At 32.9% G+C, this 72,089-nt stretch overlaps 1 protein-coding gene across 2 annotated transcripts; it reads right to left on the reverse strand.

Annotated features, from left to right (window-relative positions):
• Positions 1–4,907: 4,907 nt before the first annotated feature.
• Positions 4,908–24,299, reverse strand: LOC127730946 (inhibin beta B chain-like). Of its 2 annotated transcripts, none has more exons than XM_052239579.1 (3): positions 24,181–24,299; positions 7,744–8,067; positions 4,908–5,881 (listed from the first exon to the last, which is right to left on the reverse strand). In XM_052239579.1, the coding sequence occupies exons 2-3, from the start codon at positions 8,051–8,053 to the stop codon at positions 5,079–5,081; spliced, it is 1,113 nt and encodes a 370-aa protein (XP_052095539.1). In that variant the 5' UTR covers positions 8,054–8,067; positions 24,181–24,299; the 3' UTR covers positions 4,908–5,078. The 2 variants fall into 2 exon arrangements, with proteins under 2 accessions (XP_052095539.1, XP_052095540.1); XM_052239580.1 differs by lacking the exon at positions 24,181–24,299 and adding an exon at positions 16,030–16,386.
• Between the last annotated feature and the right edge of the window lie 47,790 nt (positions 24,300–72,089).

Below are 72,089 nucleotides of genomic sequence, written 5' to 3' on the forward strand. Positions count from 1 at the left end.
AAGTAAAGTAAATGTTGAAAAAATGTCCCTCAAAAAAATTTAAAACTTTAGTTCGCAACTGTTATGGACACTTATCTACGGAAAAAACCAATTCAGAGAAGGGATTAATGACTGATAAAAAAAAACATTCAACATTGCAATGACATTAGGGGACGACCATTTGATATTCTGGTGGGGGCCAGGAGGATTTGTTTTGGATTGGTTATTTATTTTTGTGAACTAGAAGAAGAGATTATCTATTTTCTGCACTGTTGAAGCATGATTTTTCATTTTCATTAAAACAAGGGACTGATTATTTATTTTCAAAACTATATTTATAATATTTGAAAACACAATTTTTAAACTATTTTTTTTTATTCCTAAATAGATAATACATGTATAGTCAAATTATTATGTACCATTAAATCAGAATTAATCATCATCCTCTGGAAGTGAATCTTCTAAATTCCAATCTGCATTCATTGCATACGTACAAGGTATTAAAGTGGGGGAGTAACTAAGCCTCTTTTAAAAGTAATGTCAAACATATTTGCCGAGCGGAGCGAGGCAAAAAAATCGTCGAAGGTTTTGGGGGCCGATGAATGCCCCAAAAAGATATAGAAAAATGATGAAAAATCTTGCTTTCTCTGCGTTTCCCAGATCCTTTCGTTATCTGAAACGCAAAGTTCTGTTAATTATTTTTTCAACAATATTTTGGTCTCACAGCAAAATATATAGATTCAGTGTAAGACTTTTAGTTTTTTAAGGGTGGTTTTTTTTTTTTCTCAAATTAAGTTAAGAGGGGCCGATTATAATTGCTATAACAATGTCAAGTAAATTTTTATAACACATTTCAATTACAACTTGATTAACTTCCTAACTGAGATACAATTTGAAATACATGTAGTTTGTAAAATTAGATAAAAAGTCCTTAAATAAAATAAAACTCAAGTTTAAAAAGAATTACTAAATTACAAATGGAATGTAACACTAAGTGATTAAAGAAGGACAATCAATGAACAAAAGACAAACCCTGGAAAAGATAAAACAACAAACAATATTATAGACAAGTAACACTGAAAACTAAAATTAAATGAGAAATATGGATCCCGAAAAACGGGGGCTATGTCAGAGGGTATAACAGAACTTGCTTCTTGCAAGGCGTTCGAAGTAAAAACAAATTGATATGAAGACAAGCTTTTGTTTTTTGAAATTTCCTACCTAAGGCATTTGCCTCAATTTAGTTTATACAGCCCTGTTATGAAAGTGAGGTAAATGTTCCTAAGATAATATACATCTAGTTATTAATAAATGAAACCCATTTTCAGACATTTCAAGTACATTAATATTTATACAATGTATTATAAAAAGAATTGGTAAGTTTTTCCCGAAAAAAATATGAAAAAAGACGAATTTTGGAAGAATCTGGTGCCATTTCTTACTTTAGAATAGCATTTATAAAATGGCTTAAAAGACATGCCGAGTTATTTATTTTCAATACATTGTAGGTCAGGTTATTTATTTTCAAACTACCACAGAACAAACCATTCATTTTTGTTATTATCAAGGCTGAGTTATTTATTTTCAAATTCCTCCTGCCCCCCCCCCCCCCCCCCCCCCTCCAGAATATCAAATGGTCGTCCCCTTACTTGTCAATGTGTGGAAAACATTATAGCACCGTATCAGTGGGAACTAAAAGAACGTGTGTAAATACACAATTGAATGAACTTGTCAATGTGTGGAAAACATTAAAGCATCGTATCAGTGGGAACTAAAGGAACGTGTGTAAATACACGTTTGAATGAAATGTATGACAACAAATTACCTAAATAGGTCGTTCTAACATGAATGAATGGTTGGCATGCCATTGACAGAAAACGGAATGCGAATTTCTATCATCACTGCTCATATGTATCATTCTCCCCTTTGATGTATGTCAAATTATGCAAGCAATTATAAACAATCTAACAGTTGGTATTTATTATTTTATCTTTGAAGTCAGAAAATTAGAAACATTACCTGTTTTTGTTCGTACAACTGTTTTGAAAACTGTTTGTACAACCTGAGATTCTGAGGTACAATAAACCAAAAACGTGTGCTATGAATATAAAGGTTGCTGAGGCTGCCAAAAACTTGGGCCTTTATCATTGCGTTAAAACTAAACTTGTCTCTGAAATTTTAAGTACAATCATTTCTCATTGGCAAAAAAAAAAACACCTGAGTTTAAAAAAGTTGGCCATACTCTTTTTCTAAACAAATCTTTCCCAATTATTGAAAGGAAATAAGTTGTGGCGATGTTTAATAAGATTCTAGAAAAACACACTTTAATGCTCAAAGGTTGATGTTTTAGAATACAGGAAATAGTATGGCAAGTCGTTCTCGTCAAAACTATGTTTAAGCCATTTTTCGAACAATTTACACACTGATATTAAAAAAAACACACACATTCAGATTAAAAAACGTAAACACACACTGAGAATTCAAAATTACACACTGAAAATTAAAAAAGACACACAGACATAGTGACATCAGACTTATGTCTGTTTAATCAATCTTCTCAAATCTTGTGCCGTTATGTCTGTTTAATCAATCTACTCAAGTCTAATGCCATTGTGTCTGTTTTATCAAACTACTCAAGTCTCACGCCATTGTGTCTATTTTATTTATCTACTCAAGTTTGGTGCCATTATGTCTGTATTATCAATTTACTCAATTCTGATGTCATTATTTCTTTTTAATCAATCGTCTCAAGTCTGATGCCATTATGTCTGTATTATCAATCTACTCAACTCTGGTGCCATTATGTCTGTTTTATCAATCTACTCAAGTCTGATGCCATGATGTCTGTTTTGTCAATCTACTTAAGTCTGATGCCATTATGTCTGTTTTATCAACCTACTCAAGTCTGATGCCATTAAATAATTTTATCAATCTTCTCAAGTTTGATGACATTGTGTCTGTTTTATCAATCTACTTAAGTATGATGCCATTATATCTGTTTTATTAATCTACTCAAGTCTGATGACATTACGTTTGTTTTATCAATCTTCTCAAGTCTGATACCATTATGTCTGTTTTATCAATCTTCTCAAATCTGGTGCCATTATGTCTGTTTTATCAATCTACTCAAGTTTAATGCCATTGTGTCTGTTTTATCAAACTACTCAAGTCTAACGCCATTGTGTCTATTTTATGAATCTTCTTAAGTCTGATGCCATTATGTCTGTTTTATCAATCTTTTTTAATTTGACGCCAGTATGTCTGTTTTATCAATCTTCTTAAGTCTGATGCCATTATGTCTGTTTTATAATTCTACTCAAGTCTGATGCCATTATATATTTTTATCAATCTACTCAAGTCTGATGCCATTATGTCTGTTTTATGAATCTTCTCAAGTCTGATGCCATTGTGTCTGTTTTAGCAATCTACTTAAATCTGATGCCGTTATGTCTGTTTTATCAATCTTCTCTAGTCTGATGCCATTATGTCTGTGTTATCATTCTACACAAGTCTAACGCCATTATGTCTGTTTTATCAATGTACTCAAGTATGATGCCATTATGCCTGTCTTATTAGTCTACTCAAGTCTGATGCCATTATGTCTGTTTTATCATTCTACTCAAGTCTGGTGCCATTATGTCTGTTTTATCATTCTACTCAAGTATGATGCCATTATGTCTGTTTTATTACTCTACACAAGTCTAACGCCATTATGTCTGTTTTATCAATGTACTCAAGTATGATGCCATTATTCCTGTCTTATTAGTCTACTCAAGTCTGATGCCATTATATCTGTTTTATCATTCTACTCAAGTATGATGCCATTATGTCTGTTTTATTACTCTACACAAGTCTAACGCCATTATGTCTGTTTTATCAATGTACTCAAGTATGATGCCATTATGCCTGTCTTATTAGTCTACTCAAGTCTGGTTCCATTGTGTCTTCTTTATCTATCTTTTCAAGTGTATGTTTGTTTTATCAATTTACTTAAATCTGATGCCAGTATGTCTTTTTGTATAATCATTTAATTTTAAATCAATCAAGCCTATTTTATTGATCAGCTTTAATAGATTTGATTTTTTGACAAAAAAATATCAGTGCACCTAAATATTAATGTTATACTCGTATGTACATTCGCGGTCCTACAATTTTTCGATGCCTATATTTTGGTCATGTTTTTCTCTGACTGTTAATGATGTCTTTACACTAAATCTATTGGATGTGTACAGAGTAATATTTAAGCCTTAGATACATGATTTTTATTAGTTTTTATTGGCTTCGAACTAGCTTTCGGTAACTGCAAGTACTGTCAGATCTGTACTTTGTGTCTTTTGTGTTTTTGTTCGTTTTTTGTATTTGTTTAGAACTGATGAGTTAAGGCCTTTTCAACTGATTATAATGTGTTCTTATGTTTTCCTGTTACACCACTGTCCCAGGTTAGGGGGAGGGTTTGGCGCCATCTAACTAGTTTAACCGCACCACGTTCTGTATGTGCCTACATGTCTCAAATCATTAGCCTGTAACTCGGTGGTTATTGTTTGTTGTTGTTGATCATATTTGTTTTTCGTTATTGTTTTGTACTTAAATCAGGCCGTTAGTTTTCTCGTTTGAATTGTTTTACATTAATATCTGGGACCTTTATAACTTACTATGCGGTATGGGTTTTGCTCATTGTTGAAGGCCATACGGTGACCAATAGTTGTGAACATCTACGTCATTTTGGTCTCTAATTGTCTCATTGGCAATCATACCCCATCTCCTTTTTTTTTATATTGTCAGTTTCAGAAAAACAATAAACATTTGTCAGTTTCGAAAAAATATATAAATACTTGTCAGTTTTTGAGAGAAAAAAAAAATACTATTCAAACGAAGAGCATCCGGACAATTGGTTTGGGCCACTTTAAGAAACCATAAAAATACTAATCTATATTGTCAGATTTATTGTCAGATTTATTCTAGTTTACATTCTTTGGAATGGTGTTTGCTTTGGTGTCACAAACAAGTGTAATTCTGTGGAATAATCTATCTATAATAACTAAAACCTTCTATATTTCATAAACAATAAAAGAATAAAAGATTTTAGCACTTTCAATGTCTCATTTTCCACTTAAACAGCCACATTCAGTTACAATCATATTAGGGAGAGATGTAAAAATTATATTGCCATTAGTATCATAATATACTATCCTTAAATGTGTACTTTTTGTTTCGGTACATGAATTGTTTGTTGTGCATGTGCCTTCACACACGCCCGTTTCGAATGATTTTGGTGCAATAATCCAGTCAGACCACCCAATAGTTTTGAAATCAACCAATAAATTGTCCATGCAACATGCCGAGTTATTTGCACATGCTGATGTCTCTCTCTTTGAACGAATATAAGTTTTCACTTTGGTATGTAAAATAAGAAAAGGTCTTGTACGATTTAATCTCCGCTTTCGACGAGGTCGTCTGATTTTTAGGTCTCTCATTTTATCCCTGGTCTTTTTCGATTTCTTGCGATTTTTCCTTTTCTTTTTATTCCTACCACCATTAATTAAAATAAGTTGAGCTCTATGATCACAACCATCACAATTTAAATGTAAGTATAAATTTTGATCGTCTCTTTTCATTGCATTTTCTATAACCTTTGATGGTACGGCCACTTTCAGCCATTTTGTTCTCTTAATTTTTGTTGTAACGGAAGCCACGACTGTATTAGGTTTACCCTCGGTATCTAAAGTCGACAGCTTTAAAAATATAGTTCTGACTTTCAATCTTTTACGTCTTCCATTGCTTCCTTTCTTCTTCCGTTTATATTTGATTTTAACCAGTAGGTCAGCACTGGTCACTTCTAGCTGACGTCCTTGATTGTCTTGTACGACCTTGAACAGTACAACATTAACGTCACTCATGTTCTCTATAGAAATAATGAAACATAAAGTATATCATTAGTTAAACAAGTTTAGTGATACATTCGTTATTATAAGATCCAATATATTTGTCCATTTTTTTGTACGCTTATCATTGACGGGCTCCAAAGTTATTGTGAAACTGCCTATTCTAGAGGTGGCGTGTATCAGATGTGGATACTAAAAAATTCCAAAGATCTTTTAGAGTACATACAATCTAAGACTCTCTGATCTTGCAATAGTATTAAAACATTTGATTTTTCTACACTTTACACAAGTATTCCCCATTCCAAACTTAAAGACAAATTGAAAGAGTTGGTATTACTTTGTTTCATTAAAAAGAATGGCGAACGTAGATACAAGTATCTTGTCTTGGGGAGGGATAAATCCTACTTTGTAAAGAACCACTCTGATTCAAACAAAAAATTCTCTGAAACGGACATTATCAAGATGCTTGATTTCTTGATTGACAACATATTTGTTACGTTTGGAGGACGTGTTTTTCAACAGACTGTCGGAATTCCAATGGGAACCAATTGTGCCCCTCTTCTTGTCGACTTGTTTCTTTATTATTATGAGGCTGACTTCATACAGGAACTTCTTAGGAAGAAAGAAAAGAAGTTAGCAATATCCTTTAACTTTACGTTCCGCTATATAGATGATGTTCTCTCACTAAATAATACAAAATGTGGTGACTATGTTGAACGAATCTATCCCATCGAAATAGAGATAAAGGATACTACAGATACAGTTAAGTCTGCCTCATATCTTGACATACATCTAGGAATTGACAATGAGGGTCGGTTGAAAACAAAACTTTACGACAAAAGAGATGATTTCAGCTTCCCAATTGTGAACTTTCCATTTCTATGTAGCAACATTCAAGCAGCGCCTGCATACGAAGTATAAATCTCCTAATTGATACGATATATCCCGGTCTTGTATTTCCTATCATGATTTCCTTGATAGAGGATTGCTGCTCACAAGGAAGCTATTAAACCAAGAGTTCCAAATGGTGAAGTTGAAATCATCCCTTCGTAAATTTTACGGACGCCATCACGAGTTGGTTGACCGTTATGGAATAACCGTTTCACAGATGATATCGGATATGTTCCTTATGTCGTTACTACAATACCCTTCCCTTTTCACGAATGTGACCTACCGAATTAGACTATTTACCGGATTTGTAATAACATAAGCAACACGACGGGTGCCACATGTGGAGCAGGATCTGCTTACCCTTCCGGAGCACCTGAGATCACCCCCAGTTTTTGGTGGGGTTCGTGTAGCTTAGTCTTTAGTTTTCTATGTTGTGTCATCTGTACTGTTATTTGTCTATTTGTCTTTTTATTTTTGGCCATGGCGTTGTCAGTTTGTTTTCGATCTATGAGTTTGACTGTCCCTCTGGTATCTTTCGTCCCTCTTTTTTATCTTGCTTCATTTATTGTAATTATAAAGATTTCTTTGAAATATGTTAGCCAATTGCAATGATTATTTTTATAGACTACACACAAATGAATTCCAAGATGTATATATATGATACCCCTAGTGTCTAACCATCTGCTAAAAGATCTGATACCACGTTTTTGTAAAACTATTCATTGGTAACTGTTAAATTCACATGAGCAACACGACGGGAGCCACATGTGGAGCAGGATCTGCTTACCTTCCGGAACATATGAGATCCCCCTAGTTTTTGGTTGGGTTCGTGTTAATCAGTCTTTAGTTTCCTATGTTGTGTTTTGTGTACTGTTGTTTGTATGTTGGTCATTTTTTTTTTCTTTTTTAGCCATGGCATTGTCATTTTTTTTTCGACTTATGAGCTTGAATGTCTCTTTAGTATCTTTCGCCTCTCTTTATTTATATATACCTGGAATTTGCGAATGACTAACTACTTCTTGTATTTCCGCATAGTATTCGCCTTTTGGTTTATTCACGTGATTTACATCTTTTTTAATAGGACGACGACCGAATAATTTTCCAGTCACATGGCCTGAAGCTATAGGTTTCCCGACGAATGGTCGATCGTTTAATCCAATCTTGTTTAGAATTCTCACTTTTATAGCTGCAAGCTTTTTAAATCTTTCCAAGTCGGTTTGTATGGCAGGAAACGAACCAAATTGTAGGGTAGATGAAATTGACATTACCATAAATAAGGTATAAAAGTATATCGAATCCATTTATGGTGGTTGTCCTGTAATAAAGAAAAAGATGCTTAATTCAATGATAAACATTTGCACACACAAAAATAATTATTGTTCCTTATATTATGTACACGAGAATCGGATTATACTCTTCTAAAATTAAACATAAAATAAAAAGATGTGGTTTGATTGTAAAATGAAGCAACTTTCCTCCAGAGACCAAATGACTTTCTTATGTTTTAATTTTCCAAAGTGATTTACCTCTGAATCATTATTACAGATATATCTGTTTATAAACTATATTCTAAAATAGACTGAGTAAAAAAAAAATTGTTATGTTCACAAACAAATAACGATGTCTTCCTGGAATGCATACATTTTATACAAAATCTATTCCTCGAATGCCCACAAAAAAATTTAATAGATGTTGTTTTAATAAATTGGTGTTGTTTTAGAACAAAATTTAATAATTAGGAAAAGAGAAGTTAAAAGATAAAAATTATTTTTCACCTTAAAAATATCATTTTTTTTAGATAAAAATATAACTTCAATGAAATGGAATAATAATATTAATTTTTAAGTTAAAGATTAATAATAAGAAAAATGGTATCAAAATTCAAAGTAAGAAATTATAATTGAAACAATAAATGAAAGAATGACTGTTTAAATATACAAATAAGAAGATGTGGTATGATTGCCAATGAAACAACTCTCCACAAGAGACCAAATGACACAGAAATTAACAACTATAGGTCATTGTACGGCCTTCAACAATGAATAAAACCTATACCATATAGTCAGCTATAAAAGGCCCTGAAATGACAAATGTAAAACAATTTAAACGAGAAAACTAACGGCCTGATTTATGTACAAAATAATGAACGAAAAACAAATATGATATACAGCAACAAACGACAACCACTGAATTACAGGGTCCTGACTTGGGACAGGCACATACAGAATATGGCGGGGTTAGACTAGCTTGAAGGCGCCAACCCTCCCCTAGTCTGGGACTTTGGTGTGACAGTACAACATAAGAACAAACTATAAAAATCAGGTGAAAAGGGCTTAACTCATCAGATGCATACAAAGCAGGAATACAGCTAACAAAAACAAAGAGTGGACGTGGCGGGGTACTTATACATCCCCACAACAAAAAGACACTAAGTACAGATCTGAGAGTACTCGCAGTTACTGAGAGCTAGTTCAATGCCAATAACAACTAATAACAAAAATCATGCATCTAAGACTAAAATAGTACATTTATAAACAAAAATCATTTAGATTTTAAATTTTTATTTATAGAAATATTTAATGTATCATGAGCAAACCAATAAGGGAAAATACAGGGAAATTAAAGACAGACTCTCCAACCTAAAGATCCGACACCAGAACCTACAGATTTCGGAAATTCGACAGTTCAGTTTGTAAATGCTGTTACATACTTCCTTCGTTTGAACTAAATTGACAAATACTAGTGTATACTTGTGATGGCACTATGTGACTATTCATGTTGTAAATTTCAAAGACATGTTTGCTTTATTTATTTGTGATTGTGATAAGTGCTTTGATATTTTTGTGCCTTTTTCTTATCTTGAATATTACCTATATTCTTGATCAATTGAACACGAATAAATGTATATTCCTTATTTTAGTTATCTTTCGTTAACATTTACTAAGCTGTCAAAGAAGAGTGTTTTTATAATTCCTTAAAAAAATTCATTTCAAACATACAGAACAAAAATACAAAACATTAATTTAATGCAAACAAACAAGAAAATAAGAATATCACCTGAAATTTCAATTGGGAATCTCATCTTACCTGCACAGATTATAATTCCTGTTTGTTTTGACTACACTTAATTTTAATAAGACACTACTCCTTGAATGCCTACATTCGTTTCCCTGTATTTTGTCGGCAGGTCAAAAGGTGTAGGCATTCAAGGAACCCAAATAACACACGCAATGCAAAATTTTGTTACACGGCAGATCATTATACATGATGCAATAAGTTTAAAACTTTTTAGAGCTAAATCAACAGTAAATCATTTGTGTTAGCTGTAAAAGTGAACAGAACAATCTGAATTGACAGAAAATTTGGATACAAATGTTAGTTGTTGAATATAATAAAATGTAATCATATTTTGGTCAGGATAATACAATATATCAGGTAGGGATAACTATAGTGAGAATTGGTTATCGTTTGATATCAACTCGAGCAATCAGGTAGAGACAATTCAAGAAATCAGGTGGGGCAATATAAGATATCTGATAGGGACAATACGTACAAGATATCAGATAGGGACAATACAAGATATCAGATAGGGATAATACAAGTTATCATATACTTATAGTAAATAACTTATAATTTTTACAGTATGATAATAGCATTAAATTTACGTGAATTCCATATTTTCCGAAATGGTGCTTACCGGGCTGATATGAAAAATTTATCAACTGCGTCCGGCTATTATCGCATGCCTTTCCGTAACGTTATCGCATTGCATTCCGACGTTACTCGGCAAATTCAGAAAAATACACCCCAATGGTACGTTTTCAGTGAAAAACATTACAAAGTATGGTACAAAACAAATATTAGGAAACAGGAAAATATATTATGTAAAATGCAAAAAAAGTGATATAATAAATGCATTTTTCAAAGTTTCCAGGAAGCATAATTTAGCAAGTTCCTTTACAAATGTTGACTTTTCCAAACAGTGTTCATTATGTTTGTTGATTTTTTTATCGTCAACATAAAAATATATTATATTTTTATACTTCATGTCAAAATGCCAGATTTTGATTGGTTAATACGAGGGAGACAATTTACTCTTTCCCATGGCAAATATTCTATTACCCTTCATGGAGACGCTTGCTCAAGTGTGCGCTTTAATAAATACGGATGATTGTTATGTACAAGCCGACATAGTTTATTACTTTGAATTTGAAATTTGATAGACAGTAATAACAGAACATTCAGTATAATAAATTAAATAACACATATCTGAGAGGTTAATAGAGCAGATTGTTACCCCTCGAAAATCTATCACCCTCTCAGCTACATGTATGTGTTATTTATATACTGTTGTTTTTCTCCTCTGTTGAGGCATATGATAGAAATATTTCATATCGGATGTATTACATTTGGCGTCCGTCGTCCGTAAACTTTTTCTTTTTTTGAACTTCTACTTGAGAACCACTTAAAATGATCCATATATTAAACTGTTATGTTTCTCCATTTTTGAAGCATATGATAAAAAGATCATAACATGTCATTTTTCATATCAGATGTATTATCAGCCCAAGGTTCAATATCAACCGAGCTATGAAAAATGCCATGTAATAATCTGATAATATCGGGTAGATTCAATACAAGATTTCAGGTAGGGATTATACAAGATATCAGGTAAGGACAATACAAGATATCAGGTAGGGATAATACCAGTATACAAAAGACTTATCAGTGACGTTCAACAAAATAAGCGCGTAATGTTCATTGTCGTCAAGGGGCTTTCTGAATATGGATAAAAAGAAAACAGTTTAATGTGCTTGATTAATTCTAAACATTAAGGTAAAGAGATTGGACGATATGTACTATTATGTCGTAATTATGACACATGATGTCGGCATTACAACATAGCTATTTCGTTATTATGACATACTTTCATCACTGTGGTCCTAACCGATTTCATTACAATATAGCTATTTAGTTATGAAAATAAATTATGTAAGTAACCCAAATTTCGTATGCCAGTGGGGTTTGTTATTTCGTGTAAGCAGAGCATATAAATGAATGTTTATTATATATTAGTTAACTAATTAAAAATTAACTGTGTGCGTAATGCTATGCTTAAAATTCAAATGTAATTTCATTATAACCACAAAGAAGTGCACATTTCACACGTGGCAAATTAACAACGGAATTCCCAAGTAAAATGAAAATTAAATAATTATAAAATTTATAAACACAGTCTATTTTCAGACATAGGTACAAGCTATTTGTATACAACTTTTTTTTCTAATTCGTTAAAATGAACTGGCAATATATACACTGTTCATGTATCTGTTGACTGATACGTTAAATTTAGGTTGATAAGTTTTCTATATTTACGGTTTTAATGCCTTGGTTCTTGAAATAACCCTAATTTTAATTCAAATCAGTTCAATTAAATTCATATGAAGTGTAATTACAAGTTGCAAATTCAATAAAACAGGCTTTACATATGTTACAGATTCGATGTTTTTTTTTTTAATTTTTGAAGTAAAAATAAATACGTTGTGAAAGAGAAAATTTTATTAATATGTTTTATACGCTACTGAAGAGGGAATAACATATTTACTAACATTATGGTTTTATAAATCAAATTTTGGACTGATCGACTGTCATATTCTATTCTTGGTACACACGCTTTCTAAATATTTTGTTGCATATACTCCTGGTTTGTTTTTTAGTACACATTTGCATAAAACAGCATAAATTACTAACTTTTACAAAACTTTACAAATTGAGAATAAAACTACATTACTGTCCATTTGGTCGATACCTCTGCTAGTGGTGTCCCAAATTGTACAATCCACCCAGTGCCTCGGAAAAATTAAAACATCTAAACTTTCAACATATTTCACATAAATTTAATTGAAAATGCAAAGTGCTTCGATTCAGAGTAAAACTGTTGCAGATCAACTAGACATGAACGGTGTTATTATAAATGGAACAAATTTATACTGTTTTATATCTCATAAAAACCATAAGACAGGTCAATTTATTTCTAAATTTTAAACTGATTTCTTGGCAGACATTTTGTTCATACCTATTTAGTATTTTGCGTTAATTTCTATGCTTGATATAAATCTTTATGATACACGGTGTTATCAATAGAACGATACAGCTCTGACAGACATATATCAACACCAACACGCAATGAAAGATAATAATAGCTTGATCTCTGTTTACTTAACCTATAACAGTTTGTAAGTCAAGGAAAGTGTCTATTATACCACTCCAATCTTACGAAAATCTAAATACTTTACATATCTGTAAAAATATATCTATATCTAACAGATTATTCCATGCTGCGCTTTGCATTTTGTTATTGCTAAGCTAAGAATGCGGTAATTTGCAGACTATTTCAATGCCAACAAAAGTATTGAAGTTATGCAATGATTATAGTATAGAAAGTCTTTATTCAACGACAGAAAAATCAAAAATAAAGATTGTATTACTGATGTGACTCGGAACCCTTTTGTAAACATGATATGGAGGGTAATCTGTAGAAGCTGTTCTTAGATATAAGAAGATGTGGTATGAGTGCCAATGAAACAACTCTCCATCCAAGTCAAAATTTATAAAAGTAAACCATTATAGGTCTTGTATGTTTCTTATAAAATCCATGTAAAAATGTTCACTTGGGGTAGCTATTATATATTAGTGACATTTTGTAAACATAGTTGGTTCACAAACCACGCATGTTTTGTGTTTATTTGGGGTCTTTAACGTCCTAAGTAACAACTTAATGCTCTAAGTCGGACGGTCTCTTTTGGGAAGATACATAGTTGTGCTTAATTTATGTTCATAGATATTTCGTTCGTTTCCACTGCATTGTCTATTTTACACAAGTGCAACCTATAGCGGTCATCATTATACATCCATTCGTTCGTCGATATAACTGCTGTCGAAGGTTCGGCGAAAGTATAAATTCCGCTCATAATTCTTCCATTCGTTCGTCAATCTAATTGCTTCCGAAGGTTCAGCCAATTGTATAACTTGTGCGTATCTTAGAGGACCACAACGCATTATCTTTTTACAGTAAAGTCCTTGGTTTTCTGATAAAAAGATAGATTTTGTATATGTTTTCCTGCAAGTAAGTATAGCATTTCATATTATAGTGACATTTACCATACAGTATTGGTTTTGCTCATTGTTGAAGGCCTTACGATGGCTGATACTACCTTACACCCACGTTATTTGGTCTCAGGGGGGATAATTATCTTATTGGCAATCATTCCACGTCTCCGTGTTTTTATATATGTGGAAAATTTTACTGAAAATTATATAATATGAATACAATTTATACATTATCTTCATTGAAATAAATCCTAGCAACAAAAAATCTTTTAGTATTTGTTTATAATTTGATGTATTTCATACTCTTAAAGCATCTAAGAGGATTTATATTTGCATGTTTAACGGTTTCAGCTAATTGGCACAAAACGCAAGATTTTGACGATCACAACGATATTATTTCAATATAACTATTGTATAGATTGGCCCTTTTCGTTTTTTTTTTAATTTTATTTACTGAAAAATTAAGAATAACCTAATTAAAATTCGCTTTACGTTTAATCCTTTGTGATATGTATCAGCTTTCTTTGATTCTGGTTTTGAACCATATTCACTGTTATCATAAAGGACTTCTATTTAGATATTCGTACAATGCTCTCAACTTAAAAATATATACGGGTGTTTTAATTATACATGTAGACACCGTGTTCTTGTGATAGACTAATTCATCACATATATATCGTAAAGATGATCAAACAGACATAATGCATCAAATCATCATCCAGTCAAATAGGTGCAACGGTTTTACATAACCTGTTAATAAGCTGAAAATTACTTGTCAACTAACCAAAGCCCATGATCTTGATTGAATTCTGAAAATCCACAATTCTGGTTTAATTATTCCCAATTATAAAATAAAGAAATATTATCAAAGGCTTGACAGCTACTTTGAAAGACCTGTTTGTCATTAGTGGGTATAATAAATCTATTCGAATAATATGAATTATTGCACCCACAAAGTTGACTCGATGTTCCAAAAAGATATTGAAAGTTTCAAACATGAAAGGTGTTGCATGATTCCCAAATTAGGAAATATTTTAATTTAGCAGAATTGTAGAGGAAAGGATTCAAAAAATAATAAATATAATTGTCAGTCAACAGAGTGTTTTTTTTTTCATTTCGAGACGAAGTGATATAGTCCATTAATCCAGGACAATAAAATACTTACACACACTTGTTAAAACCCGAATAAAATAAAATATTGCTTTCATTACTGTTCTTCATCGCACATTCACAATTAGGCCTTAAACGCGGAGTAAAAGCTTACACCTCACCGCATGTTGTTTTCAATGGCTTGAGAGAGATCTTATCTTGATGTCGATAACACATTGAAAATAAAAGATGCAACAAGTAATGACAGTTCAATGCCGGGCTATATCACGAAACAATATATTGCTTATTACATATATCAAAAAACAAGATGTCATGTGCGCTATTGCTCACTAATATACGATATTTAAAAAAAACATGTTTTCGGCAAACAGTTAGTGGAACACCATAAGACTCGAAAAGTCGTCGCATGGTGTGTCATAACCAGACGAAGCTTGGTGCCAAATATCAATTAGCTATGACATTTAGTTGTTGAGAAAAATGGAACAGAAATCTGTTGCGGACATACCGTCGCATTCACACTGCGTATGATATGTATAGTATATAACATACACAGGCTTTATATATGTATGGTACAAAATATAACATGGATGTATTGTAAATGTTTGGGAATAACTAAACGTCAGTAAAACTAGGATATGATGTTCCTAAGTTTGACTTTAAATTGTTCCGAAATATTGAGCTCGGAGAAAATAAAAAAAAAATACTAAAGATCTAGTTGGGGAATAAATATGCCTCAGTACTAATTATGGTCTTGATTGGCGTAATTGAATCATATTTTGATTTCAGTGCTGACAGGTGTTTTTCTTTGTATGACCTTCATCACCCGGTACACTTAAGACTAACATATAGTCAAATGTCAAATACCAAGAAGGTTTTGGGGCGTCAAACAAAACGGGTCTATACAGAACAGTCGAAACCATCTGAGCTAACTTTGTCAGAGATTTGGAACCGATTTTTGCAAGGTCAGATTTCCGACATTTTTATTGACATTCTAAACCCCCAGTTGTATGAATATTATGGATCATTCGCTTTTAATAATGAAAACTTAAAAACGTACCTGTTGATAGCTTGCACGTATAGAAGTCCTCAAGTAAATTTAGACTACGCTTTTGTCACAATTGCCTGCTGTTGTATTGTTTCAAACACATCCAATTAAGACAGTTTTGTCAAAAATAATTCTGTTGGTGCCGTATTTAACGTTACGTTAGATTTAAGTTCTGTGTGAAAGTGTTATATCTATTTATAGGCATTTGGTGATGCTAAAGTTTCAAAACTGCCACTTAAGTATAACATTGGCAATACTCTGCATTTTTGAAATGCCCGTGGTGAAATAAAAGCTTTCTGGCAGTCTCCAGATGCAAAGTTACTAATTCTTACACTTGTTTATATTCTTTCTTTCTTAGTAAGTGATTCTGACTTGTTAATACTGTGATTCATTATCGGCAGTGATTGGTTAACAGCGTTTTGTCATAAATGTTCTGTAGGGGATTGTTAAACTTTTCAATATGCTCTTTCGCTGTTAAGTGTCTTTCCTTATTCATACCATACTCCTGTTGATTCATATTCGTTAAGTACAAAAACGTCATGTACTGAATCATATTATGTCATTCATATAATGATATAGTACAATGATAAAACAACAAAACCAGTGTTTACTCAAACATTTTAACTGCCATTCAAAAGACAGTTAGTAGACCAAGCTAGTGACTGAAAAGCATATAACGCCACAGTACCCAAATTGCACCGAGTACCCAAATTGCACCTATTCATGAAAACAGAAGCGGCAATCTTGCAAGCTTTCTTTGAGACTTAACAATTTAAATTTTAATGATTTGACATTATGCACATCTTTCAGCATAACTTAAACATTATATTTAAACAGTCACAGTATATAGCAACAGATCAAATTTTCAGTGAAAAATGTAAAATCTACGGAAACGTCGCCCGGTGCAATCAAAAAATGTCTCAGGCATCCATTTCTTAAAAAATGAATAGTAAACATGGATTATTGTCAAATTGTTCTAAATATTTGGAGATATAAAACAAAAAAAAAACATCATTTATTCGATTTTAACGGATGTGAATTTAAGCATGGATGCAATTTGGGTACTCTTCATTACCGAATCATGGGTCGTTTGGAGGTCGGCCATTTTGGGTACCCTCACGTTAAGCAATAAATACCATTGGATTAAACCATTTCATATTGAATTATGAGGCTAAAATTAAATTTTGACACCAAAACAAAAACGTAGATGAAATTGCTATTGGAACAACTTCGCAACAACAGGAACGTTTGGTTAGTTATTTATTTAAGAATTGAATAGAGTTGAATGCGTCTTTTTGTAATTTTATTGGGGTTTAAATCGTTGACCGAATCAAATTTTGTATGAAGCGTAGAAGCATGTTCAAGGCTTTTTCAGCACCATAGAATAACAAAAAGAAGTATCCAATTCTATTAATTACATTTTTATGCTACACCCATGCAACTACGAGTTCAATCAAGCATATCGTTTGTTTTTCAAAACATTATTTAAACGTTGTCACAGATAGCCTTATTGCATTTTATTTAAGAATTCAATGTTTCTTTTTATAATTTCATTGGGTTGTAAAAGCGTTGACCGAAGCAAATTTCAATATGATTTGTGGCCCTCGCATCACCCATCACCAGGACACATAGTTTTGACATTTGAAGTTTGTTGAAAAAAATTAGAATTTGACTCTTTAAAAGCAGTAACAGTAAACACTAAACTATCTACATGTTAATAAACATGTGAAGCAGGAATTACTTACCCTTCCAGAGCACCTGAGATTACCCTCGGTAGGGTTCGAGTCTTTAGATATCAATGTTGTGTTTTGTAGACTGTTGTTTGTCTTCAGGTTGTTTTTTTTTTTTTTTTTGCCAAGGCGTCGTCAGTTTGTTTTGACTTGTGAGTTTGAATATCTCTATGATATCTCCGCCTCTCTTATACATTAATCTAAATGATTTTTTCATTACCCTTATATGAGTTTATCGGAATAAACCTGCATAAAAATCTCTTACCTAGGTAATAAATAAGTAATGGGTCACTAAAACATGAAACCCATTAACTCGGTAATAAATAAGTAATGAGGTACTTAAACAAGGAAACCCATTAACCCTTAGCTAAGAAATGAGTCACTAAAACATGGAAACCATTACCTCGGTCACACAGCTAAGTAATGAGTCACTAAAGAAACCATTACCTCGGTCACACAGCTAAGTAATGGGTCACTGAAACATGGAAACTATTACCTCGGTCATACAGTTAAGTAATGGGTCACTGAAACATGGAAACCATTACCTCGGTCACACACTAAGTAATGGGTCACTGAAACATGGAAACCATTACCTCGGTCACACAGCTAAGTAATGAGTCACTGAAACATGGAAACCATTACCTCGGTCACACAGCTAAGTAATGGGTCACTAAAACATGGAAACCATTACCTCGGTCATACAGTTAAGTAATGAATCACTTAACCATGGAAACTATTACCTCGGTCATACAGCTAAGTAATAGGTCACTGAAACATGGAAACTATTACCTCGGTCATACAGTTAAGTAATGGGTCACTGAGACATGGAAACCATTACCTCGGTCACACAGCTAATTAATGAGTCACTGAAACATGGAAACCATTACCTCGGTCACACACTAAGTAATGGGTCACCGAAACATGGAAACTATTACCTCGGTCATACAGTTAAGTAATGAATCACTTAACCATGGAAACTATTACCTCGGTCATACAGCTAAGTAATGGGTCACTGAAACATGGAAACTATTACTTCGGTCATACAGCTAAGTAATGAGTCACTGAAACATGGAAACCATTACCTCGGTCATACAGCTAAGTAATGGGTCACTGAAACATGGAAACTATTACCTCGGTCACACAGCTAAGTAGTGGGTCACTGAAACATGGAAACTATTACCTCGGTCATACAGCTAAGTAATGAGTCACTGAAACATGGAAACCATTACCTCGGTCATACAGTTAAGTAATGAGTCACTAAAACATGGAAACAATTACCTCGGTCACACAGCTAAGTAATGGGTCACTGAAACATGGAAACCATTACCTCGGTCATACAGTTAAGTAATGGGTCACTAAAACATGGAAACTATAACCTCGGTCATACATCTAAGTAATGAATCACTTAACCATGGAAACTATTAACTTGGTCATACAGCTAAGTAATGGGTCACTAAACCAAGAAAACCTTTAACCTGATACTAGATAAGTAATCGGTCACCATGAAAATCCTTTACCTAGCTTATAAGCTTATACATGAGTAATGGGTCAGTAAAACATTGAAAACCATAAGATCGGTGTTAGATAAGTAATGGGTTACCAAAACATGGGAAAATCCAGAAATCAACTCTAAGCAAAAAAAAAGTTTCCATTACAGAAAAATGATACAGGGGTCAAGGATAATCAGAAAAATGATACAGGGGTCAAGGATAATCAGAAACGACTTTTGGAATTTCTTAGCTGTAACCTACATTGATTGCTTATTATTTCAAGAACTGAACTTCAACGTTTTATCCTAACTCCGTCTTTTGCTATCCTTGGTGAAAGATTAAAGGTTGATTTAAAACAATATGTATACAAGAAGATTCTGCATGTAGTTATAAATTCAAAGAATCTTTGTGAAATCTCAGTAAAAGTTTCCAGAAGTGCATATGCATCTCTCTACGTAATACGATGTATTTATGGGAAATAGATATAAACGATGCTGAATAAACAATTCTTTTAAACATAATCAATGGCGAGGACAACGTTCCAACGTAATTGCACTTGACTATTATATCACATGCAGTTTTAAATTATTTGAAGAGAGTACTTAAAATTACTCTAACGCATTAGTGAGTGCTTGCTTCAAATTGAGTGTTTGTCCTATTTGGCATATTCTATAGACATGCAGTTTATACATATATTGTAAGTTGGAATTCGTTCCAGACACGTATTACAGCATGTGTATTTGATGAATGCGTAGAGAAGGTGTTAATAGCTGGCAGGCTAATGCTTGTTGCTTGTCAAACATCCTTGTCATGACGAACCGATTAAAATAACTACCGGAAGTCATGATCGCTACATTATAATTTGATATAATCCAATTCTATTCGCTTAGCAAAAAAATCTATTCTCTCACGATCTACTGCATGTCGAAACCATTTTCATTTCAATTTACTTATATTTTTTTGCGTTTCTTAATTCTTTCGCATATACTCAATGTTCTCCGTCAACAGTTAACTGTACTATATTTTACTGCGACTCTTCTGTTTGTACTGTTACAGGTCATTGCGGCTGTTATTGTTGGCACGTGCAAATCCCTTATCTATGTCCCATTTTTTATAACCTCGTTTGGTCAAAAATCCGCGAACTTTCTGTAACCGTTTAGTGACAGCCTCCTCAGAGGAGCAAATCTTCCTTATTCTGAGAGCTGGACTGTACGGGATACTTTTTGTACAGTGTTTGGGGTGACAGCTTTGGGGAGAAAAGTACTGATGTTTATCTGTAGGTTTACAGTAGAGGTCTGGATATGACACCGTCCTTTATAGATGTAATAGTGTCTAAGAAAGATATTTGGAGTCGGAAATTTCATATGTAAATTTAATTGTTATTTGAATTTAATTATATATATATTTCAATTTAGACATGTTTATATATATATATATATATATATCCCCTGCTGTAAAAATTTTTTTAGTGATGAAAATAATAGAAATATAAGACGTCACTGCAAACGCAAATATCGAACCGACAGCGAAATAAACGCTCCATGTTAGGTCCCAACGGAACATCACCATCAAGAAATAGAAATTGAGCAAAAGGGAAGAAGTCTTCATCATATTGATATTTGTTTGTTTTGTGTATAAAGTTACTTTTAAAATTAAAAACTTTTTATTAGATTGCATCATTTTTATAGAAAGAGATCAAGTTGATTTTTGTTTATCATCGTTTTCTCTTCTGCACCAATATTTACATTTAGAGCAAACACGGACATTCCTCCCAGTTGATTTTAGAAGAAACAAGGACATTCCTTCCAGTTGATTTAAGAAGAAACAAGGACATTCCTTCCAGTTAATTTTAGAAAGTGGGCGATACTTTGTTCTATTCGTTTGAATATTCATAACCACTTGGGCGATGTTAAGCAGTAAATGTATTCGGAATGTACTATTCTTGCTATAATGACAGTGGAAATATTTATTTTTTTAGATATCAAATTACTCTATAATTCAGTTTTGAGATTATTCAGTATCTATAAATAGTTGAGATGTGGCCTACATCACTTGTGATGATAAGGCATCACATAGTATGTTTGATAACAAATAATAATATTATTGTTGCAACGAATTTTATCAGAAAATAGTTTTACGAATATAGAAAATAAATATAAAGAGAGTATATCGACGCTCAAATATCTCATTAGTCAGTTATAAACATGACAGTGAAAATAAACTGAGTGAGACCTGGCGCGTTGACGGAGTAAGCATATATATTTTTATGGAAATATTTGAGTTCAGAAAACGACACAGAAACATAAAAAATAATGTCACTACCTGTGCCAAAATGATGCATTTTGACACAGGAACCAGTTGATATCTTTGCTAACTTGGAGCGACTCACAAGATTTTTGTATGAAAATTAGACATTGGAATGCTTAAAAAAATGTTTTAAAATCTTAATGGTTGTCAGTTGCACTGATATGGACTCTTTTAAAATACATAACTTTGCATGCTTTTTATATAACTTGACCTATTAGAGAAGAAAGCTCAGAATGATATTTCAAGATTATAAATTCGAAATTCAAAATTAGATACCTGAAGTCTAAAACTGTAGTGCCAACATTAATTTGATAGGAAATGCAAGATCTGGAATATCGTATCAACTGGGAAATATATACTTTACATGCAGGCGCTGCGGAATGTTGCGGAATGTTGCTACATTGATTGATTTATTTACGTCGCATCAGCATTGCTACATAGAAATGAACAGTTTACAGTTGAAAAGCTGAATTTTTTATTATTAAAATGCTTAAAACAAAAGCTACTTCTATTTTCACTATCGCAAAGCATGTTTTTGTTGTATAAATATAGTTTATAACCGAAGAGAGACATATTGTACCTTTCAGTGTTATTCTGTCTAGCTAAACTGATCATATTTAGTATTGCTCTAGTCGTTTGCTTTGCTAAAGTTGTTAAGGTGAAACTGGGATTGCAAAATAGGTGCTTACGCAAAGAAATTGATAAAGATTTACGCAGACGAAAACCATCAAAATATGCTCTTTCCATAGGTTTTCCATCAATTTTATTGTACAGGCAGTGATCCAGTTTGTCCTTCCTATTCGATCTTTCCCTTAGCAAACACATCTTAAATTGGAAACAGTCGGCGATTAGAAATGGCCTATTTCGAAATTGATTATTTATATTTCAGATCTTGAATTTCAATCTTCTGACATTGAATCTGGATTATGATACTCTAATGATCTTTTACGTATTTTGTGCAATATTTGGTTGTATGGTACGAATATGTGTAATGATAAGTTTTTAACATCCATATTTACATAGATGTGTTATTATTAATCAGCAAAAGTTACAAGATTTGACAACAATCCAAATAAATGATATGGTTTCATGAGGAAGAACCCAGTCAACAGTCATATAATATCAGTTGTTAATACTATTGAATTAAAACCATTCTGACTTATTTTCGCAATAGTTGCTAAAACACATTGAGATAGAAAAGGATTAACATTGTCTAGTTTGTTTGGTGTGTTCACGTTTCTCCATCATTTGATAATTTTGTATACAGGTATGGAGAAACGTGTTTTTTTGGCAAAAGGGATTAATTTCTGTTTTGAATATTTCATTACGGGCCTCAACCTAAAACAAAACGGTTTTATACTTCTACATTGATTCTTTCATTTGTCCTTGACCATTTTCGTGACCTCGGAGAAGTAAAAACCAATGCATTCATAAGAAACAAATTAATCTTTTCATTTACCAAGTATCTACGAGGTAGGTATCTTTCTTTAAACCAAACCACATCACCGATAGGTTATCCATCCTTAACCCTTAATCTTAATTCTCTCCGCGCAAGAAGTCGCATAAGGTCTCCAAGCTGGAGCGTTTCTAGTTTCTGTAACAAGCCTTTGACTTTCCATGGTCACCCACAAGGTAGTGTGGCTATTTACCAATAGCTTGGAGTTTGGTTTGCAGGTACCAGGGTATATCTACTCACCGGTGGGCCTAGCATGTCTTGCATCTTGGGGCCAAACCTCATCCGATACCTTGGGGTTCTGCCTGAGGCCGTAAGGTCGGGGATGATCCAATATCTGGGCCAGATAGGTCTTACTTCATGAGAGGCTGTAACTGGCAGGAAAGACTTACGCACTCGGCTCTCCTTCTCACAGCAAGCTGCTAGCCAGGGATGAATGCCGAAAGCGAGAATGACAAGCACAGACACTACAACACATACAGGTGCGCTTCACACAGTCATTTGACTTAGCTTCGCTTCGGCTGACAGTGTTTTCTCTGGGGTACCAATCTGCTCTATCACCTCTTGGCTATGTGTTATTTATATAGTTAGAGTCTTTCTATTCAACTAACTACAGCGTATCAGTATAAATTACGGAAACTATAGAGAAAATGGCAATGAAGCAGCAACCAAAAAACAAAATGAAAAAAAAATCTTATCTGAGTGCGACATAGGGTTTCTAATGATAGACAAGCATTAAAATCATAAATCAAGTTCTAAATCATCCTAGTCTTAACAGACTGAGTACGCATTCAACAGACATTAACATGGACATTACTCTAGCACACAACCCCCATATAGAGTAAATAAGAATCAGTCAATAAACTAGTGCCTGTTAGGTACCAGTAAAAATTGAGTTAAAACCTTGCGCAAGATATATATCGATTAATCATAAGCAATCGGCAAGTGTCAATGAATTCTTATGAGAATTCGCGTTTTATCTCCATCAGTGAAGTTATACCGCAGCCTAAAATAAAATATGTTTTAACATTTGAATTCACATGTTTAATGCCAATAATATCATTAATGCAATATTTCAGTGCATTGGATAATAATATTGACTGATGTTCTCCATGTTTCTTAGGTAATCGTATTAAGAACAACAAACTAAGACAAATATTGTATAAATACGAATAATACTCACCTTCTGGAAACTATACTACTATTCCACTATTAAGAGCTGCATCTTCAGCACTTTGAATGGAGTAAAGTGCTTCGTTGATGATTCCTCTACTAAAAAGAAGGCGGCAGTGGAAGTTGAGTGTTTTCTATCTTGACGAGGTATTACGTATTCTAGTAGATAATTATTTGCTGTAGCAAGTCAATGATTTATAATGATAGCTCCCGAAATTTTTATTGGAACAATAAATTTATTTATATTTTTTTTAAGTCTAGACTGTTTATTGCTTGCACACGATATTTTTTCAAAACATTTCAATTATTTTAATTTATTCCTTCTTCTTTATGGATTTTAAGTGCAGTGACAACCAAAAAGCTCTGAATTCTCATTTGTACGGAAATTCAAATTCGAGATGTTGCAATTGTTAGAGTGAACAAAATGTTAAATTTAAAAAGAAATAGACTTAATGTCCTAATAATTGAACGGCGACAAATGATCTGCAAATATGAACCATGACCATCAGTCTATATTTATGAATAAATATGAAATATCTCTACAACAAAACACTTTTTTTATATATAAAATAAAATGGTAATCCAGCAGCTTTTAAAAATAAAGGACAGAGGGGCTGCATATGGTATACCAGTAAAAGGAGAATTAAGGCTTGGTTTTGAGTGACGTAGTCTAAACAAAACAGGAAGGGACTATAGAAATTTAATCCGGAATGATCCTTATGGGCGTTCGTATTATAGTGACCCGATACAAATGAATAAGAAATTAAATATTAAAATTGAAAATTCTAGAAGAAACGAAAAAGTAGTGACTCAAAGTTAGTACAGTGTACCTTTCGGAGTGTGTCGTCCGTCCTTCCGCAAACTTTTTTGAAATCTTCTCTAAAAGTATCCAGCTGGCGAAGATCAAATAGATAGAGTAAAAAATGTAAGGGTATTTATTTAAATTCCAAATTGTGTTCTTTTTTATAAAATCAGGGCAACCTAGTACTATTATTGATTCTAATTTGTCATTTTCTATTTTTTTCTACTCTAAAACTATAAAGCCAATTATTTTACTATAATTTATTTAAATGATAATTGTAAGGCACTTTGTGACGATTCCTTAGTGCCTACTGATTTGGTGGAAATAATGCCGAATACTAGTAGGTAATGCCTGTATCAAGTCAGGAATATGACAGTTGTTTTCCAGTCGTTTGAAGTGTCTGAGCTTTTGATGTTGCCTTTGATAAGGGACTTTCCGTTTTGAATTTCCCTTGGAGTTCGGTATTTTTGTTATTTTACTTTTTTGAAAATCATATTTCATCTTTTTCTCATAATTTACATGGCAGGTCTGAAACAAACTTATGAGTTAAACTTATGGATTAGTGACTATTGATTGTTTTCTTATATAAAATTATTTCATTCCGTTTTGATCTACGGGGTAAAAATCTGAAAATATGAGCAGTATCATTTTCCCCAACTTCACTGGAAGTAATTCTTAATTCTGATCGATTATGAAGTGCAAGAAAATACTGTCGTTAAACTGTAAAGATCCGGGCTAGAGCAATCTATTATGGAGAGTGACCATTGTTGGCTTCGGGCATGGAACTGCTAACATGTGAGCGATACAGACTCTTTTGCGCCTTATCTGATTTAACCACGGAATATGTGGAACCTTGATAAAGTAAGCGTCTCTTTCCAAAGCAGCAACCGCATACTTTTGTTGCCATCTATTTTGAAGACGAATATGTATATTTAAAGTATATTAAGTGTATCAATATACAGGTATATTAAGTTTTTAAGGGTTCTTTCAATTTTTGATATGAAAAGGATGTGCAGAGTATAGAAAAAAATAAATGCGTACAAATTGCTGAAAAAAAATCCATTTTTCAAATATGATGCAATCTATTTTATCTTATAGGTTATACAATTTCCCATCCGATTTATTGTACTCGAGCTACTAGAGTAATTAGAGTCTTAGACCGTGTTGCAATCTCTCTATAGATTGTGTTGTTTACTAAAAGTATCGAAGTCCTATTATTTATCATGCTATTTTGTTACTTATAAACCTTAATGAAGGCAGGAATATATTTTTTTTTGCCGGACGGCAAACAAAAACAGTTTCTGCAAATATAGCGAAAGGAAGATAGTAAATATCTGTAATGTTTCACATTTTATCCACTAAAAATAAACATTTATATATATATAGATGTTCAAAAGTACTTAACATACTGATAAGATGAAGGTCATCAGATAGTGTAGAATTTCTCTGTATACTTATTTTAAATTTTCTAGATTATAAACAGACACACAAAGAGCTATGGAAAAAGTAAGAAGATTCATCGGGGTAATTATAACCAAAAATCGAAAAAGACAGACATCATCATGGCAAAACAGAAATATGATATAAAGACAAAAAAACGTCATTAAACACTACTATTAAAACTGAAGATTGTCATAATATTACACCATCAAAAACTGGGGTTGAACGAAAGAGCTCATGAATGGGAAGCAGTTCCTCCTCTTCCAATAGAAGTACGGTCGTGTAACTCATGACAACCAATAATCCGGGGGTAAGTCGCGGTTGATAATGCCATAAACGAAACATATTAATGGTCATCTGTGGCATATATTCCATAATAATCAACAAAATCATACTGAAGTCTGTAAAAGTTTCAAAGAGATGACATATTCAAATATATCATTATAAACACTTGTCTAAGATTGCTAGTTAGGAAAATCGAGTCAGGAAACGCAAGCCCCAAAATACTATAGACCATCTTGGGGATAAATGTATGTACTGCACAAGCCAGTACTACTTGTATTAACCTCCATAGCACCAGTGTTATTTGTATCTATGTTGGCCATTCGTTTGTATGAAACAAAGTTGGACTTATTCTTTCAATTCTGTCTTTAAGTTTAGAATTTTTTACGTAACACGAGAAGAGAGACTTTGCATGTACAAATGTACTCTAATAGATCTTTAAAATTTCCAATGTATCATTTACGTTGCCCCTAGAGTCCGTAGTTTCATTTAACTAGTATATCTGAGCTAAGTTTTCATTGCTAAGAGAATAGATGTTAGTATCTTATATAGAATTATGACAGATGGATCATTTGGTATAGAGTGTGCTATAAAACACTGTTTGTAAAAGACTTCTGTAATTATAGAGTCAGCTATACCACTGTTTGTAGAAGACTTCTGTAGTTATAGAGTCAGCTATATCACTGTTTGTAGAAGACTTCTGTAGTTATAGAGTCAGCTATATCACTGTGTTTAGAAGACTTCTGTAATTATAGAGTCAGCTATATAACACTGTTTGTAGAAGACATCTGTAATTATAGAGTCAGCTATATAACACTGTTTGTAGAAGACTTCTGTAGTTATACAGTCAGCTATATCACTGTTTGTAGAAGACTTCTGTAGTTATAGAGTCAGCTATATAACACTGTAGAAGACGTCTGTAAGTATAGAGTTAGCTATATCACTGTCTGTAGAAGACTTCTGTAAGTATAGAGTCAGCTATATCACTGTTTGTAGAAGACTTCTGTAGTTATAGAGTCAGCTATATAACACTGTTTGTAGAAGACTTCTGTAGGTATAGAGTCAGCTATATCACTGTTTGTAGAAGACTTCTGTAGTTATAGAGTCAGCTATATCACTGTTTGTAGAAGACTTCTGTAGTTATAGAGTCAGCTATACCACTGTTTGTAGAAGACTTCTGTAGTTATAGAGTCAGCTATATCACTGTTTGTAGAAGACTTCTGTAGTTATAGAGTCAGCTATATGACTTTTTGTAGAAGACTTCTGTAGTTATGGAGTCAGCTATATCACTGTTTGTAGAAGACTTCTGTAGTTATAGAGTCAGCTATATCACTGTCTGTAGAAGACTTCTTTAAGTATAGAGTCAGCTATATCACTGTTTGTAGAAGACTTCTGTAGTTATTGATTCAGCTATATCACTGTTTGTAGAAGACTTCTGTAGTTATAGAGTCAGCTATATCACTGTTTGTAGAAGACTTCTGTAGTCATAGAGTCAGCTATATAACACTGTTTGTAGAAGACTTCTGTAACTATAGAGTCAGCTATATAACACTGTTTGTAGAAGACTTCTGTAATTATAGAGCTAGCAATATTACACTGTTTGTAGAAGACTTCTGTAGTTATACAGTGCGCTATATAACACTGTTTGTAGACGACTTCTGCAATTATAGAGTCAGCTATAAAACACTATTTGTAGAAAACTTTTGTAGTTAAACAGTCTGCTATACAACACTGTTTGTAGAAGACTTCTGTAATCATAGAGTCAGCTATATAATACTGTTTGTAGAAAACTTCTGTAATTAAAGAGTCAGCGATATAACACTGTTTGTAGAAGACTTCTGTAATTATAGAGTCTGCTATATAACACTGTTTGTAGAAGACTTTTGTAGTTATACAGTGCGCTATATAAAACTGTTTGTAGACGACTTCTGTAATTATAGAGTCAGCTATAAAACACTTTTTGTAGAAGACTTCTGTAGCTATACTGTCTGCTATAAAACACTATTTGTAGAAGACTTCTGTAATTATAGAGTTAGCTATATAACACTGTTTGTAAAAGACTTCTGTAAGTATGGATTCAGCCATATAACACTGTTTGTAGAAGACTTCTATAATTATAGAGGCAGCTTTATAACACTGTTCGTAGAAGACTTCTGTAAGTATAGAGTCAGCTATACAACTCTGTTTGTTGAAGACTTCTGTAGTTATAGAGTCAGCTATATCACTGTTTGTAGAAGACTTCTGTAGTTATAGAGTCAGCTATATCACTGTTTGCAGAATACTTCTGTAGTTATAGAGTCAGCTATATCACTGTCTGTAGAAGACTTCTGTAGTTATACAGTCAGCTATATCACTGTTTGTAGAAGACTTCTGTTGTTATAGAGTCAGCTATATAACACTGTTTGTAGAAGACGTCTGTAAGTATAGAATTAGCTATATCACTGTCTGTAGAAGACTTCTGTAAGTATAGAGTCAGCTATATCACTGTTGGTAGAAGACTTCATTAGTTATAGATTCAGCTATATAACTGTTTGTAGAAGACGTCTGTAGTTATAGAGTCAGCTATATGACTTTTTGTAGAAGACTTCTGTAGTTCTAGAGTCAGATATATATACCACTGTTTGTAGAAGACTTCTGTAGTTATAGGGTCAGCTATATCACTGTTTGTAGAAAACGTCTGTAGTTATAGAGTCAGCTATTTCACTGTTTGTAGAAGACTTCTGTAGTTATAGAGTTAGCTATATCACACTGTTTGTAGAAGACTTCTGTAGTTATAGAGTCAGCTATATAACACTGTTTGTAGAAGACGTCTGTAAGTATAGAGTTAGCTATATCACTGTCTGTAGAAGACTTCTGTAGTTATGGAGTCAGATATATACCACTGTTTGTAGAAGACTTCTGTAGTTATAGAGTCAGTTATATCACTGTTTGTAGACGACTTCTGTAGTTATAGAGTCAGCTATATCACTGTTTGTAGACGACTTCTGTAGTTATAGAGTCAGCTATATCACTGTTTGTAGAAGACTTCTGTAGTTATAGGGTCAGCTATATCACTGTTTGTAGAAAACGTCTGTAGTTATAGAGTCAGCTATTTCACTGTTTGTAGAAGACTTCTGTAGTTATAGAGTCAGCTATATAACACTGTTTGTAGAAGACGTCTGTAAGTATAGAGTTAGCTATATCACTGTCTGTAGAAGACTTCTGTAGTTATGGAGTCAGATATATACCACTGTTTGTAGAAGACTTCTGTAGTTATAGAGTCAGCTATATCACTGTTTGTAGAAAACTTCTGTAGTTATAGAGTCAGCTATATCACTGTTTGTAGAAGACTTCTGTAGTTATAGAGTCAGCTATATAACACTGTTATTAGAAGACTTCTGTAGTTATAGAGTCAGCTATATCACTATTGTAGAAGACTTCTGTTGTTATAGAGTCAGCTTTATCACTGTTTGTAGAAGACTTCTGTTGTTATAGGGTCAGCTAAATCACTGTTTGTAGACGACTTCTGTAGTTATAGAGTCAGCTATATCACTGTTTGTAGAAGACTTCTGTAGTTATAGAGTCAGCTATACCACTGTTTGTAGAAGACTTCTGTAGTTATAGAGTCAGCTATATCACTGTTTGTAGAAGACTTCTGTAGTTATAGAGTCAGCTATATCACTGTTTGTAGAAGACTTCTGTAGTTATAGAGTCAGCTATATAACACTGTTTTTAGAAGACTTCTGTAGTTATAGAGTCAGCTATATCACTATTGTAGAAGACTTCTGTTCTTATAGAGTCAGCTATATCACTGTTTGTAGAAGACTTCTGTTGTTATAGAGTCAGCTATATAACACTGTTTGTAGAAGACGTCTGTAAGTATAGGGTTAGCTATATCACTGTCTGTAGAAGACTTCTTTAAGTATAGAGTCAGCTATATCACTGTTTGTAGAAGACTTCTGTAGTTATAGAGTCAGCTATATAACACTGTTTGTAGAAGACTTCTGTAGTTATAGAGTCAGCTATATAACACTGTTTGTAGAAGAAGTCTGTAAGTATAGAGTTAGCTATATCACTGTCTGTAGAAGACTTCTGTAAGTATAGAGTCAGCTATATCACTGTCTGTAGAAGACTTCTGTAGTTATGAAGTCAGATATATACCACTGTTTGTAGAAGACTTCTGTAGTTATAGAGTCAGCTATATGACTTTTTGTAGAAGACTTCTGTAGTTATGGAGTCAGCTATATCACTGTTTGTAGACGACTTCTGTAGTTATAGAGTCAGCTATATCACTGTTTGTAGAAGACTTCTGTAGTTATAGAGTCAGCTATATCACTGTTTGTAGAAGACTTCTGTAGTTATAGAGTCAGCTATGTAACACTGTTTGTAGAAGACTTCTGTAGTTATAGAGTCAGCTATATCACTGTTTGTAGAAGACTTCTGTAGTTATAGAGTCAGCTATATAACACTGTTTGTAGAAGACTTCTGTAGTTATAGAGTCAGCTATATAACACTGTTTGTAGAAGACTTCTGTTGTTATAGAGTCAGCTGTATCACTGTTTGTAGAAGACTTCTGTTGTTATAGAGTCAGCTATATAACACTGTTTGTAGAAGACGTCTGTAAGTATAGAGTTAGCTATATCACTGTTTGTAGACGACTTCTTTAAGTATAGAGTCAGCTATATCACTGTTTGTAGAAGACCTCTGTAGTTATAGAGTCAGATATATACCACTGTTTGTAGAAGACTTCTGTAGTTATAGAGTCAGCTATATCACTGTTTGTAGAAGACTTCTGTAGTTATAGAGTCAGCTATATCACTGTTTGTAGAAGACTTCTGTAGTTATAGAGTCAGCTATATCACTATTGTAGAAGACTTCTGTTGTTATAGAGTCAGCTATATCACTATTGTAGAAGACTTCTGTTGTTATAGAGTCAGCTATATAACACTGTTTGTAGAAGACGTCTGTAAGTATAGGGTTAGCTATATCACTGTCTGTAGAAGACTTCTTTAAGTATAGAGTCAGCTATATCACTGTTTGTAGAAGACTTCTGTAGTTATAGATTCAGCTATATAACACTGTTTGTAGAAGACTTCTGTAGTTATAGAGTCAGCTATATAACACTGTTTGTAGAAGACGTCTGTAAGTATAGAGTTAGCTATATCACTGTGTGTAGAAGACTTCTGTAAGTATAGAGTCAGCTATATCACTGTTTGTAGAAGACTTCTGTAGTTATAGAGTCAGCTATATAACACTGTTTGTAGAAGACTTCTGTAGTTATAGAGTCAGCTATATAACACTGTTTGTAGAAGACGTCTGTAAGTATAGAGTTAGCTTTATCACTGTCTGTAGAAGACTTCTGTAGTTATGAAGTCAGATATATACCACTGTTTGTAGAAGACTTCTGTAGTTATAGAGTCAGCTATATGACTTTTTGTAGAAGACTTCTGTAGTTATGGAGTCAGCTATATCACTGTTTGTAGACGACTTCTGTAGTTATAGAGTCAGTTATATCACTGTTTGTAGAAGACTTCTGTAGTTATAGAGTCAGCTATATCACTATTGTAGAAGACTTCTGTAGTTATAGAGTCAGCTATATCACTGTTTGTAGAAGACTTCTGTAGTTATAGAGTCAGCTATATCACTATTGTAGAAGACTTCTGTAGTTATAGAGTCAGCTATATCACTGTTTGTAGAAGACTTCTGTAGTTATAGAGTCACCTGTATCACTGTTTGTAGAAGACTTCTGTAGTTATAGAGTCAGCTATATAACACTGTTTGTAGAAGACTTCTGTTGTTATAGAGTCAGCTATATCACTGTTTGTAGAAGACTTCTGTAGTTATAGAGTCAGCTATATAACACTGTTTGTAGAAGACTTCAGTAGTTATAGAGTCAGCTATATAACACTGTTTATAGAAGACTTCTGTTGTTATAGAGTCAGCTGTATCACTGTTTGTAGAAGACTTCTGTTGTTATAGAGTCAGCTATATAACACTGTTTGTAGAAGGCGTCTGTAAGTATAGAGTTAGCTATATCACTGTTTGTAGACGACTTCTTTAAGTATAGAGTCAGCTATATCACTGTTTGTAGAAGACCTCTGTAGTTATAGAGTCAGATATATACCACTGTTTGTAGAAGACTTCTGTAGTTATAGAGTCAGCTATATCACTGTTTGTAGAAGACTTCTGTAGTTATAGAGTCAGCTATATCACTGTTTGTAGAAGACTTCTGTAGTTATAGAGTCAGCTTTATCACTATTGTAGAAGACTTCTGTTGTTATAGAGTCAGCTATATAACACTGTTTGTAGAAGACGTCTGTAAGTATATGGTTACTAGTAGCTATATCACTGTCTGTAGAAGACTTCTTTAAGTATAGAGTCAGCTATATCACTGTTTGTAGAAGACTTCTGTAGTTATAGATTCAGCTATATAACACTGTTTGTAGAAGACTTCTGTAGTTATAGAGTCAGCTATATAACACTGTTTGTAGAAGACGTCTGTAAGTATAGAGTTAGCTATATCACTGTCTGTAGAAGACTTCTGTAAGTATAGAGTCAGCTATATCACTGTCTGTAGAAGACTTCTGTAGTTATAGAGTCAGCTATATAACACTGTTTGTAGAAGACTTCTGTAGTTATAGAGTCAGCTATATAACACTGTTTGTAGAAGACGTCTGTAAGTATAGAGTTAGCTTTATCACTGTCTGTAGAAGACTTCTGTAGTTATGAAGTCAGATATATACCACTGTTTGTAGAAGACTTCTGTAGTTATAGAGTCAGCTATATGACTTTTTGTAGAAGACTTCTGTAGTTATGGAGTCAGCTATATCACTGTTTGTAGACGACTTCTGTAGTTATAGAGTCAGTTATATCACTGTTTGTAGAAGACTTCTGTAGTTATAGAGTCAGCTATATCACTATTGTAGACGACTTCTGTAGTTATAGAGTCAGCTATATCACTGTTTGTAGAAGACTTCTGTAGTTATAGAGTCAGCTATATCACTATTGTAGAAGACTTCTGTAGTTATAGAGTCAGCTATATCACTGTTTGTAGAAGACTTCTGTAGTTATAGAGTCACCTGTATCACTGTTTGTAGAAGACTTCTGTAGTTATAGAGTCAGCTATATAACACTGTTTGTAGAAGACTTCTGTTGTTATAGAGTCAGCTATATCACTGTTTGTAGAAGACTTCTGTTGTTATAGAGTCAGCTATATAACACTGTTTGCAGAAGACGTCTGTAAGTAAAGAGTTAGCTATATCACTGTCTGTAGAAGACTTCTTTAAGTATAGAGTCAGCTATATCACTGTTTGTAAAAGACTTCTGTAGTTATAGAGTCAGATATATACCACTGTTTGTAGAAGACTTCTGTAGTTATAGATTCAGATAAATAACACTGTTTGTAGAATACTTCTGTAGTTATATAGTGCGCTATATAACACTGTTTGTAGAAGACGTCTGTAAGTATAGAGTTAGCTATATCACTGTCTGTAGAAGACTTCTGTAAGTATAGAGTCAGCTATATCACTGTCTGTAGAAGACTTCTGTAGTTATAGAGTCAGCTATATAACACTGTTTGTAGAAGACTTCTGTAGTTATAGAGTCAGCTATATAACACTGTTTGTAGAAGACGTCTGTAAGTATAGAGTTAGCTTTATCACTGTCTGTAGAAGACTTCTGTAGTTATGAAGTCAGATATATACCACTGTTTGTAGAAGACTTCTGTAGTTATAGAGTCAGCTATATGACTTTTTGTAGAAGACTTCTGTAGTTATGGAGTCAGCTATATCACTGTTTGTAGACGACTTCTGTAGTTATAGAGTCAGTTATATCACTGTTTGTAGAAGACTTCTGTAGTTATATAGTCAGCTATATCACTATTGTAGAAGACTTCTGTAGTTATAGAGTCAGCTATATCACTGTTTGTAGAAGACTTCTGTAGTTATAGAGTCAGCTATATCACTATTGTAGAAGACTTCTGTAGTTATAGAGTCAGCTATATCACTGTTTGTAGAAGACTTCTGTAGTTATAGAGTCACCTGTATCACTGTTTGTAGAAGACTTCTGTAGTTATAGAGTCAGCTATATAACACTGTTTGTAGAAGACTTATGTTGTTATAGAGTCAGCTATATCACTGTTTGTAGAAGACTTCTGTTGTTATAGAGTCAGCTATATAACACTGTTTGCAGAAGACGTCTGTAAGTATAGAGTTAGCTATATCACTGTCTGTAGAAGACTTCTTTAAGTATAGAGTCAGCTATATCACTGTTTGTAAAAGACTTCTGTAGTTATAGAGTCAGATATATACCACTGTTTGTAGAAGACTTCTGTAGTTATAGATTCAGATAATTAACACTGTTTGTAGAAGACTTCTGTAGTTATATAGTGCGCTATATAACACTGTTTGTAGACGACTTCTGTAATTATAGAGTCAGCTATAAAACACTATTTGTAGAAGACTTCTGTAGTTATAAAGTCAGCTATATAACACTTTTTGTAGAAGACTTCTGTTATTATAGAGTCAGCTATATAACACTGTGTGTAGAAGACTTCTGTTATTATATATTCAGCTATATAACACTGTTTGTAGAAGACTTCTATAATTATAGAGTCAGCTATAACACACTATTTGTAGAAGACTTCTGTAGTTATACAGTCTGCTATATAACACTGTTTGTAGAAGACTTCTGTAATTATAGAGTCAGCTTTATAACACTGTTTGTAGAAGACTTCTGTAATTATAGAGTCAGCTATATAACACTGTTTGTAGGAGACTTCTGTAATTATAGAGTCAGCTATATAACACTGTTTGTAGAAGACTTCTGTAATTATAGAGTTAGCTATATAACACTGTTTGTAGAAGACTTCTGTAGTTATATAGTGCGCTATATAACACTATTTGTAGACGACTTCTGTAATTATAGAGTCAGCTTTAAAACACTATTTGTAGAAGACTTCTGTAATTATAGAGTCAGATATATACCACTGTTTGTAGAAGACTTCTGTAATTATAGAGTCAGCTATATAACACTGTGTGTAAAAGACTTCTGTTATTATATATTCAGCTATATAACACTATTTGTAGAAGATTTCTATGATTATAGAGTCAGCTGTATAACACTGTTTGTAGAAGACTGCTGTAAGTATAGAGTCAGCTATGTAACACTGTTTGTTGAAGACTTCTATAGTTATAGAGACAGCTATATAACACTGTTTGTAGAAGACTTCTGTAGTTATAGAGTCAGCTATATAACACTGTTTGTAGAAGACTTTTGTAATTATAGAGTCAGCTATATAACACTGTGTGTAGAAGAATTCTGTAATTATAGAGTCAGCTATATAACACTGTTTGTAGAAGACTGCTGTAGTTATAGAGTCAGCCATATAAAACTGTTTGTGGAAGACTTCTGTAATTATAGAGTCAGCTATATAACACTGTTTGTAGAAGACTTCTGTATTTATAGAGTCAGCTATATAACACTGTTTGTAGAAGACTTCTGTAATTATAGAGTCAGCTATATAACACTGTTTGTAGAAGACTTCTGTAATTATAGAGTCTGCTATATAACACTGTTTGTAGAAGACTTCTGTAATTATAAAGTCAGCTGTATAACACTGTTTGTAGAAGACTGCTGTAGTTATAGAGTCAGCCATATAAAACTGTTTTTGGAAGACTTCTGTAATTATAGAGTCATCTGTATAACACTGTTTGTAGACGACTGCTGTAGTTATAGAGCCAGCCATATAACACTGTTTGTAGAAGACTTCTGTAGTTATAGAGTTTACTGTATAACACAGTTTGTAGAAGACTTCTTTAATTATAGAGTCAGTCATATAAAACTGCTTGTAGAAGACTTCTGTAATTTGGGTATCCAGTAGAGTGAACGAAAATCAAATGCTTCATCTTTGGTCCAAATTCCAAAGTTACATACATTTGAATTACACACATTACTTTAAACATTGTACAACATATATTACTGTCCATAAACACACGAACGTTTGGAGCAACGTTCATCTAAAATGATAAATAAAGAATTTCTTATTCGACAATTTCCTAATTCCGTTTTTATCATAAAGTTAAATCTTTGTGTGTTCCATTAAAGTTATAGAGGTATTGGGTTTTATATTTGTCTGTTGGTGCAGTTTAGGTTTAAAATGATTGCCATTTAATAATTCAAGAACTCAGTGTTTAATGTTACAGATATTAAGCATGTTTTGTATTGAGAAATCACGAAGAAATGAAATAAATGACGTGGCAAATGGCAAAATCGTGAAACATATATTGTATTTTATATTAGTAATACGGATACATGACGACTATAATTGAATGAAGAGTTCTGAAATTAATATAAGATTGTTTCTACACTCAACCCATTTAATAGTTCCCCCCTCTCTCTCTCTCTCTCTCTCTCTCTCTCTCTCTCTCTCTCTTTGTGCCTGTTCTGTCTGTGCGCGTGTGTGTGTAAAGCGACATTATTTTTTATGAATGGTTGCCATCTTGAATTTATTACACGTATCAATAACAAATGATGTCAATTTATATTCTTACCTTTATATGATTTCTAAATGTACAATAACTTATAACACAGGTTCAGGTATATAAATGTAAACTCCGTCAAGTGCGATAGTGCCAATGCATAAAATATTTTGGAGCGAGAAAACACAAAAGGATCTTAACACAAAAGCAAATCAGCCTATTATAACTTCTACTTTGTTCAACCTAAGTTTAAATGCAATTAAATAATTTACCGACCGTGCGAGACCTTCGTGGGTGGTGAATGTCGTTTAACATCCCCGTAGTAGTAGTCTTTAAAAAACAGTTTTTGTAATGAGTGCAGTCGGATTTCCGTAATGCCTAGTCAGCAACCTGTTCAAAAGACTTCACATTTCTGATTATTTTAGATAGCCATGAAAAGCCCCTTAAAAGGTCGTTTAATTTTGGTCCATAAATATCAAAGGTCCAAGCAAAATCTGCTTACGAGGACACATCAGTACACGTTTTTGATAAAGGAAGACAGGTTTCTCAAATCAGGATGTGTGCTATGTATAAAAATATGAAATACAGAGTGAACCGACATATTGTCGAGGAAGGAGAGATCTACAAAGGTTAGAAAGTACTTGTTCATACACAGACATATGACCTTGCCATTCAGACAGGTTATTGTACGAATATAATGAGAGTAATCATAGAACATGCATGAATGTAGCAGAATACAATATTGACATAACTGCAAACAACAGATGAACATGTTATTAATATTATGATTGAATGAATAATGCAACTCGTGTGTATCAAGGACAAATTCTTTATTGATACCTCTCTGACCTAGGACACAGGTTCAGGTCTTATTCCAAACGAATCATTAGTATTCAATTCTAGAGTGTACTTAAATATTGGCCAACTAGAAAGAAAACAATGGAAGTATTTTTCTATATAAAACATAAACGGTTATCATTATCTTGCTCACACTGTTTTCAAAATAGAAGACACTCCTGTGATGTTTAAGTGATTTATATTTTTGAACTTTGTTTCTTGTGCAATGCCTGACATATTCTACTTTTTTCACTTTTAAAAAAAATAATTGCTCTCAAAGGAGTCTTCTTAACTAAATAACTTCATTATGCAACATCCTTGAAATATTTTGACGTGCAAATTTACATGTGAACATTTCAGAGAGCAACTGTGTTGCATATTCACATTAACCTATTTTTAGGACATTAGCTTAATCAAATTAATTATCTTTAGAAATATTGGGTAAAACAGGTAAAAATGAGATCTAGAGTCAACGACTTTTAGTCCAATGATCTTCAAAGGTTGCTCGTCGCTTAACTGTACGGCATGAAGATAAGCTATTTTTTTTGTTTAAAAATATATGTGGAATGCCAAATTTCATATAAAAGTCCCAAACAGCATTAGTATCAAGTTAGAATTATTGTCGGATACGTTTTTGGACTTTTACCAGAAAATGGTCGACATAAAGATATAAACAGTTAAATAGAAATTGACTCGCTGTAGTTGGCTAGTTACCGGTCTATACAATATAAAATGCAAAATATGACTAGTAAGTCGCAGATACAATGTAAAACGTATACTTCTCTTCTATGTCGTCGATAAAAATATTTAACTTGGCAGGTTAGTCGTCGTCAATAAAATGAAAAATTTACACTCTTCTAGTATGTGGTCGATACAATTGATACAATGTTAAATGTGCACTTGTCTAGTTTATTAGCAATGTTAAATTTATACTTGGATACTTGGCTAATATGTCGTCGATACAATGTACAATATATACTTGCCTGGTAAGTTCCCGATACAATGTCAAATGTACACTTGGCTAGTTTGTTAGCAATGTTAAATGTATACTTGGATACTTGGCTAATATGTACAATATATACTTGCCTAGTAAGTTCTCGATACAATGTCAAATGTACACTTGGCTAGTTTGTTGGCAATGTAAAATGTCAAATGTGTACTGGGCTAGTATGTCGTCTATATAATATCGTGAAATGTAAACTTAACTTGTTTTGTCGCCAATACAATGTAAACTAGACTAGGTAGTCGTTGATAGAACAAAAAGTTAAATCGATACTGCTTACCTATATTTTGTCATTGCACAAGGCCATAAGTTTCTCAGACTGTTTGTTACGTCTTTACGTCTTTTCTTAGGGTTCTTTGTTGTGTTTTCCATGGTATGGAAACGCATATTAGTCACAAGTTGGTCAGTTGTCAACTCAACTTAACGACAAAAACAAGTGGGAAAATTGCATTATTATAAACAAGTGTTTGATCAATAATTCAACTTGCCGACTTACGACACGTTGCATTGATGAATTCTTCAGAACAAGTGCACAAACCAAAAAGTACACAAAGCATCCTTGTGTCCTAGTAAACTTTGCCATGTGTGCACTTGTTGAATTGGACTTTTCTTTCTATCTTAAAAAAGTAAACTTTCCAAGACAATTTTTGTCACTTGTCGTGTTTTTCTCGCCTTTCCGAATTCGTGAAAGTTTGCTTGTATTCAAAGACTGCACAAGAGAACTTTTTAAATGTCAATTTGTACTGAAAAACAGTCAATGTTTACTAACAAAATGTCAACCTGTCCTCAAAATATGCGTTTATTCACATGTTTTTATGTTTACAGGTGACCCAGTTTAAGAGCAAACATAATAATATAATATTTGAACACGCGGTTTATGGTGTCTCATTGAGACCAACTCATTATCAGTATTTAAGATCTAGCAAAATCATTGGCAAATGGCAATCAAATATATGTCATACTTTTAGATTTTCTAAAGCATTTGAAAAAGTCCCTCAGCAAAGATTAGCTCACAAATGATATTTTTACGGTATTAGGAATCAAAACTTAAACTGGATAACAGATTTTTTTAGCTGACAGGCAACAGCAGGTACTTTTAAATGGTGTTAAATTTTCTAAATTAGCTGTTGACTCTGGTGTTCCCTAGGGAACAGTGTAAGGCCCCACATTATTTTTACTATCTATTAATGACTTACCAGAACATGTAACTTGGAATGCAAGACTTTTTGCAGTTGACTGCTTATTAAATAGAAATGTAAATAATAATTCTGATGCACAATTATTTCAAAATGACTTATCTTGTTTAGTGCAATGGGAACAGGACTGGCAGATGAATTTTAATCCGGAAAAAATGTTATGTAATACATCCCCTTGACTGGGGAACACATAAATAATATTACCTGTAAAGCAAATAAAACCTTAGGCTTTCTTCGTAGAAATTTAAAAAAAAACTGCACACGTAAGGTTAAAAATCACTTGTCCGTCCAGTCGTCGAATTCTCTTCCCCAGTTTGGGATCCTTACAAATAGCACCACACATTCAAGTTGAGCAGATTCCGCGTAAAGCAGCCAGACTTCTATAAATATTCTTTTTATCCAAACAGCATCTTTGACTGTAATTCACTACTTGAAGCAATAGGTATGTCTGAAACCCTGAAATCCTTCAAAAGTGGCATATACACTCTAACATTTGAAGGATGCACGCCAACTTATTAAACCACCAAAGCCACTGTACATTATGTATATATGTTATTCAATAGACTATTTCACTTCATTGTTTATAGTAATTTTAATTAAGTCCATATGTACATAGCACACCAGTTCCGGGAAGTTTAATACTCCTACCTAGGAGTCTACTCCCGTATTCGAAAGAAAAGATCCGAAGAAGTTTTATTGGCTTTCAAGATGAGCTCCATCAGCAGTTTTTTAATAATGACTTTAACTTTTTCGGGCAATTTAGTTAATATGTTTGGCTCTGTTACTGTATGATAAAAGTTAGAAAATATTTTGGCGGGGAAAAATGTATTGATTTGTTTGCACATAAAAAGGGGAAAACGGTTGTTGATAAAATATAGTTGGTGTTGTATGTGATGTAGAATGTCTATGTTTATCCATTCAATTTCGATGCATTATTACAGTGTATTTCTTAAAAAATTCTACAGAATAGGTATTACTTGTATTGTTTAGAAAGATTTGGCGGTGCTTAGATTTGATTTTGCATATGGCCAGATTATTCAAATTTATCATGTTGGAAACTGCACCCGGTGTTCTGTCTTTATAATCATTATAGACAAATCTGGCTGCCTTACGCTGTATCTGTTGTTGTTACTTCATATAGACTGATAAACTAAATCCGTTGGATATGTACTGCATGATTGATACTTTAATCAGGGCGAACATGATTTATTTATTAGTTGTAAATGGCTTTGAACTAGCATTCAGCAAATGCGAGTACTCTTATTTCGGTGCTTTGTGTCTATTGTTACCGATCTTCATAGTTAAGACATTTGCTACGGATTTTTACAGTTTGTTCTTAAGTTGTGCAAATACACCACTGTCCCAGGGGAGGGTTGAGCGCTCACAAACATGTTTACCAACGCCACATTCTTTATGAGCCTGTCCCAAGTCAGGAGCCTGTAGTTCAGTGGATGACATTGGTTAATGTCTGTCATATTTGTCTTCATTTTAAGTGCTAATACATTCACATTAAAGGACAAATGAAAATAAATGTAAGAAGTGTAATTTTTCTTCAAAACTCAATCTACATTCCAAAAAATAGTGAACTAGTTGACCCCTATTGAGTAGTTTTATAATCTTCTTATATTCTAATATAACATGGCTTTCATTGTATATTTTTAAACAAACGCGTTAAAGTACGAGCTGTCATGTTTATTAATTAGAAAACTATCAAATTTTCTGCTAAATTCCAACTGGAACACAAATATAGGCAAATCAAAAATAACAAATAAATACATGTACACATATTTACCTACTATTTGAATTGACAGAACTGTTGGCTTATCAATTTTATAAATTAAGGCAATTTTACTCTATATGTGATATTTTTTTCCTTCAATTTTGATATTTTTTTTTATCAGATTCCATTATTACGACGTCATCATTACTAAAACTGGTGACAACAGGATATTGATCGTTTATAATCGCACCAACAGTAAACTCCCTTTTAAATTGGATCTCTCCGTAAATATGCAATTTGGTTAAATACCAGGCGGAGACCAGACTAATTTATATTGTATTTATCCGTAAATAGTTTTTTAGCACGTAGGTTTGAATTTACCGCGCCTTTTCTGATGCATTTTACAAACCCCATTTTTTTCAAGCCTCGTTTGAGTGGACCATGCTTTCAAACAGTACTTTGCTCATGGCTGCACGCTAAACAAATTTGCTAGCTTTCCCACCCACCCTCCCAGTAGCATTACTAAGAGTATTGCGTGATAACTGCTGCTATTTTTAGCCATATTACAGACTTTTGTTACACATATATTACTAGTATTTGGACTTTTTTGTTACATGTACTTGCTTGTTATATGATAGGGATATGTATGTTATTGGAGGTTTATTTGCTTGGTGGTACCAAGCTCAAATAAATATTGCCATACGTAGTTTTGTTACTATACCAAGTAAGGTAAATTTAATGTATTGACTTCCAATATCATCGGGTATTTAAATGGTTTATGACGGCGTCGCAGTGCTGAGGGAAACTTTTGGATGTCGACCATTCACTGTAAGAGGAAAGCTAAGTCATTATATCAGATTGAAAATAGTTAGTTTTATTGTATGAGATGTATGCTGAATAAATATTGCAATTGCGGCATCATTGTTCTCGATATAATATTTTGGCCACTCTGAGAAATACGTTTTTCAACAATAATTTGAACAGCTGGCGACTGACTATCAAAGTTTCGACTTGGAACATGCACTTTGAAAATGAAGGCAACGAAAACGAATGAACCAGTCGTTATATGCAACAAATCACCTGCTGGTCTTATTCATTAATGCTCCCAAGGTTCTTTTCCGTTTCATCATTTTACATGCTTGATTTTAGAATAAATGCACATGAATATAATGAATAAATAAAGTGTGCACGATCGCATCATTTACAGATGTTGCATTAACAGTGTAAACAGCATCCATTTAAACATGATTGATTTGTTTATTGCCATACTTACATTTTACATGATATTAAAATAGTCTTATATACGCCAAGGAACTGCTTAGCTTAAGAATGCTTATTATATATGAAATTTATATTACCAATCTGAAATCATTTAAAAATCTATTAATCAAATAACCTTTTTTTTTTCATTGTGAATAAACATAGATTTAATTCTTGAAACTGTAATTTCCAGCTGATTAGATAATATTGAAGATTTGGCACCTGATATCATATTGTAATTTAGTTGACAGATAATTATGGTTGTTTAACTCTAATAAAATTGAGAATGGAAATGGGGAATGTGTCAAAGAAACAACAACCCGACCATAGAGCAGACAACAGCCGAAGGCCACCAATGGGTCTTATATGCAGCGAGAAACTCCCGCACCCGGAGGCGTCCTTCAGCTGGCCCCTAAACAAATATGTATACTAGTTCAGTGATAATGGACGTCATACTAAATGTCCATTATCAAGGCTGTTCATAGGGTTATTTGTTGCTTGCATACATGTTACCATTACAATTTTATCAGTGACCTAGGTTAGATGAGAAACCAAGTATATTTAATATACCAGGAAATAATAAATACTCGTGTTATCGTTTTCTACAGTCATAAGAGTGTTTAAAACCAATAAACCAACCGTTGTAGCCAGTTTTCACAATATTATGTCTGATTAACTAAAACTATTGCTAAAAAAAGACATTTTCGTTTTTTTATATCTGTCATTAAAACTGGTACCATATCTCCTTTACCTGTGTATGGAAAATTGGCGCTTATTAAATCATGTCTAATAGCATTGTACTAAGGATGTTTGACTGTTACCTCATACTGATTATTTCAGAATGACTATTCCCGTGTTCTAACATGAACAAGATGGGTATATTAAAGGTAAATGTATAATAGATCATATCAGTACACTATCATCTGTTATTGAAACTAGAAGAAAATATAAATTGTCAACTTTTGTATCTTTCATTGATTTTAAGAAAGCTTACGATTCTATTGATACAGAATTGATATTGAATAAATTGAAAAACCTCAGTGTTAGTACAAAATGTATGTATGCTTTAAAGACTATTTATTCAAATATTGAATGCTGTGTCAGATTAAATGCCGGGTAACATGACTGAATGGTTCAGTATTAATATTGGTTTGAAACAAGAATGTGTATTGTCAACAGTAATGTTTAATATTTAATTAATGATATTTAGTTGTTAAACATTGGTATTAATATTGATGGTGAAAAATGATCAAACATGCTTTATGCCGATGACATAGTTTTATTAGCAGATAATGCTGAAGATTTACAAAAAAATAGTATAGATGTTTTAAATGTATGGTGTAATCATAATAGCTTAAAAGTAAATTGAAGAAAATCAAGGGTGATGCATGATAGAAATCCTTCTGTAGCCGTGAAAATATTGAGTATGTTTTAAGTTACCAATACTTAGGTTTATTGTTAACAGAGTTTTTAGACTACCAATTAATGGCAAAAGATGTAGTCAGGTCAGCAAGTAGGGCATTATGCCTACTTATTGTTGAATGTGAAGCATATACGAAAATAAATAGATATGGTATGATTGCCAATGAGAAATATGTGACAGTGAAAATTTAAGTGCAACTTCATGCCTCAACAGCTGCATTCTAACTTTAATAATTTAAAGAAATTTGTATTATTTGTTTCAAATTATTATGTTTTATATATGAACGTTTTAGTATGAAAATCTGTTATACAATATTTATGAATCAGTATAATTTCAACACTTGTTGACAGGTTCTAAGAAAACTAAACTACAAAATTGCTCTTGTTTATGTAGATGACATTTTGATATTTAGCAAGTCCTTTGAGGATCATTTGAAACATCTCCGGTTGGTTTTTAATAGACTCATTTCTGCAGGTCTTACTCTCAAGCCCAGCAAATGTCGTTTTGCTCGTCCCGAGGTGATCTATCTTGGTCATAAGATTTCAAAAAAAGGAGTTCAGGCAGATATTTCTAAAGTAGAAGCTGTGGAGTCGTTTCCTGTCCCGAAAACTGAAAAGAATGTTCGATCCTTTCTTGGCATAACAAACTATCACAGGAAGTTCATTAAAGGGTATAGTCACATTGCAACGCAACTAAATAGACTCCTCAGAAAAGATGTTCCATTTGAATGGTCAGAAAAGTGCCAAAAGGCATTTGACCAACTCAAACAATCTCTTTGCTCATCACCTATATTGGCTTATCCTAATATGTCAAGACCATTTATTCTCACTACTGATGCCAGCGGCTCAGCTATTGCTTACATATTGGGTCAATTGGACTCTGAAGATCGAGAAAGAGTGATTGCATATGGAGGTCGTTCTTTGTCTGAAGGTGAAAAGGCCTGGCCAATTAGTGAATTGGAATGTCTTGCTGTTCTTGAAGGAATCAAGACCTATCATGTTTACTTGGCAAACAGTCATTTCAAAGTCTGTACTGATCACCATTCACTCAAGTGGTTAAGTTCTATCAAGCAGCCAACAGGTCGTTTAGCAAGATGGTCAGTTCTATTGCAAGGTTATAGTTTTGATATCTGTTATCGGGAAGGCAATAAAAATGGAAATGCTGATGGTCTGTCTAGAAGAGAATACTCTGTTTCTCAGTCCTCTTTAGAGCCTGAAGACGCTATCCCCTCTGTAGATGTAAACCTAGTTTCAGTTGAACAAGAAACAAATGAACATTTACAAGTAACTTTTCTGTACAATTCTTGTAATTTACCAACCCCAACTATCATGGAAATCACCACTGGCAATGGCACAGAACAACCAGTTCCAAGCACTAATGAAAAACACCCAGAACAAATTACTGAAGTTATACCAGAGAACGTTGATGAATCCCAAAAGGAATGTCACGATTTCAAACACATTTATGCTTATTTTGAAACAGGTGTCCTTCCACAAGATAAAAGTTGGCAACAAAAGTTTTCTTAGAAGCTAGTCAATATGCCTTACTAGATGGTATCTTGTTCCATTTCTATCAACCAAGTACAAGAGGTAGAAAAAAAGATATCTTTGTTAGACAACTTGCTTGTCCTCGTCAGTTTCGAAATGACCATCTTAAATCTTATCATGAATTGGGACACTTTGGCTTTGACAGAACTTATCTGGCTATCAAACAAAAGTACTTCTTTCCTGGAATGTATCAAGCAGTCGCAGATTTCATTCGTGGTTGTGATTCTTGTCAGAGAGCAAAGCCACATGCTCATGCTAAAAGAGTTCCTTTAACTCCCATGCCTATTCTGGACACTTTTTCACGATGGCACATTGATCTAATTGGTCCCTTCAAAGAGACAAAATTGGGTCATAAATATATCCTTATTGTGGTTTGTGCTTTTAGTAACTGGACAGAGGCCTTTCCAGTTAGGTCAGAAACTGCTGCAGACATTGCAGAGGTTCTTCACAAAGAAATCTTCTCTCGTTATGGAAGTTGTTCTAGTTTGGTCTCAGATCGTGGCCAAGGGTTCATGAGTAAGCTTGTGGCAGCGGTTACACAAATTTACAATGTGAAACACTATTTCACAAGTTCTTACCATCCACAGACAAATTCTGTCGCTGAACGCACCAACAAAACAGTTATTCAATGCTTAAAAACTATCGTAGATGAAAATCAGTCAAATTGGGCTGAACTTCTTCCTGGAATACTAATGGCTTTTCGAATGTCTCCTTCAGCATCCTCTGAATTTTCTCCTTATCACTACTCTTTGGCAAAGAAATGAACTTACCAGTAGACCATACTCTTCTTCCAAAAACTGACTTAAACAAAAACCTGAAATATCACATTGAAAATATTCTTGATTGTCTGAAGATAGCCAAAAGATGTGCAACTGACAATCTTCAATACTCACAGGAGAGGCAAAAGTCACAGTATGACAAGAATACTGCATTGCCACAGTTTGAAATACAGGACTTGGTCCTTATTCACAATCCTAAAGTTCCAGTTGGCCTATCTTCTAAGCTTCATAGGAAAACAATGGTCCTTTCTACGTAGTTGCAAAAGGACCTCACCACACATTCAAGTTGCGTCGTTGTGAAGATAATAAGCTTTTAAAAAGCATGATAAATTCAAACAGATTGAAGAAATACATTCCCCCAGATCATCGCCCAGATCAAAACGCTCCTCCCCCAGATGAACCCCGCCCAGACCCCCGAAGAACAGAACAACCAAATTTTCAAGAGCCAGAACCCAATCTTGACAATAGTCAAAATAGTCAAACCAATATACAAGATAGTGATGAACCAGTTGAAGATAATGCAAAACAATTTTATGACATTGAAAAACTTCTACAACGTAGAAAGTACAAGGGTGAACCTCAGTTCTTAGTCAAGTGGGTTGGTTTCAAGGAAAAAACATGGGAACCAGAACAGAATCTTCCCATTCAATTAGTTCGTCTATTCCTGGCGACCAAACTCAAGGAGGTAAAAGAAGAAAAGGGTCTATTAGGGACGCTGGTCTACAGGACCCAACAGTTTAAATAGTCATGTTACAGTCAGATTTCTAGGTCAATTAACTCATCCATTGAGTTCATTATAGCCAAAATTGTTCAGTTCTTTCAATTTGGTTGTATTTTCAAAATACATGCATATGATAAATTCATATAAAATGATAATACTCCATAGTAAAATTGTATTTCTCTTATGCACCCTTAGTATCTACACATGGACTTGGCATAATTTAAACTCATCTACTCTAGATATTCTTCAATCTTTTGTTTCTGTGTGGTGTTTGTCAAAATTATGAGGTTTCTCATATAAATAGTGCTATGAGGGAAGAGCTCTCCCTTAACCGACTCACACTACACATCTCTTTACATTCTTTCTTTGTTTTCTTTAGGTGCTTTGAGTTATGCCACAGTTTTTTCATGGATTCTCTTGGTTGGCATATATGACGTAAATGCAGATAAAGAAGTACAGATGCACCGCATCAACTATGGAGTAACTTTTGCTAAGGAAGCAAACATTGTTTTCGGTAGTGAAAATTGGCTTCACACTTTTGAGATACCTCTTTCACACAAGATATCGTCAGTCCAGTTCCCAAGATGTGATATAGTGCACCAAAATTGTCATATTCTCAATCAAGTAATTTCACAGCTATCAGCTGTCCGAACAGGAGTCACAGCAAATATTAATAACACTATAGATGTTATTCATAGATTAGTTAAGAAAGCAGATTTCAACTTAGATACCCGTTCCCAGAGTAGAAGCAAAAGAGGGCTTTTTGATTTTATAGGATCTATTTCTCGTTCTTTATGTGGAACAGCTACAGTAAAAGATGTCCAAAAGCTTGCAAGACATATCATTATATTGGCTGAAAGAAACAATAAATTCGCAAAAGCATTGTCACACCATGATGAAGAGTTATCATCATTCATGACAAATACTGACAGTCGTTTCAGTAACATGATGCGTGGTATTCAGAAAAATTATGACAGTATCCAAAATGTAACTTTTGAAACTGCAAAATTTGTCGCTCACTTTGAAGATGTTAGTCTTAAGTTATCCAACCTGTTTATTGATCAAATGAATGATAGTTCTGTAATTATAATATATTTAGAGGAATTGCACATTGGTATTCATGAAATGGTGAAAGGAAAATTATCCCCCTTTCTTATTTCACCCAATATACTTAATAATGCTATTAAGCACATTAAACTTATTCTTAGTGACAAGTTTAAAGGTTTTTATCTTCTAAACTCAGATCCTGCATACTATTACTCAGAATGTAGCATGTTGTTTGCCAGAAAACATTCAACTTTGTATGTAACCTTAAAGTTTCCTATATCTACTTTTGCTTTTCCACTGTATTTATACAAGATAACTTCATATCCAGTTCCTGTAAATGTTACAAGTACCCATGCAACCCACATATTAGATTTACCCGAATATTTTGTCGTTACACATAATAATCAATATTATGCATCACTGTCTTTTGATAAGTTGAGATCTTGTTCTGGAACAAACACATTATATTGTTCTCATAGTTTGCCTCTAGTGTCAGCTGTCAAAACTAATTGTATATCGTCATTATATTTCAACTCAAAATCAGATATTCACAAACAATGTGATTTTAGATTTCTGTTAAACACAATACAACCTTCAATCGAACAAATTTTTGACAACACACTTTTAGTTTATAAAACAAACACACTAGCGTTTGAGTGTCAGAACAAACACAGCATTGTGAAAGGCTGCAATTTTTGCTGCATTCACATTCCATGCAGATGTTCCTTATCTACCGACTCAATTTTTGTTCCTAAGAAAATAGAACAATGTCAAAATAACACAGACACTATAACCGTATTAAATCCAGTGAATCTTGCACCTATTCAACATTTCTTTTCACATGAAACATACAATTCTATTTTAGGAGATACTGTTTTTACTTAACCCATAAACATAGACATTCCGAAAATACATATTTTTAACCACACATTTTCAAACATTTTGGCACAGGATAAGATTTTACACCTCAGTTTGAAAAGAATTGCAAAGACAACAAAAAAAGAACGCACAGTATTTACATCACTGTCTGAACCACTTCTTGATGGTAAAATTACAGTAGACAATTCATGGCTTGATCTCAGTACAATTCTTGCTATTGCAGCATTAGGTCTGTCATCCATTTTAGCAATCGTATGCTTCACACTTGTCAACAAAGTTCGCATCCTCACAGCCACAGTACTTCTTTTACAAAAGATTCCACAGGCACAAAGTACCTCTATTGCGTCAACAATTCCAACATTTATTTACAAACAAATTTCAAAAACTACAACTCCAAGTACCATTGAAAAACATTTTTAACACTCAGTGCAATCCATGGCCTTTTGTTATATTATCCATACTAACTACAATCACATTAACAATTTTTACAGTCTATTTTTACAAAAGGTCTACAAATAACAATCATACAAAAGTCGTTCTCGAAATCACAAATGGATTATCATGCATCACCATACAAATAGTCAAGTTATCACTTTGTCCTACAGATTGGGACATAACGGTACCAGATACAATTACCAATATGAGAATTTCAGGATTTTTCATTACAAGGTTACATGCAGACTGGCATGATTTTTGTATTCGTGGGACCAATACAAAACATGAAATACCACTACCTCAATACATTTCAATTAACCCATACACTGCGAGGAAAATACGAAAAATATTAAACACACCATTCTTTTGCCACATTTTGCTCACACATCACAACCATTTTATGATATTGAAATAGGAAATATAATTTATTTAAACCTGTATGCAACAGAACAATGCCTTTTTGTATTTTTCATGACTTATGGTAAACTCTCAAAATAGCTTGTGTAAAATGTCTTTCTTACAAAAAGGGGAAATAATTATTTTTAATTTTGGATTTATCTACAATTTTATTTTTCTTCGGGGTCGAAGAAATTTTCGACCGGTGGGAAATATGTGACAGTGAAAATTTAAGTGCAACTTCATGCCTCAACAGCTGCATTCTAACTTTAATAATTTAAAGAAATTTGTATTATTTGTTTCAAATTATTATGTTTTATATATGAACTTTTTAGTATGAAAATCTGTTATACAATATTTATGAATCAGTATAATTTAAAGTAAATTATATTATCTCATTACTTAATACTAATAGCCACAGAAATTAACATTTATAATCTTTAGCAATTTATCTAAAGACACAGGACAATAGATATAAATAAGTTTTATCTGGATAAAGTGATATTACGTAATCTTGGGTCATTTACTTATTTACGAATCTCAATAATTCGTTTTATGTCAAGAAAAGTTAAGGTGAGATTTTTGTTAGCGTCCCCCTATATGACATGGGGCCAGCCAAAGGATATTTTTTAATTAAACCTTTTGTTAGCTTTCAAAGTAAACCTTGTCGAACCTCACCTGAAAACTAAGCAGGAAATGTTGTTAACAAGCGTCCGTGTTGGTCAGTTTCATTCCGACCAGCACTGAATAAAGTTGTATTCTTAAAAGCTTGTTTTCATTACAGGTGAGTGTTCAATATTTTTTTAGTATTTTTCATATGATATTTTAGTTTATTCAAATACAAAGTTACTTAGATCCAAAATCATTAATTGAGCATTTTTATAAAGAATTAAGCCTTTGTTTTATTCAAATGTTTGGTCAAGTTACAAAGTCTTGGTGTCCATTCGTTGAAGTGTTTAAATGTCTTTTCTGATTTAGGTCTCGGATGAAATTTCATCATTCTTAATCAGTTTACATGTTTTTACATTTTAATACTTAAATGCTGAGTCATTGTCAGACTATATATTTTTGTACTCTAAATCAAAAAGGTCTTAAGTTTGAAGTTGAAATGTTTTGTATATATTTTAAAGATGCATTGTCCAAGTTTTAATATTTTTATGTGTTAGCTTTGATCGTCAAAGAATTAACTTTCCCAAGCGTCCATGGTGTGCAAAGTGAATAAACACTTTCAAAAGTGTCGAGTCAGTCTGGTTTGATTTTTGTAAATATACGTTTATTGTTTTTATAGATGTTATTAATTTTGAGAAATTAATAGACACTTTCCAGAAAAGAGTTTTACTCATTCATTAGAAGTATTACGCATTACAATCATGTCCAATGTAAATACGTTAATTTGTTTATTTGATATATTACGCTTTCTTTTGTAATGTCTGTGCGACACATATCGAGACTCTATTTTCTTTGTCTGTATTATTTTCACAATTATACTAAGTTAATTGAATCATGGCACGTTATAGTGTACGTTTACCTTTTTGGTCTTTAGTTGTAGCATATTGAATTATCTCCCATTATTTGAAATCGCATTCTTCGCGACAAAAACAAAGATGTTGAATTGTGCACATATCAGGCATTTCCAGGTATAACAAAGAGATAACTATTATTATTTCAAGTCCATATGTTATGGCAAATTGCATACATCAAATGATTATATTTTATCATGTGTAAATTTAGTGATAAATGAAAATTAAGGGAAAAGGGGGGTATTCAGATCTGATTAACTTTGGGACATTAGATAACCTTTTGTGGTTCTAGTTTAAAGAACATGTATATAGCAAGTTCCTTTTATTTTTATTATTTACAAGGCAATGTCATTGAATAGTTTGCCCTATTGATTTTATTACAATATATTGTGTGTTTTAAAGTCTGGTTAATTGTTTTGAAAAGAGACATTGCTCATATGTTTTATCTAAGCACTCAATATTCTAATAATAGATTACGTGAGCTAGTTTTCCCCCTTCTTGATTAAAGTGAACATGTTTTGGGGTGTTTTTTTATTATTTTACAGTGGGGTAACTGATGATTGGTTAATTAAAGACAAGACGCTTATATATGATGTTGTGTATGTTTATATGTTGAATATTATGTATCGTAATACAGTTTCATTCCGACCAGAACTGAATAAAGTTGTATTCTTAAAAGCTTGTTTTCATTACAGTCTCGCAAGCAGCAGAACATCAGCAAACATACAAACAAGATCATCATCACTACATTCAGTCGTCATAACCCACAGAACACACCCAAAACCTCGTTCACACTAATATCCACCAAAGTTCAAATGAAATGGATGTAAGCAATAATAAGCAGTTGTAAATTGAAAAAAAATGGTGTTACAAAGTTATGGAAATGTTGAAATCTTTTGATAATAATTTTCTTGATAGTGATAGTATAGCTCAGTTAGAAGAGAAAATGTTTGATGAATATAAAAAAGACTGGCGTACAAGAATTTTATCATATAGTACTGGTAGTATATTGAGAACATATAAACTTTTAAAACATATTTATAACACTGAGCAATATTTTCTACAGAAAATGCCACTACGTGATCGTAGTGTTTTTTTTCAAGATTTAGATGTGGTGTAGCACCATTAAAAAATTATAACTTGTCGGTATGAAAGGAAAAACTTGACGACGGAGTTTGTTTTAACTGCAATATTTTAGAGGATTAAAAATATGTACTTTTAAATTGTTCATTATATGAGGATCTAAGACATGCTTTGTTTATTGATATATTGTATTATAATGATATGTTTTTAAATTTGTTTGATGAAGAAAAATTTATATATCTTTTTAAAAATATCAGTATTTGTAATATTGTTGCAGATATGTATTTAAATAGTCTCTCAAAATTCTATTAAGATTTGCACATACATATATTTTTCTTGTTTTTATATATGTTTACTGCATATATATATATATATATATATATATGAATTATGTATACAGAATGTGTTTTCAGCCTTGTATCACCATCACTGGTGATCCGATGGATACAATCTGTCGTAGAGTTGTCACTGGTTCAGGCGTACTTATAATATAATTATTTCTGTGACTGCATCCTACATTGATTTGTAAGATCCTCTACGATAGATAATTCAGCTGATCTGTAATATTCCATCTGCATGCCTTATATATCATGTACTGTGCTACGACGCTAGATTAAAACTGACAAGGAAAGGTAACACCCGGCCACCGAAAGCTTGATTTTTTGTCGAGCCTAAGTGGTCGAGTGGTCTAGCGCATAGTGCAAGGCGATTTGGTGCCACGACATCTCAGTAGCATGAGTTCGAATCCCGGCCAAGGAAGAACAAAAAAAAATTGCTTCCGCATATTTACAGATCTAACATTGTTGGGCTGTTATTTAGACAAATTACATATATATTTGTTTTGAATGCACACGTATAAAAACTGCGGTTTTTATCCAACGCAATTATAGGTTTGACCGTTGTTTTCAATTTAGACTTGTATATATATATATATATAGCTCAGTAATACAGGTACGTTTTGGTCTATTGATTTAATCCAAAATCTTGAACATCATAATATAAAACAAAACTCGATACTCAAATATACGTGACTGTGTATATTTACCCCCAAAATAAGTGTAAAATAAAACTGCTAGCATTTCTTATTGATGCCGTTTGGATGATGTACATTTAGTTCCTTTATCCAAAAGCTTTCCCGAACCTGTCGCTGGGCATCACTCATGTGAATGTTCTGTTCAATCACTAGGATTTTCATGCGGTTAAAGTCATCAAGTTTGTGACCCGGCTGTCTGAAATGCTGAGAAACTGGGAGAAGTGACTTCTTAGAGATATCACTCCTATGGCCATTGCGGCGTTTGTGGCCTGAAAGGCTGCTTTGACTCACCAACATATTGGAGGCCACAAACCGAACATTCTAGAATGTAAATAACTTTCATACTTTTGCAGGTTACATTGCAAAATATCCTATAGTTATTTTCGGTTGCCTTACTGTGAAAAGTTGAGTGATGCATCTGTAGGCAGCATTTGCAGCGTTTTTCATGACACGAACGACATTCTCCAGAAGTACTTCTATTATCATATACTTCAGCCCGCACAAGCAGGTTCCGCAGACTATTGGGTTGCCTAAAAGCTATCATGGGAGGCTCGGGAAAAATCTTGGATTGTTTGGAATTCTTTTCAACTGTTTTCCAATGCTCACGAATGACATCGAAGCTGTTTTTGAGAGATGGGTTGTAAGTAAGAACACATGGAGTCCTTTTATTTTTCGCTTGACTCTGAGTGCCTGACTGTACGGGATGCTCTTAGTACAATGGGCAGGATGGCAACATTTAGGGGACAGGTATTGGTGAGTATCAGTAGGCTTAGAATATAGGTCTGTGGATATAATGTGTCCCCTAAATGTTGCCATCCTGCCCATTGTACTAAGAGCATCCCGTACAGTCAGGCACTCAGAGTCAAGCAAATATGTTCAAACACAGAAACAACTAAAAAACGACTAAGTCAACTCGAAACCCGCTTGAAGAGAAGGGGCTACAAACACAGAACTATCCAATAACGTTTTCAGAAAGCGGAAACTATCCCAAGGAGTAAACTGTTAGAATACAAAGATAAAAATAAAAATAAAAGGACTCCATGTGTTCTTACTTACCACCCATCTCTCAAAACAGCTTCGGTGTCATTCGTGAGCATTGGAAAACAGTTGAAAAGAATTTCAAACTATCCAAGATTTTTCCCGGGCCTCCAATGATAGCGTTTAGGCAACCCAATAGTCTGCGGAACCTGCTTGTGCGGGCTGAAGTATATGATAATAGAAGTACTTCTGGAGAATGTCGTTCGTGTCATGAAAAACGCTGCAAATGCTGCCTACAGATGCATCACTCATCAACTTTTCACAGTAAGGCAACCGAAAATAACTATAGGATATTTTGCAATGTAACCTGCAAAAGTATGAAAGTTATTTACATTCTAGAATGTTCGGTTTGTGGCCTCCAATATGTTGGTGAGTCAAAGCAGTCTTTCCACAAACGCCTCAATGGCCATAGGAGTGATATCTCTAAGAAGCCACTTCTCCCAGTTTCTCAGCATTTCAGACAGCCGGGTCACAAACTTGATGACTTTAACCGTATGAAAATCCTAGTGATTGAACAGAACATTCACATGAGTGATGCCCAGCGACAGGTTCGGGAAAGCTTTTGGATAAAGGAACTAAATGTACATCATCCAAACGGCATCAACAAGAAATACTAGCAGTTTTATTTTACACTCATTTTGGGATGTAAATATACACAGTCACGTATATTTGAGTATCGAGTTTTGTTTTATATTATGATGTTCAAGATTTTGGATTAAATCAATAGACCAAAACGTACCTGTATTACTGAGCTATTTTACACGTACAATTAGTTTGTTAAAATTATTGACACTGACGAAGGCTAAGCCGAAATATTTGTCAACACGATTTATAACATCATCTTCGTATATTACCATCTTATATTAGTACCGTTGTGCATATCTTTAGACTTATATATATATATCTTGTTTTAAATGTATGTTGTATGTGGTGAGACTTTAATAAACTATTGAATCTGAATCTGAATCTGATTAAGATACAATTACTCCATGTCATAACACGATTTAATGTGTACACATACATATAGGCTTACTCTTTTAAAGCCTTTGTTGAATTTTATCGCAAACAACTTTCACAGAAATGTACAGTTTTATCTCCAGTGTCGTTCAAATACAACTGATGTTGCAAATCTAGTTGCGACATCCAGCACATGCTCCATGTTTTGTTGGAAGAACAACACGATTGTTTGCAAAGCGAAAAAGAGCGTTATATTATAATTATATTGACTGTTTTCATTAACTGATAATTTTAGAAAATGAAAATAAGATGTGGTATGATTGCCAATGAGACACCTATCCAACAGAAACCAAATGACGTGGACTAGAGCAACTATAGTGCTACTCTACACCGATAACTGCTACAAAATATAACGTAATCTGCATGTTTACATAACTGTATGTATATAGGTTTATGTTAAAATAAATAAATAATTTTATATAATGTTTATTCTATATTTTTCATCATTTTACACCTCATTACGCTCGATGACAAATATAATGCCTACCCATATTAAATTGAGAACAGATCATGACATGAAAGAACTATTACGATTCTTAAAGTAAATTGAGAACTGTTTTCGTTCCAAACTAACCAATACGACACTTTAGCACATACTTACAACTTCTCGTCCAATCAAATTGCTTATATTTGCCTTCTAATTTTCATAGTACATACTTTTCCTGTGTACTAAGTAACTACGCATGAATGACCACAAGGGTAAGATTTCATTGTATCGTAATCAAGATATTTAAAACAAAAATTGCCACTGGCTATTTTGAAATAAAATGTTGTGTTCCAAATTAAATTAAATAGTTTGTAATTAGTTTTCACGTTGATTTTTAAATATCCTGCTATTAAAATCTTTGGGTCTAAAAATTGTTTTTGACAATTGCAAATTTTATCATTTAAATAAAGGGTAATACATATGGTTCTTTATACCTTGATTAGAGTACAACGATATCTTAAAATTATGATAATGTATCATCCATACAATTACTTTGTACACAGAAAAGTGTGTACTATGAAACCTTGTGCAGGAAAATTAAAGCAACTTGGTGATAATTTTTTAAACTTTCTTAAGGAAGGTGATCTATTTCGTCATGAATTGATTGATTTATTGATTATTGGTTGCTTAATGTCCAGTGGCAAATATTTCATGCATGTTCAGGACGATGTCATGAATTGAAAAACTGTGATTATGTCTGAAGATAATGTGCCACCTATATATATATATAAACATATTCTGATAAATCTTTTAGTTTTTACTTTGAATTAATAAAAAAAAAAAAAAACACAAAACACAAAACCTATAATCTCTGATCTATTGGTAGTTGCTTTTTAATGCCTATCTGCTAGACTATATCTATGGGGACAAACTATCTCTATGTTTCAAATTATTATAGCTTTAGTTTTACTGTGAAATTAAAAAATGTTTTCAAAACATGTAAAGCTTCCACTGCAATTTAATTATTGCCTGCTTTTGGTCAATTTATTTTGTCATCTTACCATGTAAGAAGAACATGTATAGTAAAACACCGCTTTATATCAGTATACATACTTACACCAGCAGCTACCATCTTTTCATTCTGGAGTGAAGGGCTATTTGAAATCACATATTTTACAATAATACTAGTGAGTAGATTTACAAAACTTCGTTAATGAGCTCCTTTTTACAAACACCTGTGATACAAGTAGTCAGCCAAAATAAACTATCAATAGACCAATTAAAAGATTACTCGAGTTGTAAATATGTGCTAAATTGGATAGTCTATGAAAAGGTATATACTATGAAATTAAGAGCTCGGGGCAAGCCCCTCGCTCTAAATTTCATAGTATATACCATTCCATAGACTAACCTAGACTTCGAGAGGTCGCCATTTAGATTTGGTAAATAAAAAAGTTCGAAGATTTAAAAGTGATCACATATAGATATACTTTCTTTTTGGAATATTTTATTGAATTCCATGATTAGACAATCCCAAAGAATCGGCCATTTTAATCTCCAGCGTTGTTCAAAATACAAGTGACGTGGCAAATTCCATTGTGGCGTCAAGGTTTTATTGGACTTTTACGGTATACTTATAATTATGAAATGACTACTACACATGTATCCTATGCTGATTATGTAAAAATAACAATTGCACCATCCCAGTAGCCAACACTCATGTGTAACATGACACATCATTGACACATCATTGATACTGTCATTTTCTGTAAATACTAGGCTTTTTATACCTACAGACATAGATGGCTTCAGCCGTTTTGGGTGCAACTTTTTAGATTTTTTGTTTTCAATGCTATTCAAATTCGTATGTTTTTATTCTGATTATACTTTAGTGACTATTATCGTTTGTTGATTATGTTTAACAACAATGTTAAAATGACTATGACCATATTCCGACCATGTTGAAATGACTGTTACTCTATGCTGATTATGTTTAAATGATTGTCACCCTATGCTGATTATGTTTAAATGACTGTACTCTATGCTGATTATGTTTAAATGACTGATACTTTAAACTGAATATGTTTAGATAACTTTTATTATAAAATTACTGTTATCCTATGCTGATTATGTTTAAATGACTCTTAAACCGTTTATTGATTATGTTTAAATGACTGTTATGCCGTTTACTGATTATGTTTTGATTTATACTGAGTACGTTAAGTGACCGATTACGTGCAATTGACTGTTACTGTAATCTTTTTTTCAAAGTGACTGCTGATTTTGATTAACTAAATTACTGTTACCGTATAGTGATTATGTTTTAGATTACACAAATATTACAGTAATATACTAATTATAAACAATAAGGAGTAGTTTTTTCTTCCCTAAAATCATCTCATTATACACAGATAAACATTGTAACATTCCAGATGTCAAAATAACGACGTTAATATCAGTATAAATACCTATTCATATCGGAGGTATCTTGGCTCAAAATGTGTGCATTCGAAAACGGTGGTGGTCTGATGAATAAGGTGCAAGATATGTGAGATTAATGATTTAGGTCCATCAATTACATATATATAAAGTTCTTTTCTTGAGCGAGAGATTCGCCGATATAAACAATAAGAAATAAGGTAAATAGTATAAATAATAGATCTCTATTTAAAAGAGAAATACTGCATTATTATAGATCTATATTGATACGTGAAATACTTCTTTTTTTTAAATGGCGTAAATGCAAGCGCCCCTTGAACAACTTACGCAAAAATCATAGTATATTTCAAAAGAAATAAAAAAAAAATCAATGAATTTGACGTAAAGAAAACAACAATCGATCGTATATAGTAATGATTTAATGTGTTTAATCCTTTGTGGTAATTGCTGCTGATGCCAGTTTGACAGTTTTTAATTTAATTTATTCACATTTATTATTTAAAAGCATACTGTATAACGGTATTGTATAGACATTTATTATCGGAGACTGTGTCATGATACAGAAACTAGTAAGCCTTCCCTTATTCGAGTTTTTTTTATTGCATCACCTGCATCTGAGAAATTAGATAATCAAGGTAAAAGTGGTTGTCTTTTATCAATTGATATGTGTTTCTGCATATATATATAAGCTATAAATGCTTATGTATTTAAGTTGTCATTTTCTTGATAAGCGTGTCAATTGGTTATAAATAAATTTAAAATATAAACATTTTTTAAACGGATTCAAGAAAAAAGACAGACAACACCATGGCAAAAAAAGCGGCAGCAAGACACATTGGTTGGAGAGGTTACAAAAGTAAGATGGAGGCGGATCACAATCGCTCCTCAGATAAGTTATATTTATAATTGGAATTTCTCGAGATAATTTAGTAACTTCTGAATATGAAATTTATGATTTTGATATGTGACCATCCGCCCAAAGTAAGCTTAGCCTAGCTTAATGATTTTTTTTATTGTTCTTGAAAATTATTAGCTCAATACGTAAAACCCTGAGAGACTTTATACTTTTTCCTACTATTTACCTGCGCCGGGGGCATTTGTTATGACAGCTTAGTTATGCTCACTCTTCAACGTTTAATTTTTAGGCTCTACACGAGTGGGTGAAATGGAAACTCAAAATACAATCAATACATCTGATATACTAAATTAGAGTAGAGAATTTCTATACGGTGAAAATAAAATTATTTCCTTAGAAAATTTATACCAATTAATGCTTACTATGAATAATAAATTGACATCAATTGAAAAAGGAATGAAACAGTCAACCAAATAAATCGGACATTAACTAGCATAGTTTCTGAATTACTTCAAGTGAAAACTGCCGTTTCTAAAATAGATAGATAAGATAAGGTTATTTATTTTATTAAAGTGTCACCATCCATAGCCTATATATATACACAAAGTCATAAGAACCTAACATTTAGTAAAAGGATGCCTGTCGAAAACGACTTATGAGACACTATCATTAAAACAGACATCTACTATATACATAAAAAGACAACGGTTTTACATTTAAATAATAGACAAAGATGTAAAAAGCCTTAATAACAGATGTGATAAACAAGAAACCGAAATAGCTAAAGTTATAACAGACAATTTTAACTTAAACAAAGATCTTACACAGTTAAATAAAACTTATGCAGAAACTGATAGGAATCTACAAGACATAAGTGACTTTATGGATGACTTTAAACAGAAAAATTAACAGAATGCCAAAGATGTGAAATATGTAAAAAAAAACAAGTGACTCTAGTAAATAAATCGATCAAGTTTTGGAACTCAGGCATGAAATTAAAGCAACACTTAGTGACATCAGAGAGGTAAACGAAGTGTTAAGGGACACTATATTAGACATAAAGTGTAGATAAATGAAGAACAATTTGGTTTTCAATGGTATATATGAAATTCAAGAAGAGGATACGGAAGATTTTAGACAAAAATTCATGCTAAATGAACTTCGTATCACACATAGGATTGAACTAGGGAATGTTCATAGATTCGAGCACGGAACTATGCTTGGCAGGAGAGGTCAACCAAGACCGATCGTCGCACGATTTATTTTTTACAAGGACCTTGCCAGAGTACTGTCAACCACATACCGACTGAAAGGCAAACCATATGGAGTGAACCAACAATTCCCTGATGCCATCGAACAAGTAACATACAGAAGCAAGCTGAGGGTAGTCACGTTAGACTAGTGCGGGACATTCTGTACGTCAACGGACATTTGTATAATCCTCAGACAATAGAGGATTTCCATTCAGTACCGGCAGCAAGCAGTCCGTTTAACTTTGCTACCCCAGAACAACGGCAGATGAATAAGAGACGTCGCACTTCTTCAACGCCCAAAGGTTAATTGGATCCCTATGGAGAGACAATAAAAAAAGGGACAAAGTAATGAAACAAATAATCTTTTATTTAATGTGTTAACATTAAATTGTTGTGGTTTAAAGAATAGGATGCAATATCCAGAATTTGTTGAACGTATTCATAAATATGACTTTATTTGTTTATCTGAATCAAAGACAGATGACTTTGATATAGTAGATATACCGGGAATCCGGGATACAAATTTGTTATGCAAAATAGAAAAACTAAGTCAAAAGTAAAATCGGGTGGCATAGCTTTTGATTATAAGGAAAAATATGAAAAACAAGTACATCCTATTGAAACAGAAAGTAAAGTGGTACTTTGGTTAAAAATATCTACAGAACTTTTTGGTACTGAGGAAGATGTTTTAATTGGTAGTATTTATAATCCGTTTGAAAACTCCAGATGCAATAAATGAACTTGAGCAGGAATTTCTCAAATTTTCTGTTAATTACAAATATGCTCTGCTCTGTTATTTTAATAGTAGAACCAGTACTGGTTTAAGATTTTTTGGAGATTTCAAAAAGTCATCATGATAGCTCCTATTATGTTGTTGTAGATTACGCAAGTTGTTTAGACCAGTTTAACGTGTTACGTAAGAGATGTTGCAAAGATGTACATGTAAAAGGCATTGCTACCCTCTTATATGAGTAAATTAAAGGATCTTAATTGTGTAAAATTTTGTTGGGTTATTTGGTTGCAGTCTTTTTGATATATTCTCAACATCTATTACATATATATAACCCATTTTCCTCATGATATACATGCATACAGTAAACCAACACTGATCCTTTTAAACAATTTTGAATGTTAGTCACTAAGTGTTTTATATTTCAGGTTAGCATCACAGCTTGTCTATAAGGATAGAGGCTGGGAATGGCATTTGAAGCTGTCTTTTATGGTAAGAACCAATGCTTAGATTTATATAATGAACTATTCATCCAAGAGCATGTAAATGGTTTAAATGTTTATTATGCACGGATGAACATCTTACATTTTAATGTTGTCTTAAGTGTATAATTGTATATATATATTTAAAATTAAAGAGATGGTGTATGATTGCCAATGGGACAACATCAACCAGACACCAATTGATGTGGATGTAAGCAACAAAAGGTCACCGTATGGCCTTCAACAATGAGCAAAACCTATACTGTACAGTTAACTATAAAAGTCTACTACATGACAAAATGTGAAACAATTCAAATGAGAAAACCAACATCCTGATTTATGATAAAACAATGAAGGAAAAAAAAATATATCAGAAATCAACCAATGACAAGCAAAGGAACAGCGCTTTAATTGCTGTTCATCTAAAACAAAATGCATATGGTAACCTTTTACTTCATATGTGTAAAAATAATAATTTATTTTTATTGAATGGTAGAGTAAACTGCGATAAAGAAGGTATGTTTACTTGTAGACAGTCAAGTGTTGTCGATTATTTTATTTGTACATATTCATTGTTATACTGTATTAATGACGTGCTTGTCTATGTTTTTCGTCATTATATTTTGACATTAATTCGCCTTTGTCTTTGACTATGTCATTTAAAAAACTTGCACTGTAGACAAAAATATATACGTACACACATGTTCTAATGAAAATGTAAAATAAATGGAATATTGAAAAGGAAACCGAATTCGTTGCGAGCATTGAAAGAAGTAAATTAAGTGAACTAGAAGCAGAGTTGACCATGTTAGAAACTAGCATTATAGCTAAAGAAGATATAAAAATAATCGTTAAACGGGTGAATTCTATTATTTTAAAATCCACGGAAAACGTTATGGGAACATACAACAAGGGGCAAAACAAACACTACGATAAAAAGCCTTAGTTTAACAAAGAATGCTGGGAAACAAGAAAATATTTCCGTATCGCAAAAAGAAGGTACAAGTCTATTAAGACGGAAAATAATCGAAAACACACAAAACTAGACAAACTGATGCCCCCGCACTCTGAAGTAACTGTATTATAACAAAGTCAATGTAGGACTTTCTTTGAGATATTGCTGTGTCTGGGAGGCACAAATGATGCCCCCGCAAATGTAAAGTGTTATTTTAAAATACACAAAGTTGAGCATGGGAGCACATAGGTCTACGGTTCACCGTGGGAGGAGTTATCCGGAAACGCTATGCACCTCTTATAAAGGTAAATGCTCCAAAATATGACAAAGTTAAACTATCTCATAAAAGAGCAAATATCAATGAAAATCAAAACCCTGACCACATACACACCTTAAATATATGTATAAACATCCAGCAAAGTGAAAAACTTCCTAGCATTCAAACTGTAGAAAGAGTTATCCGGATACGCTATGCGCCTCTTATGCAAGTAAATACTAAAAAATGACAAAGTTCAACTATCTCCCAAAAGAGCAAATATCAATAAAAATCAAAACCCTGACCACATGTACACCTTCAATATATGTACAAACAGCCAGCAAATTGAAAACTTCCTACCATTCAAACTGTAGTAGAAGTTATCCGGAAACGCTATGCACCTCTTATGCAAGTATATACTCCAAAAATGATAATGTTCAACTATCTCCCAAACGGGCAGATATCAATAAAAATCAAAACCCTGACCACATGTACACCTTCAATATATGTACAAACAGCCAGCAAAGTGAAAACTTCCTCGCATTCAAACTGTAGGAGGAGTTATCTGGAATAACAATATACCAATAATGGGACGCTGCAGTTGCGTGGGCATAAAAAATCAGAGCGAGATTATAAGAGACAACTAGATAAATCTATAAGGGAACATAGAAAAGAAATTAGAAAGAAGATGAACACGTTAAAAAATAGTAACGCGAAGGAAATTTGGAAGACCTTGAATACAAACAGGGAGGTAAAACCAGCTAATATTTCTGTTGATGTTCTTAGCGAATTTTTTAAGAGTCTTAATTCTTCCAATTCTGAGGATGAAAACTTAACTATTTCACAAGAGTTGCAAGAATTAAAATGTCTTTCCTATTTATAATGTAAAATATATGTTAAAATAGACGTAGAATGCATTGAAAAGCTTTAAAACACATCTAAAACCCTTGAAATAGTATCTCAACACAAAATTCGCTATCTAGGACATTACCTTGATCTTATGACCTTTGTCAAGGTGATTTGTCTCCGATGTCATTACAAAAGACCCCTTGGGTATATAGGACCTTTGGTTTAAGATGTGTAGCTCAAAATGTCTTTTTACACACGGTCAATCGGGGTTATGCTTCTTGGGTAAAGATGAAGTCTCTTCGATTGAAATATAACAAAGTTACGCCTTAATAACCCACTCATTTTCCACTTTTCAATACTTCTGTAAGGATAATAGTTTCTGAGATTATCCCAAAACAAGGTATTGGTCAAAGATCAAGGTCAACCTGACAATTTGACCTTGAGGCATTTTAAATCTCATATGAATTGGTGATCATTGGTGAAGATCCTAGGTGTTTTAGACTTACGGTTTCTCAGTTTAAGTGGCCAACCGACATCGGTTAATTTTCAAAGGGACAAAACCCTACCAAGGAGTCTTTGAATCTTTTCGATCCAATGTAACGAAGTACCAGTTTAAAGTCCTCTTCAGTTTTTGTCTACCTACTACGGTTACGGTGTTCATACGAATAACAAGGTTTTTAGGTTTGGGGCAGATAACTCCGGACCGACAAAATTTTACGACTCACAGGGTGAGTTCCGGATAAGTATTTGTGACACCGATACACAGTGTGAACCTGTTTGTGCCATTTATTACGGTTACGGAGGTAAATTATGTTAAAGTTTGGCAAAGTTTGTCGGAAGAATAGTAATCAGAAGACATACAGTAAGGTCTTTCCTTCTGGAATTTTTTCCCTCCTGGAAAAGGAATGACCTTAATTAACAGTAGTATTACTGAGGTAGAAATTTTTGAAATGACATTAAGAAAAAACGGAAAAACGGAAAGCATGGGGTTTTGATTGAAATGCCTGTACCAAGTCAGGAATATGACAGTTGTTTTCCATCAGTTTGATGTGTTTGAGCTTTTGATTTTGCCATTTGATAAAGGACTTTCCGTTTTGAATTTTCCTTGAAGTTCAGTATTTTTGTTATTTTACTTTTTATTATAAATGAATATATAAAGTGTACACGTAATATTTGTATGCCTGTTAATGTTAAACTTTTTAATATTGTATGTGATTCGGGTAATGTGCCAGAATCGTGGCTTGTTGGAAATATTATACCTTTTTATAACAAGAAAGGAGATTATGGCGATCTACAGAATTGAAGACCTATATCACTATTTTAAACTGTTTCAGTAAACTTTTTACTTCAGTCGGCTCAATCTTGGGGTAAGTGCATTTTTAGAGAGGTTTTTATTGCTGAAAGAAAACCAATTTGGATTTAGAAAAAGTTATTCTACTACTGGTAGTACTTTTGTACTTCATTCATTATTTGAATTGTTAAAAAATAAATATAAAAAACTTTACTGTGCCTTTATTGATTTTGCAAAGGCCTTCGACACTGTTTGGCATGCAGGACTTTGGTCAAAATTGATTATATACTCAGTAAATGGTAAAATGTATTGTACTTTTATAAATATGTGTAGTAATATAAAATCTCGAATTTTTATAGTAATGAATTTTCGGATTTTTCCCCATGTAATGTTGGTGTTAGACAAGATGAAAATTTATCTCCTATACTTTTTTCTCTGTATATAAATGATTTAGAAGATTGTCTAAGAGACAAAAACATAAACGGTTTGAAAACTCTATCAGATGAATTAGAACCTGAACTTGGTTATTATCTTAAACTTTTTGTTATATTGTATGCAGTTGATACAGTTTTGTTATCAGAATCGCAAGTTGACTTACAAAAGCAACTGGATATTTTAGCTGAATACTGTGAATTGTGAAAATTGAAAGTGAATATACAAAAAAATAAAATTGTAATTTTCTCTAAAGGTGGACTACCTAATAATGGTAAGTTTAATTATAACGATATTATACTAGAAATTGTTGATGAGTTCACATATCTAGGTGTCTTATTCAGTAGAACAGGAACTTTTTCAAAGGCTAAAATGCACAAGCAAATAAAGCAATATGTACGACATTATCAAAAAATGAGATTACCCAATCGTTCTATTGAATGTCAAATTGAATTATTTGACAAGATTGTTAAACCTATTTTAATTCATGGTAGTGAAGTCTGGGGATTTGGTAATAATTCGGTTATAGAAAATGTACATATGAAATTCTGCAAACCTTTGCTTAAGGTTAAAAAGTCTACACCTGATTTTATGATATATGGAGATTTGGGCAGATATACTTTGGAAATTGATATAAAACTCCGTATAATTAACTACTGGACAAAATTATTATTTGGAAAACAAGATAAACTTCCTGCAATTCTATATAAGTACTCATTGTATAAATATATAAATTATCTAACTTGGTTAAAATGTTAAATCTATTCTTGATGAATCTGGTTTGTCATTTGTGTGGGATACCAAATATTTTGTAAGTGATACATGGCTGTATACTATTGTTAAACACAATCTTGTTAATCAAGTCAAGAAGAAATGGCGAACTAATGTGCTAGAATCACCAAAAGCTCTAAACTATCGTATTTATAAAGAAAACTGTGAGTTTTGATATTATTTTTAAAAGATTAGATGATAGAAGTATCATTACATTATGTAGGTTGAGAACAGGAAATCATAGATTTCCCATTGAAACTGGTAAAGATGGCAAAATATTGCGAGAGAAAATAGAAAATCCTTACTTTGTAACTCTGGAGACATCGGAGATGAATTTCATTATATCTTTACATGTTCTGTATCTAATGATGATCGTAAACAGTTATTGAGAAAAATATATACAAATCTACCAAATTCATTAAAATTTAATGAACTGACGAATAGCAAAAATCTTCATGATCTTAACAACTTGTGTACATTTATAAGACTAATCAATTTGCATGTAGGCTCTCCTGGGTAACTCATGTACTTTATACAATTTAATTTAATCTGTATACTTTAATTTGTGATATTTGCCTCTTTCGTGCTTTCGTATAACTTTTGTATGTCTGTACATATACATTATGTAATAGTTATTGTGTGTATCTCTATACCAATGTAATTTGGTTTGTTGAGAAATAAAGATATATATAGACAATCAGTCTACAAAAATCTTTGCTGATAACAGAAAATGCGCAATAAGCAGATATCCTACTCCACTAGGGACAGCCGTTGTGTTGCGCATTATAAATGAAAATTTTTAAGTTTAATAAGATATATTATCAATAACGATTTTTATTAACAGAATTGTATTAGAGACATTTTTTAGACATTAAATATGTGAGGAGCTAAAAGAAAAGGGCTAGCGGGATTAAAAATTAGTTTGGACAAATTGATTTGATGACAAGCGAATAGCCTTAAGGAGGTTATTAAAATAGTTATTTTCCTGAAATTGGACTTGTTCTGTTTTACGGCAAAACACTAGCTCTTCCTCAAAGTTTGTGTAAAGTTGAACATATGTCGATTCCGTACTTTCACCATGTGCAATTTAGCAGCAACTAAAACAATGACAAGGTTCGCGTCTAATGATTCCTGGAATGACAAATATATTGTATGTGTCACTTATGTAGGTGTTATAATAGTTCTAGTAATGTAACATTGATACTCATCTGACGGATCTAACGTTTGATTGTCGGATTTCATGACAACAGCAAATATTAAATATTTAACACACGCTATTGGAATGGTAGGATTGCTAAACGCTTTGTTGATTGGTACAAAATATGTTATTAATTCTTCCATAACAATGACGTTTATATTTCATTCAGAAATAGTTAAAATCATGTTCACGAAAATATATAAGTCAATACGATTTAGGAAGTTCATTGGATGTAAAAATACATATAATATCTGTTGACCATATAAATCAATTCATTTCCAAGTGAAATACCAAAAAAAATCTCCCTTAAATCATCTGTTTTGTTTTTACATTTGAATATTTAAGGATAAGCATTCAAAAGATCAGTTTGACCAATCGGACAAATTCTCTTATATCTCGTTTTATTCCTCCAACTCCTTGTTGCAATGGAAAACTTAATAATCCGTCTTATCATGCTTTTTCTTTCTTGCTTTCTTTTCACTTCTATTTTTTCTCTGTAGATTTTCATCTTCAGTTTTTCTTAATTTTGTTTTCTTTAATTTCATTCTTCTGTCTTATCCTTGATTATAAAGAATAATTATCAAAATTGAGAATGTGTCAAAGAGAAAACAAACCGACAAAAGAGCAGAAAACAGCCCAAGACCACTAATGGGTCTTCAACACAGCGAGAAAATCCCGCACCCGGAGGTTGGCTTCAGCTGGCCCCTAAACAATAATGTATATATACTAGTTCAGCGAAAATGGACGTCACACTAAACTCCGAAACATATAAATGAACAAAATTTAAAAAAAAACATACAAGACTAACAAAGGCCAGAGGTTCCTGACTTGGGACAGGCGCAAAAATGCGGCGGGGTTAAACATGTTTTGTGAGATCTCAACTCTCCCCTATACCTCTAGCCAATGTGGAATAAACAAACACACAGCAATACGCACAGTACAATTCAGTTTAAAAGAAGTCTGAGTCCGATGTTAGAATAGGTAACAGAAGAAAATGAAGCAAAATGACAATAATCAACATAAAATATTAAATGACTACTAGCAGTTACTGACATCCCAGCTCCAGACCTCAATTAAACTGATTGAAAGATTATGTCTTATGAAAATCAAGCACCATCCCTCCCTTTAGGGGTATAGTATCATACCATCATAAAATATACGATATGAGAACATAACCCGTATCATGCCATCAACTGGTTTTAGAACAAATGTTTTTATTTCCGATGCAAAGACCCTATGAGTGAATCAATATTAATTCCAAAAAATGCCATCTTTAATGACCTGACAACAGTATCGTAACTATACCCTTTCTTAATAAGTCTGTTTAAAGGTTTGGTTAGCTTTTGGGGTGATTTTGTAAAGCAAAATATTGTCCTATGAAATATTGTCCCCAAGACAATATTTCATGACTATATTGTCTTCATCTATGAAATAATGTCCAGAGAAGGACAAATTTCCATTGTGAAATTTTGTCTGTATATAGACAATATTTCACAGATGAATACTATGAAATTTTGTCCTGTTAAAGGGAGGTGATATTTTGTGTGCATTGAGACAATATTTCACAGACAGATTGTCATGAAATTTTCTCTCATGAAGGGGAGGTTATCAACATATATCATGTTGGATAATGATATCATTAAAGTTTTTTATTTTATTGATTATAACAAATAAACGCAAATTATTATTCCAGTTACTCCTGTAGTCCTTCAAAACGCCGTCGAAAAATGATTTGTCAATCTAGTATTTACTAATACTATAAGTACATTCAACTTTGAGCATAATTAAGTAATTGTCAGTACATTACTTATATTTATACAGTATAATGCAGTACGATGACACATACGTTAGACAATTCTTTACTATTAACGTATCTATTATAAAGTATCTATAGGTTGCAATTTTGTAAATATAGACAATGCAATTTCCCATAGGAACTCCCTTTGCGGCTAAAACTGTGACACTTTTACTATAAAGTTTCGTGAAAAATAATATCCTAGAACGGAAAGTTTATATGCACTACTATTTTATTCAAAGGTCAAAATATAGGGCTGTGCGGCATATTTTCAACATTTATATGCCCTGAACTTCTAAGAGTTTAAACTTATACTAAAATTCTATACTACCCTTACCTCCATTTTTGGACCTCCTAAGAATTAAAATTTAGGCGCTACCATGTTTTTCTATACTGGTTACATTCCCAAGTGATGTCTCTATGAAATGAAACACAGAGATCATAAATGGGAACCAGTACGTTAACAAATTAACATATCTATGAATATGATATACCTCCCCAAAAGAGGCGTGGTTTGAGAAACAGCTGTATTTACAAAGTGCAACCTATACACATTTGAAACTAGCTTATATTTGTTAAAATGAATATCAGTTTGAAATATAAAATACTTACTTTACAAAATAATTTCAGTTATAAATGTAAAAATGTTCATGCTGCATGCTCAGGTGTACTGTTTTCAATTATGTAATAATTTGATTAAGAAATATTTTCATGGACAGTATTTCACAGTGAAATATTGTCATGGACAGAATGTCACAGTGAAATATTGTCCAAAAGGAGGTGACAAAATTTCATGGACAGGGACACTATTTCATAATGAAATATTGTCCTGGACTGTATTTCAATAGGAAATAGTGTCCGCAGACTATATTTTACATGAAATTTTGCCCGATGGACAATATTTCATGGGGGACAATATTTTATGTTACACTGAATAGAATATTGCCATAAAAGATGGGATGTGAAATACCTGAACGTATAAGATGTCTACACGTTGATTTATATTTACGAATGATGTCCTTGTAACGATGATAAAATTTAGTAAATGTTTTGATAAGTTAGTGATATCGAAAACCCTGGTGTAATAATTTTTCAGTAATACAGAGATTTCTTTCTTTAAAATCAAATACGTTGTTACATACACGAGCGAATCGAACAAGTTGAGATATATATAAACACCATAAGATGGTGCCAAGGGAACGTCACCATCTAAAAATGGATAAGTAACAATTTGAAATGAAAAATCATCTCTTTTATCGTAAATTTTAGTATTAAGCTTTCCGTTAAAGATATAGATATCAAGATCCAGGAAAGGGCAGTGTTCATTGTTAGTATTAGCTTTATCTGAAGTCAGTTTAGCAGGATAAATCTTTTTAGTGTACATACTGAAGCCGTCATTATTGAGAGCCAATATATCATCCAAATATCTAAAAGTATTATCGAATTTTTGTATCAGATGTTGTTTCGATGGGTCTTTGCTGATTTTAGTCATAAATTGTAACTCCTAAAAATACAGAAACAGGTCCGCAATAAGTGGTGCACAGTTAGTCCTTATTGGAATTCGATAACTTGACGGAATCTACGGAATCTCCATAGCGAACAAAAATGGTATCTAGTAAACATTCAAGTGAAGTAATCGTATCAAAGCAGGTCCAATTGACATGGTTTTTTTGTTTGTGGTGTTACCAAAAAAAAATACCTATAAGAGTTTGAAAATATATATTCGCATTCTAACTTTTTAAATGCCCATTTAATTAGGTATGTGATTTTTTTCTTAATTAGATTATGAGGCAAAGTGGTATATAGGATAGAAAAATTAAAACTTTGAACAGATCCGAATTCACAAATATGAGCATGCAATTTATCAAGTACTTCCAACGAATATCTGACACTCCAAGAGTAATTAATTCTGCTATTTTCAAAGGTCTTATTTGAACATTTTATTGCCAGGTTTTTTATTGTACCAAGTGTACTACAGTAAGTAGAATAGACAGTTTAGTGGTTGAACAATGGCTTGAAGACGAAATAAATCTATATTTGTAAGGTGTTTTGTGCAGGTTCGGAAGCCAGTATATAGTTGGAACTTTCATGTTATTCGGTTCTGCTTGTAAAGAGGTAGCTAAAAGTTTACGTTTCTAATAGATGTTATTTTACGAAAATTGAGTCAGTTAGATTTTGATGAATTCGTGATTTCCTTTTGCAGAACCTCAATATAAAATTTACTTCAAACAATTATGATATTATTGGCAGCCTTATCAGCCGGGATTTCG

The sequence above is a fragment of the Mytilus californianus genome, unplaced genomic scaffold, assembly GCF_021869535.1.
Source record: "Mytilus californianus isolate M0D057914Y unplaced genomic scaffold, xbMytCali1.0.p SCAF_2, whole genome shotgun sequence".
NCBI lineage: Eukaryota > Metazoa > Mollusca > Bivalvia > Mytilida > Mytilidae > Mytilus > Mytilus californianus.

Bases quoted from the DNA above. Each gene is read 5' to 3' on its own strand.
- LOC127730946 (XM_052239579.1), bottom strand. From the start codon at position 8,053: ATGGATTCGATATACTTTTATACCTTATTTATGGTAATGTCAATTTCA. The intron at 5,882-7,743 runs GTATATATAAAT...TTATTTCTATAG, and splicing joins TAGTCATTCGCAAATTCCAG to AGAACATGAGTGACGTTAAT.